Source organism: Lycium barbarum, chromosome 8 (assembly GCF_019175385.1).
Source record: "Lycium barbarum isolate Lr01 chromosome 8, ASM1917538v2, whole genome shotgun sequence".
NCBI classification, from domain to species: Eukaryota; Viridiplantae; Streptophyta; class Magnoliopsida; order Solanales; family Solanaceae; genus Lycium; species Lycium barbarum.
This window is the reverse complement of record NC_083344.1, coordinates 7,517,029-7,586,980: the sequence shown is the minus strand read 5'-3', so window position 1 is coordinate 7,586,980 and position 69,952 is coordinate 7,517,029. Positions and strand designations below refer to the sequence as shown.

Genomic DNA, 69,952 nt, shown 5'->3' with positions numbered 1-69,952 from the left:
AGCAGTTTCAGCAGCAGCAGCAGTTCAGCATTTTTAACAGCAGCAGCAACAGTTCACCTATTTTTATCAGTGCTCTCAAAATGAAGAACCTATTTCATTTATTACAGATTCCATGCACACAGACAGACAGAACTCAATTGGCCAGATACATATAAAAGAAATAAATATTTGATAAAAGACAAAACACAAAGTAAACCAAGCACGACTCATAAGTCAGAAAATACATAAGCAGATGGAATAGGAACACTGGGAGTCATTATAAGTTGCATCAGTTGCAATGAACTTTACCATAAATGAGAGAAGTCCTGTGAGTATGCTGCATGCAAAACAGGGAAAAATTAGCCCAAGCAAAGACGAAGGGTATTTATCCCATTTGATAATAAAACTTCTCATTTCTTAGCAGTAAAAAGATATATAGGACATGTTTTTACTGTTTTTTTTAAAAGAAATCAGAAACATGTTGAATATGCTTCAACAATCCCTTGTTATTGTTCTGCGGGAAGGAATTTGAAACAGAGGTTGTGCTACACTCATAAACTTATTGAAGCCTTCCTTTTCTACAAAGCTAAATGGTAGTTCATCAATAATTATCATCTCAACTAATTGCTATCAGTATTATCTGTATTAGGTATGCAACCAGTTGAATCGACAACACTTAATTTAGTTTCATCCGCCATCTACGAAAATTAAAGAGAAAATATAAGGCATTGTATTTGTAGGCCACCACGTTAAAAACCAAAACCTCAACGAAAAATAACACCACAACCACCAGCCACCAGGTATGATAAAAGTCTTTTTCTTTTTTTCCATATACATAGAGATCTCAAACAACTACTCATTTAATTACAACAAATTCACAACCACCACATATCATGTTACAACAATCAAAACAGTAGCAAGAAACTCACATCAACTAGTGAAAGAACAAATGAAGTCGATTAGGAGAAGTGTGAGGGAGAGAATCTGAAATTAGGAGAACTGAGAGAGAGAAATACTTACTCCGTCGCCGCCGGAACTTGGAAGAGAAGTCGCCGCCGAGATTGGAAGAGCAGCCACCGCCGGAGCTGTGAACAGTGAAGCTCTGAGACAGTGAAGTGAGAAGTGAAAATTAAATGAGACTGTCAACTGAGAAGTGAAAATTAAATTAGGAATAGGGATACGTTAGGTTAGAACTTAGATCAAATGTGTGAAGAACTGAAGATGGAAGATGGATACGTTAGATTATTTGATACAAAACAATGAAATGAAAGTGGGTTTTTTTTTTTATACTTATCTAACCTCTGATGATTGATATTTGATACAAAATAATGAAAGTGGGCTTGGGTTTTATTTATTTTGGGCTCAAATTTAATGGGCATGGGCCTAACTATTTAATATTTCGGTTTAAACCGAAAACCCGAAAAACCGAATACTAAACCCCGAACACCGAACCGAATCCCGAAATTTTTGAAAATTGAAACCGAACCGAAAACCCGAAAAACCGAATTAATTCGGTTCGGTTCGGTTTTTCGGTTTTCGGTAATTATGCCCACCCCTAGAAATATTAAAGACTTGTTTTAAATTGCAAATTTCAAAAGTTTTTTTTCTCTAAACTTTTCGTGACAAATTAAATAGTATTTATGAGCTATATAACTGAGACGGAAGGAATAAAAGAGATAAATGTTCCCCATCAAAAAATTGTCCTTTGTCAAGTTCTTTTTTCCAAAGATAAAAGAGAATAAAGATGAGATATTTACCGAAAATATGAAAGTTTTTTCAAGAAGGACAAAGAATTTAAAGAATGGCAGTCCCCAATCTAATGGAGAGAGAGACGTGGCATTTTTCAGATTCTTCTTTATGAAGACTAGGCATAAAAACAAACGTCACTTTATTTCTTTACATACATCTATAAAAAGATTATTTTCTTTTCTCTTTTATTTAGCATTATTATTGCTAAACAAGTGGCTTAATAGATAATTTAAGGTTACGATATTATAATTTAAGTTTTGGATCAAAATCGTCTCTGGACTTGTCATGTTCAAACTTATCCTTTCCTTCTGACATATCAAGAAAAAAAAGATAACCCTCCGATTTGATAGCTAGTTAGGAGATAAGTTATTTATGTACTAATTTCTATATGCTCTTTCTTTGTTTATTTTTATTTGTCCACTTTTAACTTTGTCCGCTTCTTAAAAATTGATAAATGAAGTATGTATTTTACTATAATCTCTATATTAATTGGTATATAGTCTCATTAAATTTGAAGAATAATTTAAAAATGAGTAATTAATATTAAGGATAAAACAATATATTTTTTTTGTCTTTATATGCTAAAGTGAATAAATAAAAGTGAAAATTTATTTTTAGTATAGTGGACAGGTACAAGTAAACGGAGGGAGTAAGTAATTTATGATATTTGATAGCTGGTTAGGAGGTAATTTATTCACGTGTAAAATTAAAATGATGTTTGGTTTGCGATTCAAAAACTCACATAACTAATTATCTCATAATTAATACAACCTCAGTTTCAATTTATGCGAACCTATTTTTTTATTAATTTGTATAAAAAAAAGAATGACTTCTTGTTATATTTGAAAATAATTCATGATTAATAGCCACACAAAAATATGTGTGATTCATTTAACATCATAAATTTAAAAGTCTTTTTTTTTTTTAAAACTCCATATCTAATGGATTCACATAAATTTAACAGGAGTAATTATATATTATTACTAATACCAAAATAATTCTAACCGGATAGCATGTAGACCCCTTATTATGAAAAGGAGAATCATTTTAATGATTAGGTTTGTTTTACTTACCATTCTAAAAACAAGGGCAAAAGAATATTTTCCTTTATAGGCTCCTATAATACATACACCTATAGAACAAAATTTCTGTTTTTGCTTTTAATCATCTCTTTGCCTAATATACTGTACTTCAAAAACAAAACCCTAAGATTGATTCGCCGCCATATATTTTTTTTCACCTACATAATATTACCCTTTTGTTTAAGACACTTTCTTGAAGTTTAGTTAATCAAAGATTGGATTTTTATAGGATTCAGCTTTGTACATGTGGGGTTTTGTAAGTTTTTGAGGTTGATATGTAGAGTTTTGGTTTTTTTAGTTTTTGTTGAGTATTAATTATATTTTGTTGTGGACTGACTGTGTGTGAATTGGTGTTTGATCATGGATGTTGAGAAAAGAGCTTTCTTGGAATTTTAATTGTATCAAAGATTGGATTTTTATGAGCTGAAAGGTTTTGTTTTTTAAGGTTGTCCATGTGGGGTTTTGTAGTTTTTAAGGTTTATGTTACAAAGTTTTGATTTTGATAGGTTTTTTGGGTAGCTTTCTTGGAGTTTTATTTGATGAAAAATTGGATTTTTATGAGCTGAAAGGTTTTGTCCACGTGGGGTTTTGTAGTTTTTAAGGTTTATATAACAAAGTTTTGATTTTGGTAGCTTTCTGGGGTTGTTAAGGATTGTGGGTATTGATTATATTTGACAAAGTTTTGATTTTTATAGGTTTCTTGGGTTGTTAAGGATTGTGGGTGGTGATTATATTTGTTGTGGGATGAGTTTTTGAAGATATGGTATCTGAATTAGGTAGGAGACCAATGATGGGAAACAATGAAAATTCATTTGGAGATGAGTTTGAGACAGAAATCGGTATGTTACTTCGTGACCAACGAAGACAAGAAGCGGATGATCGCGAAAAAGAGCTGAATATGTATAGAAGTGGATCAGCTCCACCTACTGTTGAAGGTTCATTGAGTGCAGTTGGTGGATTGTTTAACAATAATGGTTTCAGGTCTGAGGAGGAGTTAAGGTCTGATCCTGCTTATTTGTCTTACTATTACTCGAACGTTAATCTTAATCCTAGGTTGCCTCCACCACTGATGTCCAAAGAAGATTGGCGGTTTTCGCAGAGGTTGCAAGGAGGAGGAAGTTCTGCTATTGGTGATAGGAGGAAGGTGAACAAGAATGATAATGGTAGTAATGGCGGGAGGTCATCACCCTTTTCGATGCCTCCGGGATTTAATAACTCGAAAAAAGCTGAGAGCGAGAACGAGGCGGATCAGTTGCAGGGTTCAGTGGAATGGGGTGGTGATGGACTGATCGGTTTGCCAGGACTAGGACTAGGTGGTAAAAAGAAGAGCATTGCTGAAATGTTCCAGGTGCATACTTGCTTCACTTAGTGTATTTTTTTACAATTTCAACTATGACTAATGGTTGTTAGATTCCAAGATTTAACTATTAAATGCTTTGAAAGTGCAGCAATTAACATTTGGAATTTAATGCTTCACGAATTTCCTTGAGGTGTTTTGGCTGGACTTGGCATTTTGAGTTTGTGGAAATTTTTCGTTGTTGTTGTTGGTGTGGCATGAATTCTAAAGATGATAGTTGATTTTGATTCATGTTCATCTAAACTGGTTCTATGGAATGGTAACAATTTGCAGCACAAACTTTTCATATATGAGACTGGTTTTGCATTCGCATGATAAGAGAAAAATAGTGTAACAAGTAATCATATCAAGTGTGGTATTGGCTTTGACCCAGTGCATAGTCCAATACGAGCAAACATCTCTTGCTATGTTGCATTTTTTGTTAACTGGGTGCAAAAACACCCTTTAGCGCATAAACGATCAAGATCCTGATAATAGTGCGGGTGTGCTCCAATAAAAGCAAGCACTCTTATCAACTGGGAGAATGTTGCATTTCTTGTTGATTTGGTTTGGAAACGCCCTTTAGTTAATAAGCAACACAAGATCCTCATATTGGGATGTTTGTGTGTGTATATAGTTCATTTATGATATCGGTAGCATTCACATGATAAGAGCTAACTTATGTAACAATTAATAATAGTCTAGAAATGTTGTTGCATTTCTTTGTTTACTTGGTATGAAAATGCCTTTCATTCATTTTTCTGAACCTTATGGCTCAAGACATCTGTCTGCTGCCTGGCATCTGATTCATTAAAGCTGTTGTTGCTAATGACATTTCTTTTTACCATTTTTTTTTTTTGAGTTTCAATCAATATATACACCTATCATGATATTTGTTTTTGTAGTGTTACTTTTCCCCTCCCCTTTAAAAACCGAGCGATGATATTTGTTATTATTTTGACCAAGGAGAAATTTCCTTTACATTTAATCTCGGGAAAGAGAATGTAACATGATCATCTTATGTGTTTTTAAACCCTGTTTCATCCAGGATGACTTCAGCCGTGTATCACCTGCTCCTGTTCACCCTTCACGCCCAGCTAGCCGAAATGCTTTTGACGGAAGTGGTGATAATACAATAGGTTCAGCAGAAGCTGAGCTTTCTCATCTTCATCACGAGCTCTCTTCTTCAAAACCTTTAAGGTCGGATGAGGTGCCTGCTTCCTATTCATATGCTGCTGCCTTATCAAGAAGTACCACTCCTGATCCCCAGCACATTGTGAGGGCTCCTAGTCCTTCCCTCACTCCTATTGGTGGAGGGAGGGAGAAGAGAAGTGTTAGCAGTCCAAATCCATTTAATGGTGTGTCATCGTCTCACAGAACAGAGTCTGCAGAGCTTGTTGCTGCTTTATCTGGCATGAATATATCTAATGGTATGTTAGATGAGATCATTTTTCGGATTGAACAGGATATTTGGTTTGGGTTTTTTTCATTTTCGGCCAGTCTGCTGAAATTAATTACGGGCGCTAGCCAAAATATACAGATAATATACACTGATTTATGTATATTATATATGTATATATATATATATATATATTTATGTATACGATATGTATATTTATATGATGTTTATACTTACTATATAAAACCTATACATTTGCTGGCTATTTTGTAAATTAGATCACTGAAAGGGACTGTAATTGTCTCTATTTGTTTTTTATGCTATCCTCACAATCTTTGCAGGTGGACAGAATAACACGAAGCAGCATGATTTCTTGAAGCAATCCGAATCCACTCAGTTTAATATGGCTTCTACTGCTCAGTCTGCAAAAGCACCCTATTCTGTCGCTGTTACTGGCCACAATGGAAGCTCAGACCCCCAAGGTGATCTGCACAAATCTGCTTATTCCAATAGTTCATACCTCAAAGGATCCCCAACATCGGGATTGAATGGTGGAGGTGGTGGCGTACTGTCTCAATATCCGCATTTGGATAGTCCAAATTCATCCTTCTCTAATTATGGTTTAAGTGGTCATCCTCTCAGTCCAATGTCAAGTCATCTTGGCAACTATAATTTGCCACCTTTATTTGGAAATGCTGCTGCAGCATCAGCGATGGCTGTACCTGGATTGGACTCTCGAATGTTGGGGGGATCTAACTTAAGCGCTGCAACCTCAGAGCAAACTCTCAGCAGAATGGGAAATCAATTCGTGGATCCTATGTATCTTCAGTACTTGACAGCTGAATATGCCGCGCAGTTCGCTGCTCTTAATGATCCTTCCTTGGACAGGAACTATATGGGTAATTCATATGTGGACTTGCTTCAGAAAGCTTATCTTGGTAACGTGCTACCTCAGAAATCTCAATACGGGGTCCCATTGAGTAGCAAAAGCGGTGGTTCAGGTCATCATGGCTATTACGGAAATCCTGCATTTGGAGTTGGTTTATCATATCCTGGTAGTCCTTTAGCAAGTCCAGTTATTCCAGGCTCTCCGGTAGGACCCGGTAGTCCTATGAGGCATAGTGATTATAATATGAGATTTCCTGGTAGAATGAGAAACATAGCAGGAGGTGTCATAGGACCATATCACTTGGATAACATGGAGAACAGCTTAGCGTCCTCCCTACTGGAAGAGTTCAAAAGCAACAAGGCCAGGTGTTTTGAACTTTCAGAAATTGTTGGTCACGTTGTTGAGTTTAGGTATGTATCATAAAATTTTGTTCTTCTGGGTTTTCACCTACTTAAGCTAGCCGTGCTTCTAAAACTATATTCATCTATCATCAGTGCCGACCAGTATGGGAGCCGATTCATTCAACAAAAACTTGAAACTGCCACCAATGAGGAGAAAAACATGGTTTTCCAGGAAATTTTTCCCCAAGCCCTTACATTGATGACTGATGTCTTCGGGAATTATGTAATCCAGAAGGTATGTCTAACTTTGGTTGTTCTATGGAGGAGAAAATGACAAAAATGGTCCCTTATGTTTGAGGGTAGGTTAAAGATATAGTCTGTAAGTGCGCACTTAACAGTTGTGGACCTTTAAGTTTGTTAAAACTTAACACTTCTATTCTTCGTCAAGTATTTACTGAACACTGTCTGATCGATATGATGGGAACTATGGAAAAAAAATTAGTGGGAACTCATCTTTAGCGGTATAATTTTGCAGTTTCTTGCTATTTTTAATTTATGTAGGGTCTGGAGCAACTTTTGAGGTGTCTAGTGTAGTTTTTGTGTTGCATATTGTAGGATTTGATGGGACTTTCTTGGTGTTTATGTATAATATTTTTTTCCATTGTTTCGGTCAAATCTAGCGGACAGAGTTAGGTAAATATTTTACGGAGACAAAGTGTTAACTTTGGCAAACTTAAAGGACCGAAACTGTTAAGTGCATGCTTAAATGACTGTTTTGAACCTACAATCTTTATCAAAAAAAGAAAAAAAAGAAAAAAGAAAAGAGAATACTGTTTTGAACCTACAATCAAATATAAGGGACCATTTTTGTCATTCTCTCTTCTATGGAGTATATATTGATGTTGAGGCCCATGATCTTCAGGTCTGTCTTGTTGCCCTTTTGATGGATTATAATGTACATATTTCTCTTGCAGTTTTTTGAACATGGAATGGCACATCAGAGGAGAGAATTAGCTGGCATACTGTTTGGACATGTACTAACACTGAGCCTTCAAATGTATGGTTGTCGCGTGATACAGAAGGTATACCAAAGTGAATCAACAAATGTCCATAAATGTTCGAATGTTATCTGCTATTGTTAATCTTTTGTTTTGGTTCTTATTCTGATACACTGAAAGCTTGTTTGGGATGGTTGTTACGTATTGTATTGTATCATATTGTTAGTTCACAAACATTATTTGTTTTGATTGTTACTTAAATTTATTGTATTGTATCGTTAAATCCATTGTTACGTAATGACGAAAAGTCCCCTTGTATGTAACGACCGATTTGGTGTGGTTGTGTTGTTACCTTTTTTTCTTTTCATTTTTCCTTTTGCTTATTATTTAATAATCCTATTTTATCCTTTACCCGACCTTTTCTTATAGTAATTTTACCCCGTGCCCTACTTTTTTGTTATAATATTGTAAGTTTATTCTTCAGATTATGGTGTGTGGTATTGTAATGACAGGAAACAGCACTATCTATCCAAATGTTGTATTCATCGAAACAATACAGTACAATACGAATACATTATGAAACGATCTGTAACAACCATCCAAACAAGCTTTAAATATAGCATTAACGAGTGGGCTCTTTGGGCTGATTACCAGCCTCTTCTCAATAACTGAGTTATGTTGAGCTGAAAATTGTGGTATGATTTACTATGCAGGCAATAGAAGTAGTTGATGTGGACCAGAAGATTAAAATGGTTGAGGAGCTTGATGGTCATATCATGCGCTGTGTACGAGATCAGAATGGGAATCATGTCATTCAGAAATGTATTGAATGTGTACCAGAAGATCACATTCAATTTATCATCTCAACATTTTTTGGACAAGTTATTACTCTCTCTACCCATCCATATGGATGTCGAGTAATACAGGTAGAGATGAGTGATGTGTCTTATCCATTTGTTGTAGTAATTTTAGTTTGATAAATTACTAATATTCCTCCATCTTTCAGAGAGTATTGGAACACTGTAGCGATCCTGAAACTCAAAGTAAAGTGATGGAGGAAATCCTGGGATCTGTAAGCATGTTGGCACAAGATCAATATGGTAATTATGTTGTTCAGGTATGAAATACTCACTACTCAAAATGTTGCTGCTACTGGCGTCTAAGACTATCTTATTTAGAAGTAAATATTTTTACACTCTTTCTTCTTGAGCTAGTTGTTTGTTGTGTCATATTGTACACAATATACTCACTTCTTGACTAGAATGGAGTAATGTAGCTGAGTTGGCAGTTCCTGAATTTGTTGTTTTTTTATAAGGTAAAAGTTTATTACTCCCTCCAGTCCATAATAATTGATGTTTTAGGCTTGGGCACATGGATTAAGGAATTCACTTCTAATAGTTAAAGAGAGGTTTTGACTAAAATACCATTATTTATAATTTTCTTTTCTTTTTAGGTTGACATAATTATTATGGAGATTAGGAATGTGTCGAGGGAAAATTTGAAAAAAAGAATTAAATGCCTTCTTTGGTTTTGTGTAACTGCCATCAATTATTTTGGACTGGAGGGAGTAATAAAGTACGAAGATGGTACAAATCTACCGGTTCCCCCCCAGCAGAGTAATATTGCACATTTCATTCCATTGATTGATGGCTCTGTCTTCCCCAATTTATAATATATAGGAAATACTTGTCTCATATTGTCTCATATCGTTACTGCCAAAAATGAGGTCAATTATTTTTACAGTAAAATGCATTTGGTTGGAGAAGTGAAATCTTTTGCAAAAAATTGGTGGTTTGCAAAGTTATTTCAAACTTTCAACTTCTTTGAAAACTAAAATGCAAATCTAAAAACTCTCTGCAAAAGTTTCAACGAAATGCACATGCACATTCACTTTAATTGAGTAGAACGGAAAAGCGAAAGTAGTGCTAGTAGAATGGAAAAGCTCTTTGAGTCAGTTAAATCTTTGTTTGTACCAAAAGTGCTCTCGTATATTAGCAAACATGTCTTGCATCCCTATACTGAGGTATACTTCGACCTTCTTTTTTCCTTGTTCTTTTTCTTCCATTTGTTTATTTTAAATGCAACACTTGCAGCATGTATTGGAGCACGGGAAGCCGCACGAGCGCACTACTATAATTCAGGAACTAGCTGGGAAGATCGTGCAAATGAGCCAGCAGAAGTTTGCCTCTAATGTTGTTGAGAAGTGTTTAACTTTTTGTAATTCCCGTGAACGACAGCTACTGGTGAATGAGATGCTTGGCACAACTGATGAAAATGAGCCTCTTCAGGTTTGTCTAAATTTTATTTAGCCTTTTAGCCTTAGTTAAGAAGGATTTTGATTTGCATATGGCTACTGGGTTCATACCTTAAAACATTTTAAGTTTTTAACATGACATTGTGTCACGGCGGAGTACAAACAACCTAATTTGAGCATTTGTTAGGATTAAACTTTTAAACTCTTGTATGCACCTACTCAAATTTCCAAATCCTGACTTAGCAAAGCTTGGTTGAGGATATTTTGGAGCTTCTGTATATAGGATGTTTGAACCTACAGATTGCTGAACTGACGACTATTATTTTCGGTTGGCCCCTATTGAGAGACAAGCCGAGTTCGCTGCCTCTGATTGTGTTCTTGCACCTGTTGAGACACATGGCGTAGCTTTGTTCCATATTTTCTCTTCGTAATGGGACTTGGAGATGTCTCAGATTAATTGCTGAGGCAGCCAGCCATTTTATTGTTAGGACTTAGCTTGGATGGGCTATCAGTCTATTAAAAGGTTGAACTTGGAAGAAAAGATAGTTATACCCGATATAGTGTGGCACATATTTTCGATAAGCAGGAAACATTTGAGGCTTAGGACATTGACCGATCATTCGTCAACCCTGATTCTTCTATAATTCTGTTTTGCTACATCTGAAATTAACCCAGAAAAATCTCAAAACTAACTGTTGCCAAATTGAAGATAAGATCATTGAAATATATTGCTTTACCGAAGTAATGGATTATGTTGAATTTACAACAACAACAACATACCCGGTGTAATCCCACAAGTGGGGTCTGGGGAGGGTAAGATGTACGCAGACCTTACCTCAACCTTTATGGGGTAGAGAGGCTGTTTCCGATAGACCCTCGGCTCAAAAGAAACGAAGTCAATGCAGGATTGCAAGAGAATTATGATGAATTTAGTCCTATGATAATTATTGGACCTCAGCAATATCTATGCTATAGAGTTCATCTAGGAAGTACAGACGTATGCATCTATGATGGTCAATCTGATAGCAGTGTTATCATATAAGTTTGTCAGTCTTGTTTCTCCTCTCTTTTCTCTATTGAATCATCTTGTGGACTTGTGCATTGTGTTTCCTCATTTTTCTTCTTTTTGTCCAGGCTATGATGAAAGATCAGTTTGCGAATTACGTAGTACAGAAAGTTTTGGAGACTTGTAGCGATCAACAACGTGAGCTGATCATGTCGAGAATAAAAGTTCACTTGAATGCTCTGAAGAAATACACTTACGGAAAGCATATTGTTGCCCGTGTTGAAAAGCTAGTTGCTGCTGGGGGTAAGCTCTTTTTCTTTTTGTACTTCTGGATCATTGAATAATTTTGTGATTATGATAATAATGTGTTTGGCCTTGACTTCACGTGCAAATACTGAAGTCATTATTTGCAAGTGAAGTTTGGCTATCAGTTTTTGCAGGATACTTAAAAGTTGGAGGAGTGAGAAAATGAAAAAAAAAAGGAAGGGTCCCTCATGTTTGGGAATAGGTTCAAAATAGTCCTTAAAGTATGCTCTAAACAATTTTGGTCCTTTAAGTTTTTCAAAAGTTAAAGTATGCTCTAAACAATTTTGGTCCTTTAAGTTTTTCAAAAGTTAAAGTATGCTCTAAACAATTTTGGTCCTTTTAAGTTTTTCAAAAGTTAACACTTGTGGTCTCTGTCAATATTTAACGAACTCTGTCAGTTAGATTTGACGGAAACTGTGAAAATAAAGGATTTTGCGGGAACTCATTATTCAAAGTTACAGTTTTTGGAGTTTTTGTTTTTGTTCTCTTTCTAGAGTTTTTGTAGTTTCTAGATTTTGATGGAACTTTTCTAGTATTTTTGATTAAATCTTTTTTCCCCACATTTCCCGTCAAACTAACGATTTAGTTCGTTAAATATTTGACAGAGACGATAAGCTTTTACTTTGGCAAATTTAAAGGACCAAGACTTTTCAGAGCATACTTGGGGACTATTTTAAACCTACTCCCAAACCTAAGAGACCATTTTTGTCATTTTCTCTTTGAGGAGCATTTCAAGTAATTTGATTGTGTTTTCACTCACAAATCTTCAACTTTTTTCCAGACATCAATGTCGAAATACAATCGAACTTCTGAATGCTCTCTTTTTAACCTCAACTTCAAGAGCTCCTTTTTTCAGCTTCAGCCAATATTGTGTGAAGGGCTGCTAAGTGATTTTGTTATGCTGTTTTGCAGAAAGAAGAATCGCTGCTCAGTCCCCAAGTCCTGCTTAGTCTTGTAGGAAAAAGAAAGTTGTACAGCTAACTGAGGCTAGTTTGAGCTACCTATCTTCCTTTTCTTCCACATCTAGTGTTTTGGCTCCATATATGTCTTCTAAGGTATGGGGTATATTTGCAAATAAAGTTGTTGCATGTACTAGAGGAACTGTAAATTGTGTAGTTAAAAACATAAAAATCAGGTATGCTGAAGCTCAGATGTCAAATATTCGAGATGGCTGTGCAGAGGGAAGTCGAGTTTCCAAAAGGGTGTAAAAAGAAAGATAAAAAGGCGAGGTAGTTTATATCGACGCGACTGTACAAATGTTGCCTTTGTGGAGAGTTGATGTTTAGGTGAGGAAATTTTATGTATGGTATTTGACAAATTTTCTTTTATGGCCAAGTATATTTCCTTTCTCTCAGATTCTTAGTTTACTACCATTTTATGAAAAATTTAATGCTCTTATGTCTGCAATTGTATTTGCTTGTGTTGGTCCATCTAGTGATGTAGGATGTATTAGTTCTTTTTGGGGTTCCCACTTGGTGTTCGATACCCGCATTCTGGTCATGACTAATCTAGATTTGCGCCGCGTAAGCTCCATTTAAGGAGCGCTAATAGGAATTCTTTCCGTACCTCGGATTTGAACCCGAGAACTCTGGTAAGGATGGAAGGATTCTATGCATACCGCCATGAACCTCGTGATAGTGAAGTAGGATGTGTATTCTTGTGGTTGTGGTATTTGGTTGCAGTGGATACAACTAAAGTGACTAATTGGTGCACTACATGGTCGATTGATTTAAACTACAAGTTGGTTATCAATCTCACAATCTGAGTTTTAATCATGTCAGGTTTTTTAGGAAAAAGATTTGGTCATGTCACAATTATGTTTATTTTAGGTACAATGTGCACTCGAATTCACCTAGTCTTGTTAGATAATTATATGCCAGCAGAAAATGCTAATTTTTATGATATTAGAAAGATAAAGGTTTAAATAGCACCGACAGTTAAGATTTATACAAGTCAGTCTCAAATTTAAATCTTTTGAATTGCCCATGCTATGATTTTCTACCACTTTTTGAAATTATGTCAATTTTTTCATATTTTATGAACAGTGTAGGAGTATTTAGCTTTCGTCTTTGACTATTAGTCAAATGAAATGTTAACAGTCGGTCCTCCTTGGAATTAAGAGCCTGTTTGGATTAGTTTATTTTAGGTGCTTTTAAACACTTTTATAATGTTTGGGTAAGACAAAAAAAATATTTTTAAGAACTTGTTTTAAGTCAAAATAACAAAAATTAGTCCCTTATTTATGACTTTTAGCTTATAAGTTATAAGTCCATCAAAACAGGCTCCAAAGCATAGCCGTAGTAGTAATTGTTGTAAGATTAGAGGTGAAGGGAAATTCTCTCGAAATCAAACTTTTTTGGTACTTTTTCATATTTCTTGCATGCTGTGGTTAAAGTATAATTGGTCAAACTTGTTGGTAGACATGGGATGACTCAAGCAGTGTATCACGCATTTTTTGTACATTTTTCTACTACACGGATGGTATGGTATTATTAATGATTTTTTTTTTTATGAAGTATGATAAGAAAATATATTTTAATGCTCAAAAGGATGATAGTATATTTAACTTCCAACCTAAGAAAGCCAGAAGAGAAAGAACAAATAGTCAATCGCCTTTAGGTTTACAGTACAATTTGTATTATTTCGTACTTTGAAACAAAATGTTTTTTCATCTTTTTTGGAGTTAGCGTAAGAGTCTAAATTGACAAGACGTGTCTAGTTGAAATTATAGACATTCAAAATAATTTTAGTGATCTGAAACCAAATAACCGCAAAAATAATTGCCTCTACTCTAGCATGTGCTAGCTAATAGTACTATATACATCTTGATTAATTCCCTAGGGATTTTTCTCTCCTACGTGAGGGGGTTTTCTCTCTTGTTCTTGTGACGAGTTTTTTGGTTTCTCAATCCACAGACCCACCAATCCCCATGAGTTCCCTTGTATGAAATTGTCCCACGAACAATTTCAGAGTTGAATGACCTAGTCCAGCTTAAGTGGCCTAATTTAGTTATACTGTAAGAAAAGAAGTGCAATGAGCCCATTATGAGGAATGTTTGAGTAGGAGATACTAAAGAAAGTTTCATACAAGTATTATCTCAGTATCCAATCTGCCGAACCCCCGTGAATCGTGATGTTATGATCTTCTATATTCAGGTCATTCCTTTTCCATTATTTGGCATACGTTATTCATGTAGCATTTAGATCGAATGACTTTTTAAAATTGCATATATATTTTCACATATTATGGGTAACATATTTTTTTGAGGAATTTATTAAAATATTCACTACCTAGCTTTCATCGATGACCTTCGAATGAAACATGACTAATCAGTCCTTGGAAGCAAAGGATAGCAGAAGTAGTTGTAAGATTAGAGGTGAAGGGAAATTTACTCTAAATCGAAACTTTGGTACTTTTTCATAATTCATAAATGCGTTGCTTAGAGAATAATTGGTCAAACTTGGTGGTAGATAATGGGATGACTCGAACAGGATATCACACACATCTTTGTACATTTCTTTGATGCATTCTTGGTGTTTATTAATGATAAAACTATTTCCGATGCATCTACGATAAAATAACATATTTCAATGTTTAAGAGAATAATAGTATTCTAGTGTTGACATATTTAACTTTTAACCTATGGTCCACGAATTTGACTCACGTTGGTGTAAGTGAGGAATCAAAGTTAAGTCGTTGGGGTTGAGAACAACTTATCTTGTAAAATGTTTCTTGTTTTTTCGAATTTAGATCTATTATGCATGTTTTAAGATGTTTGCACAAACTATAAGAAAAATATTTAATGATTTTCAAGTAAGAGTGTTTATTTATTCGTGTTTAAGGTTTTGGCGCACTTATTACAAAATTATCTAATAATATTAATCAGCAGGGTTGTTTGATTTGATCACCTTTTATTGCTTCTTCAAACTTTGTTAAAAGATTGGTGAGACTTTTATTGTTTAGAGTATTTTATATCTCTTCTTAGACGTTTCATTTAATTAACATTGTGATAATTAGAGGGGCAAAATGAATTTGAAACAAAGTAGTTAATGAATTTTATATATCTTTAAATGTAAATACTTTAGAATAAATACATTAGGGTGTTTATCAAGCGATTCAATTCGATAGCTATATTTATCGATTATCGCAATTTTTTAATGTGTCAAACCGCTAACTAAACTGATAAAATATCATTTAGTTTGATTTCAATTTTATTGGTTATGGGTTAAAGTCGAATACTTGTAATCGAAGCCAGATATCACTATCCTTTTTATATTTTTCTACTCCGTCTGCTAATAGAGGTAGATTTAAAAGTTGTATACACTAAAAAGTATAAAACCAAGCAAGCTTTCAATAATTTAATTATATAAGGTACATTATTTTACAATTAGATTATCTATTTACTCTGAAAATTCATTGCTACCAGTAACTATTTTGCAAGAATTCATTAAACTCGTCAGGTATAAAAGAATTAAACCCAAGAGATATTACCTCAAAGTTTTCATTCTCTACTTTATATAAATGTAAATTGAGTAGAACCTACCGGAATTATTTGTTAAATCAATACAGGAGTTAGATAATTTGTTCGCCGTATTAATAATCGGTTAATCATATAATTCTAAACTGATCTCGAATCATTAATTCGATAAATCGATACCAATAAACCAATAATACTTTTCTCTGCTTAGATTATCAATTACTGTTTGATTTTGAACAATACAAAAGTACATTTTTTTCAAAACAATCCATTCTTCATTTTACGTGATATTATTCTTTATTACTCCGTTCCAAAAAGGAATAACACTTTCTTGTAAGTAACTTAACCTTTAAATTTTTAATTATACCTTAATATCATTTTTTACCATCACAAAATATCATAACATTTTAAGATCAAAAGTTTCAAAATTTTATCTTTACTTTTTAAACTTTATGTTTAATTAAACTATATTTCCTGAATTGAACCATAAGAAATATTTCAGGGAGTACTATCCTCAGAAAAAACTAATACAGGTTAATCATAAGATAAGATTGTATACTTAGGACAATTACTAATTCATGCAAAAAGTACTGAAGGAAAAGGACAAAAATCTAAATAAATGGACACACGTCACATTCCAATTGGGCTATCTCATGAGAGTAGAAAAGTGAGAAAGAGATGTAGATATTTATATAGTAAGATTCGAAATTCTAAGGGATCGTTTGGTATGTGGGCATAAATAAGGATATTTCAAGGGTTGGGATACCATGAGATTATTTATTCCACTTTTACATGATAGTAATCTTATCATTTTAATGCAAATGGTGGGATAAACTAGTCTCGAGACTAACTAATACCTAGAATCAAATGCGGAGTAAAATAATCCCATATCTTATCCCGGAATTATTATTCTTATGCCACCAACCAAACAGTCCCTAACCCCCTGTTTGGATGGTTGTTTCCTGTGGTTCATTATTGTATTGTTTTCCTTGATACCATATTTATTTTCATTGTTCTTAAAATTATATTGTATGGTGTTGTAAACCCATTATAGTTCTGTTGTTATATAATCCTGAAACAACTTAATTTTTGTAACCACATATTTGATAGTTTTTGCGTGGTTACTTATTTCATTTACAAATTACTAAACAATATCATACAATCAAACCAAACATAAAGATGTTATTAAAATACAACAAACGATACACTCTATCCAAGTATTGTATTAATTAATACTCCCTTTGTCCCAATTTAGGCGATACATTTTCCTTTTTAGTCTGTCTAAAAAATAATGATGCATTTCTATATAGAAATAATTTAACGTAAATTTTTTCATTTTAGCCTTAATGAAATGATTTACAGCCACAAAATATTTATGGCTTGTTTTAGACCACAAGTTTTAAAAATCTTCCTTTCTTTCTTAAATTTCGTGCCTAATCAAACTATATCACAGAAATTGGAACAGAGGAAGTACAATACAATACCATACTATCAGCGACGGACCCACCTTGAAGGGTGGGGGGGCACGTGTGCCCGGTAACTTCGAAAAAAACCCTATGTACATATTTATATCCCTTGAAAAACTATGAAATATTTTAGAAGGACCGCCCAAACATAATTGCTAAAGTAGTTCAGTTGGTCACTGTGCTTCTAAGGTGGTGCTCGCGACCCAAGTTGAAGCCTCAGCTGCTACAAATTTTGTTTTATTTTGTGGAGTCCAATTGTATAAATTTGGGTCTTTACAAATTAGTCACATAATCTATATTTTTTTTTTTACCTTTTTTATTGTTTAGTCCCCCTCCCACTTTACTGTTTCATTAAGTTCCTTCCCTAAAAGTCCCAAATTCCAAAAAACTTTCTGACTTCCCACTTCTTTTTCCCAACGTAATAAAAGAAAAACCCCCTCTTTCGGCTCTCCCCTTTCTCAAAGACTCAAACCATTCTTCCATTATCAAGTTTCTCACAAATCTCTAAGAGAACGTCACTCATAATCGAATCTGTTGTCGATATTCATCAACTTCTCCGATAATCGAATTCGAGCCAACAATTGGACTTCTCTCACCATAAAGCTTTCTCTTCTTTTTCAATGACTAACATAAGTTACTTATTATTTAACTATATCCCTATAATCTCATCATATAATTAAATTTGGATTTTTTTAATTAAGAAAGTGGCAAGTATATAATATTCATCATTTATATAAGAGAAAGTGACAAGTATATAATATTCATCATTTATATAACAAGTACAAATGTACAATTAACTTAAGTCTTTAAATTATTGATGTAGCAAAAGTGGTGGTTGATGCAAATTTTGTGGAGACTTATTCACTTGTTTATTTACTTGTGAAGTTGAATTTGATTTTACCTGTCGCGATTGCAACAGTTGAAAAAACGTTCTCATTTATTAAGTACACCAAATATGAATTATGTAGTACTAGTAGTGATGTATTTTTAAATAATTGTTTAGTTTGTTACTTTGAGAAGAAAGTATTTGCAACTGTAAGCAATGCTGCTATTATTAACCGTTTTCAAAAAATGAAAACACGCCGAGTTCAAGTATGAGTTCATGATATACTTTTGTTATATTAATACCAAATTAATGATATTTGATAATATTGAAGTTTCTACTTTGCTATCATAATTATTAAATTTTTTAAGAGTCGCACGCCTAACCTACTCATTAGTAATTGACGTACTAAAGACAATGATGTCCCCGTTGCGCTTAAATCCTGAATCTGCCTCTGCATACTATTGTACATTATGAAAGCATAGGTAACGACATCCAAACAGAGTGTAAGGAGATCAAAAAATATCTAGCTAAGTCATCCACGCTGGACAAAATTTGGAATCACATCTTGCACTTTTTCTCTCACTTTTTCCAACCTATCTTTATTATATTCCCATTTTTCCACCGCCACATACCCCCACCACCCCTCCTTACACCCCTGCCTTCTCGCCGGTGTAAATTTACCGGAAAATCCTCTCTCTCTCTCTCTCTCATCCAATCCTCTACTCATATCACGCAATATTCGAAAAAATTATAACAACAAAAGAGAGAAAAAAAAATTGTAAGATTTTTTTTTTTTTTTTTTTACTATGGGTGAAGAAGTGAAAATTACCGATGATAATGATAATAACCGTGTTGTTGAATGGGAAGAGGGACTTCCAAGTTTGGATGATTTAACGCCGTTATCTACGTCGTTAATTCCACGGCAACTGGCATCAGCTTTTAGAATCACATCTGAACCGTCAAAAACAATGATGGACGTTAATCGCGCTTCGGAAAATACGTTTTCCTCTCTCCAAATTATATCGGAGAAGGATAGAGTAGAAGAAGAAGAAGAAGAAGAAGAAGAAGCGGATCTAACGGATTCGAGAAAGACACGTAGGATTGAGGAAGCGGTAACTGAGGATGATAATAATAATAATGTGTTTAGTAATAAGGGTATAAAGAGGCCGAGATTAGTATGGACCCCACAACTACATAAGAGATTTGTCGATGTGGTAGCACATTTAGGTATTAAAAATGCTGTACCTAAAACAATTATGCAACTTATGAATGTTGAAGGATTAACAAGAGAAAATGTAGCAAGTCATTTACAGAAATATAGGTTGTATTTAAAGAGAATGCAAGGGTTATCTAATGAAGGACCTTCAAGTTCTGATCATTTGTTTGCGTCTACGCCCGTGCCTCAGAGTTTACAACACCAGGGTAATAATAGTGGTAGTGGTAATAATAATGGTCATAATATGGGTATACCTATGCCAATGCCTATGATGATGCCAATGCCTATGATGGGAATGTCAGGACATGGATTTCATGGTCATCCGTATAATATAGCGCAACAGCGTGACTGGTCTGGAAATAAATTTGGTCCTTATCATGGTGACAAATAGTTACAGAGACAAGAAAAAGAGGTTGGATTCTTGGTTCTATATATTTCCCCTCCGTTTCGATTTGTTTGTCTGGATTTTAATTAGCATGGAGTTTAAGAAAGTAAAAAAGACTGGTCTTAAACATGTCTTAAAGAGTTGCCGAAAAAGGAAAGACCGCATATGAACGGAATAAAAAGGAAAGTAAGACAAATAAATTAAGACGGAGGGAGTAGACTATTTGCAACTCTAGTGTTTGTGAATTTTTTTTTGTATGCTAATAGTTAATTATTTGTACAGGGTTGGTTACTGGATTTGTTCGTCAGAAATCTCACTTGGTGGAATGCAAAGTAGGAAGTCAAGTTAGATCATTTAGGTCTTTTTTTTTTAAAATTGTTTAGATTTGGTAGATTTATAGGGACAAAAAGTTCATAAATTGCTCTAAGTTTCTTAGAGCCAGGTCATATCTGATTGTAGCTTCTTATTCAGAAAGGATGTTAAAACATAATACATGATGGCACTTATCTTGAAATAAATTTGGGTTTCATCATCAGTATAATATGGCGCAACAGGAGGACTTGTCTGGAAATAAATTTGGTGCTTATCATCATGTTGCTCCTAGTGAGAAATAATTACAGACAAGAAAAAGAGGTTAGATTCTTGGTTCTATATATAAGTTGTGACTCTACTGTTTGTGTGAACTTTTTGTATGCTAATAGTTAATTGTTTGTACAGGGTTAGTTACTGATTTGTCCATCAGAAATCTCACTTGGTGGAATGCAAAGTAGGAATTCCCGTTAGATCATTTAGGCTTTCTATTACTTGTTTAGACTTGGTAGATTTATAGGGACAAAAATTTCATAAACAGCAGTAAGTGTTGGTGATAGGGGGAAAAAGCAGTTCTTTTCTGAATGTCTGATCAACATGTACAAATGAAGTTCTTGCATTGGTAATTTTCTGGCTCATGCTTTTACCTCAGAAGATTGTTACAAATATTAAACGGCGTACCTGATTACATGTATTTGTCTTATTGATCTCTTCTCAAATAAGGAAAAAGTTTTTGTCCTGATAAAAAATACTCTGGTGACATTGTGACAATTTGATTTAGACTGCAAAATGGCAGCTATTCTTGTAAAGCATTGGTGTGGATGTTTTCCTGAAATAATTTCACCCAACAGCAGCAAATTGTTTGTACGACCTCAACCTATCCTTTTAATGATAAGTGTTAACCCTTTGTATCAGTTTTAGTATTAGACATCTGTTTTCAGGAATGATCAAAGACTCAATACTAAAGTAGGAACTTGTCAGCTTCCCTAACATGGGTATATAAAGTATTATCCCTCTTCTCCCACTTTACAGCCATATTTCTTTCTATCACATAATGATTCAATGTACCATATATCATTGGCCAACTTTGTGGTTCCTAAGTGTTTGTGCTTTCTTAAAGTTCAGTAACAATTTACAAACATTTCATGTGCTTACATTTTTCTCTAAGGCGGCTTTAGGTTTTCCGATATACCTAGATAATCTGCTGCCCTGTTTCCCTTATGTAATGAACATGATGCAATATTCTTTGGGAGGACCAATTAACTGAATATCTTATTTGGCCTAGCTGAGTTAATCAATTTTCCGTCATCTTCGTACATATATGTGTATTTTCGACCATCAACGGTGTGACTGAAATCATGTGGGATTAAATTTTGAGCTTTTGTGCATGACTTTGGTTCACAATTTCATGATACCGCTAGTAACTTCTTTGCAATGTTGCTTGAGCTTGAAGCTTTGTATTGTGAATGCGTGGCGTTTCCTCCGTGTGTTGTATATGTATATGTCTATCTATGGACTGTGTGAATGTGTTTGTCTTGTACTATTCCTTTCTTTAAGCTACTTCAATGAAGCAGCAGTGAGTAGGTAAAATTCAGCTGATTGTAAGATGCTGTATAGCACCTTCTTCAGTACTTTCTCTTCTTAATATTGTTTGTTTGTGTTCAAAATTTGAAGTGGAATATAGTTTACCCAACTTGTATCGCTTTGAAACTCCGCCTATGTGAGCTTTGCAAAGCGTAGCCGGTCCCAAGCCCGGATAAAGGAGGAGGGTTGATGCCAAACGTAAAAATAATGTAACTATGAAGAATCTCTGGACTCTGAATACTATAGCGGACTTCAGCTAAAATAGATGTTACTTGTCTTCGTGCATTAGTCTAAAACGTACATGTAGATGCAATGAATCACAACTCATGGAATGAATGAGGAATTTGGAATGATTTTGATACATTGTGGAATTTGGACCTTTTTATGTAAGTAACCACTTGTGCCCCCAAGGGTTTGGTGTAGCTGTCAATGAAGTTGGACCTTTTTATGTAAGTAACCACTTGTTCCCCCAAGGGTGTGGCCTAGTGATCAATGAAGTGGGTTGAGAACCATGAAGTCCCAAGCTCAAATTTCAGCAGAGACAAACACAGTAAGTGATTTCTTCCCATCTGTCCTAGACTTGGTGGACAGAGTTAACTGGGACCTGTTACCTGGAATTAGTCGAGGTGCGCGTTGGCCCGGACACCACGGTTATTAAAGGAAAAAGTAAAGTAACCACTTGTGATGGTGGCTGATTAGAAAATGAGTGGAAGTTGACATCCATTCCTCTTGATCTTGTAGGTCATTCTAGATTGATGCAGGTGTTAGTATTGTTCACACTATCAATTCCGGAGGGAGATGGTTTTTCTGTAATTTATTGGCTTTATTAACTACTTGTTTTCTGTTTGTTTTGCCTGGATATTTTCCCTTTACTGCGTAACTTATTGTTCATGGTTAGGTTTTCCTTATAAGGTAGTCGTTAGGTTTTCACTGGTTTCTTGATGAAGGTAGTCGTTAGGTTTTCACTTGTTTCTTGATGAACATTACATGGAATGGTTCTGATTAATTATTAGACAGCACAAGTAATTACTCTTTCAGATTAAGCTTAGCTTGCTTTCCTTGTTGTCCCTGTGGTGCCGTGTAGTTTCTCTTTCTCCTTACATCTCATCTTTCTCCTTATATCTACTGTTTGTCACTATGACTACGTATACTGGCGACTACTCTTTTAGGTGGAGAAGCCAAGGATATTTCATGCTCTTAAGTGTTGAAAGCGCTGCGCTACCTTTGTATAGCACAAGGGCATAACAATTTCAGAAAACATTACTGTGTAGGTATCAAAGACAAGCGCTCTTGAGCGCATGCTCAAAGAGTGGTGGAAAAGAAATTCTTTTATTTCTCTTTATGAAATATACTGCCCTATGTTTCTTGTCCTTGTCAGATGGTAACTGTCTCATTCAGGTGTTTTCTATCCTCTCGCTATTTGGTAGAAGATCCTATCTTGAGTAGTTGCTTGTTTCTTTATCATGCAAAATATAAATTGCTTATCATGTATACTTCGTACAATGAACGTCTGCAATTTGTGCTCGCTCTGCTATTCTACCAGACTTGCCATTCTTCATAGACAGATTATGAAGGATACAACCAGTATAACAGAATCCTGTGTCCGTTTGTTTGCTTGATTGCTTTTCATTTGCCTTGTGCTTGCAATCATCTCTGTGGTGTGCGGTTATCAAGCAATGGATAACTGTAATCCAGAGAATTCATAAGATCAAATGTCGTTGATTCATCCTTCATGTCAGAAGGTTTTTGCAATTTTATTGTATTATCACTAGCTGGACTTGCCTCCTGCACAAGGACCGAACGTCCCATTTTTATAACTTCTTGGAATTACTGGTGATTCCTTGGTGTCCTTTTCTATTTCATTTATAGTTGATATGATGGAAGTCATTTCTTATGAGAAGTTCTGTAAAATGTTGGTAATAATTTCTTGGAAATTGTTTCCGGTCGTAGGACCAGATTGGTGACTGGATAATATATTTTCAATGGAGAAGTGTGTTGCAATTAACTAAAATATGAGCATGTAGCAGTAGAGTATTTGGATGAAATTTTAATGTTGTATTAAAGACTAATAATAATGTCAAAGAATGAGTTGAAGCAAGTAATATGGTAGTTGCAAAGAAAATGACTTCTCCATATTCACTTTAGATGGAAAATGTTTCTCCTGAAAAATATTTTTTAGCTTTTTTTTTTTTTTTGGGAAAATCACTTCCGCCCAATTCTTGAGTCATTTAACTTCCTGGAAACACTGAACTTTCTTCTGTCATTTTAACTTGGTTTCCGCAGTACTTTGGTGAATGGATGAGAAATGTAGTAGTATTGCATTTTAAGAAATTATAATATTTTGAAACACGATAAACAATGTTATATGTTCGTTTACGGCAGGGTAATGTCGGTTTAAAGCATATAGATTAACAGTTTCATCACAGATGAATATCTGTCACACAAATAATTGTATCGTTTCTCCAAAACTTCCCTTCAAAAATACTAATATTAATTTCTCAAATCCAGTACACGTACTGTGCAATTTATTTACAAGGCATTAGATTCAAAGCTCAATGCAGCATTAAAATACTAGCCTATAATCTCAAAGAAACCTTTAGCATCTGATTTCAGACCATACAACCTCCCGTTCAGATACAGCCTACCAGGATTTTGTGCCCTTCCATAGTATTCCGTATAAACCAGTTCCTTTGCGCATGCTATTACTTATTGATCCCAAAGTCTATGGGATTTCTGTAAGGGTTTGCCATCTGTATCTCCTCGACAAACTGTTTCATTTCCAGCACTTTGTAGCGTCCTTGGAAACCGAGCTGGTAGTCAAGGTGGTAATGGACTCAACTAAGATCCTGAATCCAGCGGACACTAGGTTGTGATCACCTTGAATCTAAACCTTGTTCAATAACAAACTGCCTGCCTCTTCATTAAGTGGGGCATTGTTTTTTCCTTTGGTGTATCTGTTGACTACAACAACATACCCAGTATAGTCGCACAAGTGGAGTCTAGGGAGGGTAGTGTGTACGCAGACCTTATCCCTAGGGTGAAAAAACAACCATTGGATTTCTCTACACCGCCCCCTCGAGGCTCACCTTCATCCTGAGCATATGACCAGCTAGTGTGCTCTCAGCATCTTGAACCAGCAAGCGACAAAATTTGAATGATCACATTTGCTTCAGTAGTTGTTAACCACCTTTGAACGAAGCACCATGTCTCATTTCTGTGCTAGTACTAAATGCCTCTAGAACTTGAAAGAAAAAAGTGGAGTTGTCAGCCAACTCTCAGAGAAAAAATGTGGTTCACGTCTGGTTGCGTAAGCTTTTCAATTGATCTGTACAAAAAGTTTACTAACAGTGATAGGACAGAAATCTGGTTAAGGTTCAGTCTTTTATCTCATTTTGAAGGTGATCACCTCAATTTCATAGGGATACATTTTGCATCTTTAAGTTGTTTACCAAATTTCCCGTGCCTTCTGTCTCTTATGCAACTTCTACCCAACTACAGCCAGGAACCTTTTGCAGCTTCTTCTTCTTGATCACCCTTTTCACCTTCGCGACATTTACCCACTTACTTGCATCAGCATATAAACCTGATAGCAACACACTACTCCCAGCGCTCTCAGGTTCAAGTTTAGCTAACATTTCAGCTGCAACCGCTGCTAAATCCATATTCCCATGCTGCCTACATGCCCCTAATAACGCTCCCCAAACGAATAAATCCGGTTCAATTGACATGCTCTGAATCAAATTGTAAGCCTCATCGAGTTTCCCTGCTCTCCCTAAAAGATCCACCATACACGCGAAATGCTCCAATCTTGGCTTAATCGCATATTTTTCCTGCATCAGTTTAAACAAACTTTCTCCGTACTGCACAAGTCCAGCATGACTACACGCTGTAAAAGCTGCTACGAAAGTCAAGTGATCGGGTTTCGTCTCTTCCTCTCTTAACATTTGATCAAATAATCCAATTGCTTCACTGCAATACCCGTGATTCGCGTAGCCAAAAATCATTGAATTCCATGTTACAGTATTTCTCTCATGAGTCTCAGAAAATAAGTGCTTCGCTTCACATATAAATCCACATTTTGCATACATGTCTATGAGAGCACTTCTTACGTATATGTCCTTTTCGATACCCATTACTACTGCATAACCGTGTATCTCCTTACCCCGCATCAAGTCCGCCACAGTTGCACAAGCGGGCAATATACTACTGACCGTAGCTGAACTCGGACACATCCCAACATCCAACATTCGCTTAAACATATCAAAAGCATCCTTGTTATGAAAATTTTGCACGAGTCCGGAAATAATACTAGTCCAAGAAACTACATCTAGCTCGAGGCCATTGTCCTGCATCAATTCAATAACTTCAAAAACCATAGCTCGATCATCTGCTTGTGAAAACCCTGCAATTAGAGGTGAAAAAAATTAGCCCATGAAAATATAACCTGCCCAACCCGCCCAAGTTTGAGCTGGTTATTGACCCGCCCATTTATTAGCTCAACCCATTTCAGCCAACCCATCAAAAAGTTGGGCTGACAGGTAGCTCATGGGTCAATCTTGTCAAAATATTTTCAAAAAGTCATTTTCTTATTTGATATATTATATATAGCCATAATTAAGGGAAAAAATAGTTTTATTAGGTACTAAAAAACTATAAAAGAACGAACCATGAAACTAAAACTTAGTAAAAATTGGGTCGGTTAGGTTATGACCCGCTTTTTAGCCCATTTCAGACCGAGTAACTTTGGGCTGGTCAATAACCCGTCCATTTATTAACTCAGCCCATTTTGGCCTTCCCAAATTCAGGCCAACCTGCTCATTCGATACCCTTACCTGCGATCAGAGTGTTGTATGTCACCACATTAGGCTTCATACCATGAACTTTCATTTCCTCAACCAAATCCAATGCTTCTTTTACAATCCCATGTTTTACACAACCCGAAACCAAAGCGTTCAACGCCACCAAATCTTTATCCGACACGCCATAAAACACTCTTTTCGCCTTCTCAACTCTACCACATTTTGAGTACATATCTATCAATGCACTAACAACATATGTATCGAATTCAAATTCATTCTTTAAAATCACACCGTGCAATATCTCTCCTGATCGATAATCATTAAATCGTCCACAGGCTTTAAGCACACTGGGCAAAACAAACTTATTAGGCTTCTTTCCTTGTCTTTGCATTTCAGAGAAAACACCCATTGCTTCCTTATAAAACCCGCGACGAGCATAGGCACCGATGAGAACAATCCAACGTCGAATATCTGATTTGGGAATATTGTCGAACAGTTTACGTGCATGGGATAAGTGCTTACATTCTACGTAAAGACCAATGAGTTTTGAAGCGAAATGTGTTCGATTAACCAATCCATTGATCACCAAATGTGCATGTAATGCTTTGCCAAATTGTAAGGCCCCATTTTGAGTATAACATTCAACAAGTTTTGTGTATATGTCAGTTGCTTTGGCGCCAATGACCATTTCTGTCAGTTTTGGATTAATTACTTGTTCTCTAAAACTAACTGCATTTTGAGAGAAAAAAAGATAATCTCATATTCTCATTTTATTGATCAAAATATATTTTGGGGAAAGAACGGGCATGTGCTCTGAAACTAAAATAATTACCCGCTCATACTTTCATTACTAAATTAAAACTATTTACTCGAGATGTTTTCAAAATTATGATATCAACATGATATATAAATATACTGATATGGTATCATGAAAGACTGCTTCAGTGCTTTTTTTAGTCCTCCTTGATATCATCATAGTATATAAATATATTGAGATGATATTATGGACACGTTCATTTATTAAAAAAGATACACTTTTCTCGAGAAAAAAATCTCTATGATATCATCGTCTGATATACATATAGTGTGATGGTATCATAAAAGACTGCTTCAGTCCTTCAATGAGACACTCTTCAAGACCATGTACCATCATGGTATATAATAATACTGAGATGTATTTTAGAGGACTGTTTCAGTCATTTTCTTAGTCCTTCGTGATACCATTATGATATATAAATATACTGCGGTGGTATCACCGAGGAAGGAGTTTGGGCTAAAGGGTATGTTGGGTAAATATTTCCGACCGGCTGGAGTAGAAGCGGAATTACTTTAGGAGGGACATGGAACGGATAAATATTTTATATTTTCGGAGTATTTGGTGTTATTTTCGCATATATTTTTTTGTTTAATTAATACTCCCTCCGTCCCATTTAGATGAAGTATTTAATTAGACAATATCGACTAGGTACAATTTTAGACAAATAACCACATGTTTGCGCTGAATGCCAGAATGGTCATTCAACTTACAGTACTGTATACGAAAGCCAATTTTTATTTATTTATCTTCTAAAAATTATTTAACTTTACCTAATTAGCTTCTATGACCATTTTAGCTGGAAATACAAAAAATTTCATATATAATTTGATTATCTTGTTACGGTTAAATATTGCATTGAATGGATTGGGTTTCAATTGGGGATAGTATGTTGGTCGACTCTATGAGATTTAAAAGACATCGAGTGCTGATGACACGCTGGTCTATGTAGGGCATGGTAATAAACAGAGATAAGGGTAAAAAACACAGCTTAACTTTTTTTTTTTTTTTAGTTTCATACCTAAACTATCACAAGATTGAGAAAACTACCTAAATTATCACTATCTAGTTTGCAAAACACACCTGAACTAAATGTGTGAACTCACTCTCCAAAAGGTAAGTGAAGCTGAAATTTTCTCAAAAAATTTATCCACATGACATAAGTAATGCTATGGTGGCACCTACATGGAAATTAAAAAATAATATTTTTTTTATAAAAAAAACTGTATATATATTTTTTAAAAACTGCATTATTTTTTTAAAAAAAATCCTTAAAAAAATAATGCAGTTTTTAAAAAACAAATTTGGATTTAAAAAAAAAACAATTTGTAAAAAATATCAAAAAATTTAGAAAATCAGAAAAAAAATTAAGAAAATGGAAAAGTTGTTTTTTTTTTTTAAATGTGAAAACTAAATAATCAGTTTTCTTATTTTTTTTAAAAAATAACTTTTCCATTTTTTAAACTATTTTTTTTTCTATAATTTTTGCTATTTTTTTACAAAAATTATTATTTTTCAGTTTGTTATTTAAAACAAATAGTTTTTTTTTTTTAAATTTCCGTGTAGGTGCCATTGTGACATTATTTATCCACGTGTACAACACTTGGCAACATTTGTATATAAAATGGAAAGTGTAGATCACATGCCATTCAAGAATAATTTGAGGTGTGTTTTGCAAACTAGATAGTGATAATTTAGGTAGTTTTCTCAACCTGCTGATAGTTTAGGTATGAAACTCAAAAAACAATGATAGTTGGGGTGTGTTTTTGACCCTTGTCTCTAATAAATATCAGTAAGTACACCCTTTGTCTTCAATTATTTGTTGTGATTTTTAAAAATAATTATCTCAAATTATTTATTATTTTAGAAGTTTAGGATAAAATTAATTTTTTTCTATTTTAACCTTATAGTAATTGTTCTTGAGACTACAATCACCTTAATTATGGGGTGATATTTATTTGTAGGATCTATTTAGATAATCCTATGGACCTATGTGGGCGAGATGATCTTTGCATTTGCATATAACCGATTTGCACCCACATTTAGTAAAAGTTTAGATTATGTTATTGATGAAAATGACCATTAAATAGTGTAATTAATTAAAATATAAATAAGAGTAAAATAGTTAAAATTCATCCTAATTAGTAAATGTATTTAAATAATCTGAGATGAAAAGATATTTCACTTCAGCGTTTTAAAAGGCGGGAGCGTGAGGCGGGACGTTTTACTTACTACGGGGCAAGGCACAGGCCCATGGATCTTTAAAATTTTAAATTATAATATAGTAAAATAGTATAATAACACAAAAATATAAAAATATATATATTAATAGTTATAAGAATTTAACACATGATTAAAGAAACTCATAGAAAACAAAACTTCTAACATGATTTTACAAGTAGAAATAATGCAATGATTTAAAAGTTATTATGAGATGGAAACGAACTCTAACCTCTTAATTTTCAAACAATAAAAGAACAACAATTTCTTAAAGCATACTACGATCATATATACTATGCAATTTACCTTCCTAAAGAAAATAATCAATAAACTTTATTAAATTATAATTAAAACATCACTCCTTCATGAATAAATATAAAATTACTTTCAAATAGCAAAATAATAAATTATGATAATTTTGAGATATAGTAGTAAATATGCAATACTACGGCTTGTTATTTGAGTTACTCTCAATCGTCTTATTTCTATCGATGAAGAAAACAATTAAGCATCATTCATTTAATAAAAAATTATGAAGGTCATTAATGTTAGGAATTTGACACATAATTTGTATAAGAACTCTTAGACGAGCCCCGAACGTTTGACGTTAGGCGTGTTCATGGCATACAGTCGAACGCTTAGGACGTAAGCCTCGTAGCACTAAGCCCCGAGAGATTTTGCCTCTACCCCGCCCTGAGGCGAGGCCGAACTGCCTTTCAAAACACGGTTTCCTTCCGAGAGGCCAAGTCAAAGTGAAGGACCTCTCAAACGAGCAATGATTCGACATAAAATGATTTTAAGATCACCTGCATTTCACCTATGCTACAACATAGCAAAACAAGCAATATTATCCAACCAAATTGCTTACCAAGTTACAACAATCCATAATCTTGGTTACTGTACCAACCCATGTTTCAAAGACAAATACAACGAGTCAAATAACCTTAATTTAGACTTGTCACCTCAGTTACATCAAAATGGTCTTCTACTTGACCAATTTAGCCTCAATAAAATCATTTCCACATGTGCAAAATTGGGTTGCTTATCAATTGGAATACAAACCCATTGTCAAATTATCAAAATGGGTTTCAATTCAAATGTATTTATCAATACATCTCTTGTTGATATGTATGGAAAATGTGGTATTGTACTAGAAGCACAGAAACTGTTCGATGAAATGCCTGAGAGAAATGTAGTGACATGGAATGCTATGATTTCTGGATATTTGGACACCCTTTACGCCGAAAAGGCGATAGCATTGTTTCTTGAAATGTTAAGAGAAGGTATTAGTCCAACCCCGTCTAGCGTTTCGGCTAGTTTAGTTGGTTGTGTTCAGTTAGAAGCATGTGAATTTGGGGTTCAGTTGCATTGTTTGAGTTGGAAAGTTGGTTTTGCTTTGGATGTTATAGTAGGGACTGTTTTGATTGATATGTATTTGAAATGTATCGATATTGAGACTTCGAGGAGAGTTTTCGATCAAATGCCTGAAAGGAATGTTGTTACTTGGACTTCCATGATAAGTTGTTATGCACAATATCATTGCCCTTTTCAAGCTATGGTTTTGTTTAAGGAAATGATGACATTGGGAATTAAACCTAATTATGTTACGTATACGAGTTTGTTGAGCTCGTTTTCTTGTCCAGATTACTTGGTTCATTGTGAGCAGGTTCACTGTCATGTAATACAGCAGTGTTTTAACATTAATCATTACTTGGTGGTATCGTTGTTGTCTGCGTATTCGGGGTGTAGTTGTAACTTAGAGGATTTTCGTAAGTTGTGTTTCGACGTTATGAAATGGGATGAAATCTCCTGGAACGCAGTCATTTCCGGTTTCTCTAATTTAGGAGCCGGTGGAGAAGCGTTCTCCTGCTTTTCAAAAATGAGGCGGGCTGGTTTTACCGTTGATCACTACACATTTGCAAGCATTTTGAAAGCAATTGGGAGCATTTCAGGTAGGGATGTCAAATGGGCGGATCAAAAAGGGCTGAGTTAATAATTGGGCGGATCAATAACCCACCCAAAAGTTACTTGTGCTGAAATAGGTTGGGTTAAAATGACCTAAAAAGCGGGTCATAACCCAACCCACACTATTCTTACTAAGTTTTAATTTCTTTGTTTGTTCTTTTATAAATTTTTAAGTACCTAATAAAACTATTTTTCTCTTTATTAGGGCTTTTTATATAACATATTAAATAAAAAATGTATTTTTGAAAAGATTTTGATAAGGTTTCTCATGAGTCAATTTGGGCTACATATCAGCGGGTTGGCTGTGTCATGTTTCATTGGGCTAATTCACCACGCCTATTTTCAGGCCTGGAGGAGGGAATGCAGACCCATTGCTTAGCTCTGAAAGCAGGACATTTTTCTGAAATTATCATACAAAACGGGCTTCTTTCCATGTATACAAGGTGCGGTAGACTTGAAGATGCTCAGAGAATATTCACATCAATGGAGGAACGAGACCTTATATCGTGGAACACACTTCTTACAGGGTGTGCACATCATGGTTATGGTCGGGGTGTGATTATAATGTTTGAAGAAATGAGGAAAAATGGTATTAAGCCAGATTTAACCACATTCCTTGCTGTTCTTTCGGCTTGTAGACATGCTGGCTTGCTCGACGAAGGGCTTATTTATTTTGACCTAATGAAGAATGACAATTCTCTACCACCACCAAAGGTAGAGCATTATGCTTGCGTAGTCGACCTTTATGGCCGTGGTGGTCATCTACATGAAGCAAAGGCCTTCATTAACAATATGCCAATAGAGCCAGGACCTTCGGTTTATAAAAGTCTACTGAGTGCTTGCCAACTTCATGGTAATAAGGAACTTGCTGTGATTTCTGCCAAGAAGCTTGTTGAAATATGCCCTAATGATCCCGCAACATATATATTGCTAGCAAATGTCCTAGCATCGGAAGGGAGTTGGAGCGACGCAGAGGGACAGCGGAAGCTTATGTTGGATAGAGGATTGAGTAAGAAACCTGGTTATAGCTGGCTATAATTCACAATAGGGTGGTATCGTTACCAATTGACATGATTCAAACTCTGTCACAGACAAAAGCCTGGTATTTAAGTGAAGAAAGATAAAGGGGACCCATTATCCACCGAGTTCCTAATCGTGCACTATTGGCTCTTAGGGATTTCTTGATTATCCTTACTCACATAACATGATACTATGACAAGTGAAGTTCTTTGTCTCAATAATCGTAAGCTCTTAAGGGTGTGTTTGGTATTAAGGAAAATGTTTCCCATGGGAAATGTGTTTTCGGAAAATAAGTGGTTTTGTTGCTTATTTTTTGGGTGTGAAGGAGACAATGAACTTGGAATGCCATTTATGGAACTTGTTTTCCCTACTCCTTAGTAGGGAAGTCATTTTCCTCATTGTGAGGAACTTGTTTTCCTACGGAAAATGTTTTCCAAAACAATTTGACCAACCAAACATGGGAAAAGTGGAAAACATTTCCTCCTCCATACCAAACACACCCTAAAATTGGAACCAATCTGTACATATTAGACTCTCATTTGATTCCTGTAGGTACATAGTTGATTAGGCTGACAATGAGAGAAAAGGGTGGGTTTTTCATTCTCTTATATCCACCCTTTTCATCAATTGATTCTTTTATCATTTTATGTTTTCCCTTAGAAACTAACTTGTGCTTTGACTGGTTTAAGTACAATCATTCCCGCAATTTGTAGATAAACATGACACACTTTCTCTTGTACTTCTATTTCTCTGCTCCTTTGGGTTTAACAGTCTCTAATTTGTTATTTCTGCTCCTAATTTATAACTAGAACTTGTTAAATCCTGATAAATGCGCCATTCTTTCATTGTTTTACTATAAGCCAAATATTTTTAAGGACTATCATTACCACTGCCCACTTGTGGGACTACGCGGGGTATGTTGGGTATGTTGTTGTTGAATATCATTACCACACCTCCAATTTCAATACTTTATGCATTAATATTTTTTCAACAGATTTTTAGTTTTAGATATTATCTGTTCCAGAAACTGTTGGAACACATGTTAGTGCCAAGGTGTGGGCTAGGATTCAACATCAGTGTATTCAATAGAATATAGCGACCTCAAACTACACTAGTTTAATGGATAAGGGCCAACTACTAGAATAAATGGCGCCAGAAAACCTTATATTGTATTCTCTCGTGTCCAAAATAATTGAGGTTTTATGTTTGAGCACATGGATTAAGGAATTCATTAACTTCTAAAAGTTAACAGGGGTTTTGACTTATATATCCTTAATTATGAATTTCTTACTCTCTTTAGGTTGAAATAATTATATGAGGATATGGGTATGTGTTAAGGACAAATTTGAAAAAGAAAACTAAATACTTTCCTGGTTTTATGAAACATCAATTATTTTAGATCACTTTTATAGGCTAATACCTCAATTACTTTGGATTGGAGGGAGTGCTAATCTAAGAAAATTATACTTTTTTTTGCGCGGATTGCCCTTCATTTGGGGTGGTCTTTAATTTTTGCCCTTCAAATTGGTGGTCTTTAAGTTTTGCCCCTCAAATTGATGGTCTTTAACTTTTGTCCTCTGCCTTTGCAAATTCTGCCTTATGGTTGCAGAAGCATAGGGCAAAATTTAAAAACTATCAATTTGAGGGACAAAAATTTAAGACCACCCCCAGCGAAGACCAATCCTGCAAATTGCCCAAAATAATATATACATAATTCCAGACATTAAGATATTAACTTAGGCTTGATTCGTATTGCCCCAATTTTTATTTTTTATTTTTTATCAGGTACCAATTAACAATTATTGTCGAGATTTAACTATAGATACTTTATATGTTGACTTATTGTGTATTTTTTTTTCCACATGAATAATGCATAGAACATAAACTCATTCAAAAATGTTTACATAACCAAATAACTTACGGAGTATAAGGTTTACAAATAAATCTCTATAATAAACATTATCCGGTAACTAGATAAAAATAATAACTAACATGTTATTACACGTTAAACTACAAAAATAAAAATAAAAAATATATAGGAGAGTAATTGTGCGTAAAGTTCTTCATACTATCATATACACCTTAAATCGTTAAAACAAAACAAAATTTTGCTCTCAACACATCCAGAAAACAATTCTCCAATTTAAGCATTCAAAAAAAGGAAAAACCCAAACCAAAACAAAATAGTAACACAATGTTTGGAATATTTCCACCATTCTTGAACCAATTATAAACGACTGGCTTAAAATTTTCTTTTGTAGATAAAATTTGACGTGGCTTTATCTTATTGGAAAGCCACTTTATTCCCCATCCAAAATGGACAAAATTGTTCAATCCAAAAACAGACTGTTCTGAGACCAGAATCAATTGCCACATACATATATTGTTCAAGTTATTGTCACCATTCCCAAATGAAATTTCATTAATTAAAAAAAAAAAAAAGTTGCATGCAAAAAATATACTAACTGAATAGGAAGAGTAGCAATTCATCTGCTATCTCTTTCCAAAATATTTATCTATGGCTCCAACTCTTACTTCAAACTCATTTCTACTTACAACCACACCCCACTCAAGATTATCATTCAAGAATTCAAGATTCACTGTGTTTGCAAAGAAATCTGGACAATTCCCATCTTTTCGTTTTGGCAAATCATCAGCTGATGAGTCTTCTAATGAGGAAAATCAAGAAACTACAAGCAGTTCTGACAACCCCTTCAAGTTTGATTTTGGTAATGTTTCGAATTGTGTGATCATCTCATCTAATATTTGATCTCCCTTCAGGTTTGATTTTGGTAATGTTGAACTATGTGACCATTTCATCTGAATTTACTTAGTTATGTTATGTCTGTAAATGTTTTTTTTTTGATAACGGGTGACAGTGAGACTTGAACATATAACTTAGATTTTCTCTAATGCCATATTGAGACTTGCTCTAATACCATATTGAATTGTGTGACCAGTTCATCTAAACTTTCTTAATTATGTCTGGAAAAACTTCTTTTCGATAATGGATGACAGTAATACTTGAACACAAAACTTATGTCTGCTCTAATGCCGTATAGAGAATTGCGCTAATAACATATTGAATTGTGTGGCCATTTCGTCTAAATTTACTTAATTATGTTTGAAAAATTCTTTTTGATAATGGGTGACAGTGAGACCTGAGCGCTAGATTTATGTTTGCTCTGATGTCATATTGAAATTAGAACACAAGACGTCTGCTTGCTCTGATACCATGTTGAATTGTGTGATCATTTCATCTTAAGCTGTAAGGGAGAGCGTGCTTTTAATTAAATAATTACTTCATTGTATTTTGTCTACGACAGGGAAGTTACCTGATGTGACGTCTTTGATACCTATTAGCACCAACCCTTCTTCTGGTTTGGCTTTTGGAAGGCAAAGGGCAAAAGATCCTGGAACAGTGTTTGTTGCTGGTGCAACGGGGCAAGCTGGTATCCGCATTGCACAGACATTGCTTCGTGAAGGTTATAGTGTTAGAGCTGGAGTTTCTGACCTTGGTGCAGCACAAGAACTAGCTCGTTTAGCCGTTAGCTACAAGGTTAGATTCTTTGTCCTTGGAAATAAATAACTTGTTAGAGCATCCAACATTGGTTGCAGGAATGAACTATTGACTTCTTATATGGTTTTGGATGATCAATATGAACTCATAAGCTAGATTTTAGGTTGAATAAGGCTCAAGGTCCATTTTTCTCTAACAAAGCGATCGATTTTGTTGTGTTTCACAATATTGAGCCTGGATGTCTCCATGTTATGTTTCACAATATGCGATTTGGATGTCCAGCCTTGCATGGGAGGGAAGAGGGAGTGTTAGAGTGTCTCACATTGGTTGAGCTAATGGGTTGTTGTATGCTTATATGGTTTCGGATAATACTCTCCTAATGAGTTAACTTTTGCAATTAAGCAAGACACAGCGTCCATTTTGCTTAACAGAACTCATATTGAACTCTTTAGTGCATTCAACTTTTGTATATGACGAAAGATTTTAATGAATGTTTTGAAAATTGGCAATGCAAGATAGTTATCTCGATGGTTGTCGGCGCTATTGGAGGAGTCGTAAATCAATAATATGTAACTGCTTTGGCACTGAGTGTTCCTGCGTAAGGAATTACGTGAGAGGATCAATGTTTGAGTAGTAGTAGGATGAAAGCAGCAAACAGTGTGTCATTATAAACTGCTCAACAATCTTGAAGGTTGCAAAAATTCAACAAAGAATTGGAATATGATTTTCTATACCATTTCTATGAGAGCAATGTATTCTACACAAGTTTTAAGACCTAGACAATTCCCTGAATAACACTAAATGAAAAATATCTTTTGCATTGGTAATTAATCCTTGAGGACCAAATAAAACAGGATATCCTTTGATTGGAAATTAGGGGTGGTAGAAAATAAAATGAAATTATCTCATTTTTTCTGACTAAACATATCGCATCATTGCAGGTAATCTCTAACGATGAGTCGAAACGCCTGAATGCTGTTGCATCCACATTTCAAGATGCAGAATCAATTGCAAAAGCAATCGGAAATGCTAGCAAAGTTGTGGTTACTATTGGTAAGGGAGAGAACAGTCCCACGACCGAAGTCACCACAACAGATGCTGTGCAAGTTATAGAAGCTGCACAATTAGCTGGTGTCGGGCATGTAGCCATTGTCTATGATGAATCTTCTCCAGTAGGCTCTACCTACAATGTGCTCGATGGAATTACGTCTTTCTTCAACAATCTGTTCTCAAAATCTCAACCGTTGACGATAACGGAGTTTCTGCAGAAGATAGTGGAGACAGATCTAAGCTATACGCTCATAAAAACCAGCTTAACAGATGATTTCTCCCCTGAGAGCTCATACAAAATCGTTGTCTCAGCTGAAGGGAGTGCTAGTGCTGGTGCTGACGTCTATAAAGTAATGTAATGTATGCAATTTCTTTTTTGTCATGGAAATTCTAGCTAACTTTTAATGTTGAACCTGTTCATATTTTATTTTAGATTTAGTTACATGACACGGGCGGATGCAACTTTGGAGTATAAATTTGTGTAAAAATTCACAAAAATTGCAATAAATATTAGATATAAACCCATAACTTTTAAAATATAATGAGTTCAATGATAAAACCTTAAAAATTGAAACCGTAGAGCTTAAGTCCTGGATCCACCTCTAACATGACATACACTTTGGTTACTGTTTCCTCTTTTTCAATCTCTACCCCACTTTATGAATTAGCATGTTATACAGATAGAATAGTCTAGTCATCACTTACAATCTCTTGTTTTATGAATCAGGTGGCGAAGTCTCAGATAGCTAAGCTGGTGGCGGATGTTTTCTCCAACACGGCGGTGGCAGAAAATAAGGTAGTTATTTCTCTCCCTCAAGTAAAGCTTCTCGTAATGCATTAGGTCCTGTAGTAGAACATTACAATAACGAAAATAACTACACTTCAATCTTAAGCAAGTTGGGAAGTCGGCTATATGAATCCTCACTGTCTATATCGTTCCATTTAAGGCAGTCTCAGTCCAATATGAGGAAGAGTTCAAAACCGGATGAAATTTATCAAAACCGGATGAAATCTACTTCATAGTCTACTATAAGACATATTCTTTACTGAATGGTTTATGATTTCACACAAATGAACCTTCTATAGTCTTCCATTTTGCATGAAATGGCTAGTTCTTCACTTGGTTGAGCAACTGGAATTATCTCATTGTACAGGTTGTGGAAGTCTCTACTGATCCGACAGCAACATCAAAGACTGTGGATGAACTTTTTAGGTAAATACCTCTATACTCAATTGCTGTATTTCCAAATTTGTGTAATACTGGTGCTCGTAACAATTACTTTTCCATGAGTTTAACCTCTATATTTTAAGTCCCAAAGTGTAAAAGAATCATCAAATCGTCTAAAAGATAACTACAGGCGTCCAGAAGAAACTGTGATTAATAACGTGGAAAATAATTAGACTACTTGCTATAAAACCGGTTAAAATTTACTCCCTCCATTTCAATTTATGTGTCTTAGTTTGATTGGGCACGAAATTTAAGTAAGTAAAGGAGACTTTTGATTCTCGCGGTCTTAAACTAAAAATACGTGTAACGTACTAAAATGCCTGTGAATCTTGTGGTATTGAACATGTTATGTAGGATGTTGAAACTAAAGAGTTACTAAATATATAAAGTGACATTCTAAAAAGAAATTAAGACACATAAATTGAAATAGAGGGAGTAGCATTTTTCTTACTTTGTTAGCTTACATAAGTTCAATCCTCTTTCTACAAGTTCTGGCTTCTATATAATCTAAATGAGTGAACCATTATATATAGCGGCATTCCTGAGGATGGTCGGAGAAAGGCTTATGCAGAAGCCCTTGAAAAATTGAAAGCTGAGGAAGAAGCTCGACGAGCAACTGAAGAAGCCAAGATACAGGAAGTAGAAGCGAAGAAGCTCGAAAAGCAAGGAGCAAAGGCCGCTAACATTGCAAAAGAACCTGAAGAGACGGCATCATCAGATACCGGTGCAGGATTTTCATTCGAAAAGTTTAGCTCACAACTCAAATCAGCTGTTGAAAAGAAAGAAGCAAAGGGTGCTAACATTGAAAAAGAAGCTGAAGAGAAGACGTCATCAGCTGCCGGTCCATCTGTTGAAAGCCTATTGAACCAAGCAAAAGGCTTAAGTGCAGGATTTTCATTCGAAAAATTCAGCTCACAACTCAAATCAGCTGTTGAAAAGGCCAGTGAGGAATCGGACGTGAAAGTTGCAACCGTTAGGGGACAGGCCAAGGCCAAGAAGTTGCCTGCGCAGAAAGCAGTGGTGAAAACGCCTCCAAGGAAACCGTTTGCTTCGAAAACGAAGGAGGCCCCGAAAAAACCAGCTAAACAAACAGAGACTGCAACAGAGAAGAGGAAGATTTTCGGCGGGCTGTTTCAGCAAGAAACCATCTATGTGGATGACTGAGATGAATAAGAGAAGGCTAAATCTTAATTTTCTTTATTTCATTTTAGCCCAATTATGAGGTTAAAACAATGATTTAACTGAGGCTGAGTGAGAAGCATGTAAATCCCTGCACATTTTCTGTGGATCTTAGATTGTATATTTGCCTGAAATGCAACATTTAAGGCACTTGTTCATTTTTGTTTTCGCTTCCAAATAATATTTACTCTGTTGATGCATAGAATTTAAACTCATTCTAGGTAATTAGTACTCTATTTAATAAAGGTATAATTACATTTTTTGACTGCTCTAAAACATACTTGCCGGTAAATGTATAGTAAGTATAAATATACATACAATATACATATAAAATACATAATCAGTGTATAAGTTTTGTATATTTTGGCTAGCGGCCATAATTAATTTTGGCCGGACGGACCAAAAATGAAAAGTCCCTTTAATAAACAATGATTGGTAACTTAGAATTAATGGTAAGTAACCTGCTATAACAGGTTAAATTACCCTAATCAATGGTGAAGCTACATAGAGTGTATTGGTCATGCTCACGCACCCATCGTCATTTTTCAAGAATATATTTTTTATATAGGAAAATAGTATTAGCATACAAATAGATTGGTCGAGCACCCTTCTATTAGCAACAAATCTAAATTAGGCAGATGAGTAGTCTTGACTTAAATTTTTTGGATATACCACTGACACTTCTGATATAAAATTATTCTCAGTAGTGTATATAAGTTATAAATCCTATATGTTCCTGTTGGCAATAGTCCGAATTATGCTGGTTAAATTGGCAGCACATGAAATTAAAAAAAAAAAAAAAAACTTTTACGAGTTCCCAAAACAGCACTGATGATAAGCATTACCCAACGCTAACAGTGTGTACTTCTTGTGCATTGGCATAAGGGCACGAGAAAAACTGAACTACTTTTACCTCACATCTCTTTTGTTACCTTTTCCCATTCAATTCAACACCTTACTATATAGTTTACACGAGAAATACAACATGTCTTATTATAAGCATGCACCTTTTGTTATCCTTCAGACAAAACCCACAAAATTCTAATGTTTTTCAAGCATCTACTGATCATTACATATAATTACATCCAATACTTGCTATACTTAAAGAATCCCATTAGAAAAGTTCACACTATTTGTTCAAACATTTTTTTTCCTTAAATTTTTCACATCTTTCATGGTTTCCACCAACTTGATTTCTCTAATTCGACGTAAGATTATGCAATTATCCGATGTATTAAGTGGAAAACTATGCAAATCATTGTTAATTTCAGGACTAATCCTCTATGTTATCTACATTTTGCTATCTAACCATCCATGTTGCCGCTCTATCACTATGTTCAATAACTTGATGAGGTTTCAAGTTGAAAATCAAGATGATTCTCCCACCAATATTAGCCATCTAGTATTCGGAATAACAAGCTCGTCTAGAACCTGGAAGAACAGAATATCGTACGTTGAGTCCTGGTGGAGACCAAACATAACACGAGGATTCGTGTTCCTCGAAAAACTCCCAAACGAATTGCTTCCGTGGCCTAATTCTTCTTGTCCTCCTTTTAAGGTCTCGGAAGACACCTCGAGATACAAAATGTACGATAAGCATCCGATCCAACAAACCATACGAATGGCTCGCGTTGTAGCCGAGACATTCAAGATGGAAAATAAGAGTGCAAGGTGGTACATTATGGCTGATGATGACACTGTTTTTTTCCTAGATAATTTGGTTGAGGTATTGTCTAAGTACGACCATAGGAAGTATTTTTATGTTGGGATGAATTCAGAAACTCATGCATCAAATGTTATTCACTCATTTAATATGGCTTTTGGTGGAGGTGGATACGCTTTTAGTTATGCACTTGTGGAGGCAATGGTAGAGAATTTGGATATTTGTATCAAAAGGTATACAACTTTTTATGGAGGTGACCATATTTTGCAGTCATGTGTGGCTGATTTAGGTGTCTCTCTCACTCAAGAAAAGGGCTTCCATCAGGTATTTTAAATTTTATGATTTTTTAAAAGTAAGATTTAAGTTATATACAATGATGATATAACGAATCTTTATACAATTAGTGAATGTTACTCGGTATTGATAAAAATGTTTTTATCAGGTTACTAATTAAAGCTTAGTTATTACTCATTTCATCTCAATTTATATGCAAGTGTTTGACTGCATAGAGTTTAAAAGAAAAAAGAGATTTTTTGAAACTTATGGTTTAAAACAAACTATAAAAAATTTCGTGATTATAAATCATTTCGTTAAGGATAAAATGATAAATTTTGAAGTTAAATTATTACTACTAATATGAAAAGATATCATTCTTTTTGTAATTGACTAAAAAGAAATAGTGCCATAAATAGAGTTTAAACTCAAGATAGATATTGTATTTGTCATATACGTATACGATGTTTGGTTGACTTTTTCTCTTTTCCACATTAAAATATATATGGCGTTGTTAAGGGTGTTCATGGTTCGGTTATTGATTAAAATCATAATCAAACTAATTTAGTCGGTTTTTAAATGTCTAAAACCATAACCAAACCAAATAAAATAATAACTACCGGTTTGGTTATTGTCGGTTTGGTTCGATTTTTAGGTTTATGTCTTTTTTTTTTATTCAAACGATAACTTTTATTTATAGTTTAAGGTGGAACATACATCATAGAAACATTTTCACTATTAGTGATAGTGTAGTACTCAAATTACCCAAAGTTGCTAAACTATTACATATAGAGCTAAAAACTAACTTAGTAGTGGTTGCACCATTTTTGTCATCTTAATACACATACTTGGAAATAAAGTAGAGCATAGGAGCTTTTAGTTGTTGTTACAAACATACATATTAATTAAACATAAAGACTACCTAAAATTAAAATGAAAATATATGAAATAAAAAAACTTTGTGTAATGATCCCAAACTTTGGGGCAGTACTTGCATTTTGCCCTCAATTCTCCCATTTTATTAAAAAAACTGTGTAATGATCCCAAACTTCAGATGTTTTTCTATCATTATCCCCAAGGCTAGGGTCTCGACTACAAGGAGTTGTTCTTTTCTCCTTAAATAATCATGTGAAATAAGTAGACCAAAAATCAAATTAATGATTAAAAGGTATAAAGTATTTATAATTATTTATGAAAAACTAATATTATACATATAAATAATTATAAAATTTATCGGTTTGGTTCGATTATTTATTCGGTTATTTTTTAATAGAACCATAACCAAACCAAATATTATCGGTTTTTAAAATTTAAAACCAAATCAAACCAAACCAAACCAAATGTCGGTTTTTTTATTCGGTTTGGTTTTGGTTTTAACCAAAACTGTGAACAGCCCTACTTAGTATAATGTTTGGCTCATTGTTTTTCTTTTCCGTATACCCAATTCATGTATAAATTATGATAAAATTTATATATTATTTTATGCAGGGTAGAAGATGTTAAAATGGAATAACTAATACATGAATAATAAAACACTTCATAATTAAACATTATATAACTAATCCCTGCCACTAAACCTTATTTAACTAATCCCTGCACTACTAAACAATTACCATTTTCCCACTTAAATTCCTCACTAAAAAATGATTTTTTAGTGACTATTTCCACTAATATAAATTGAATCAGTGAGAAAAGAAAAAATAGTAGTGCTTTCAAAGGGAAAATTAGGAAGTTTTCCCAGCGTTTCAGTGGGAATCTGTTTCCCACCATGTGTTTTCCTAGTTAGCTGGTTTAGTGAAAGGAGGTGTAAATAACACAAATTTTCCACCGATTGTCGACGAAAAAACCTTTGTTTCTAATAGCATGCGTTCCTAATAACGGCATAACTAATTTCTGCATTATTAATATTTACATAATTCTAACCAGCAACGTCCATGATTCTTTCATCTGGTAAATTCATATTGTATCTTTATTACGCAGATGGACCTGCATGGTGACATATCTGGCTTTCTATCAGCACATCCACAATCTCCTTTAATTTCCCTTCACCACCTTGATTTTGTAGACCCTATATTTCCCTTAATGAACCGTGCTCAATCACTAAGCCATTTCATGAAAGTTGCAAAAGGGGGTGATCAATCAAGACTCCTACAACAAAGCATTTGTTATCACAAACCCAAAAGTTGGACATTTTCAATATCATGGGGTTACTCTATTCAAATTTATGAGTCCATTTTTCCACCAAGTTTTATACAAATACCTTTACAAACTTTTATTCCATGGAGCAAATTGTTTAGGCCTTTCTTTGTTATTAACACTAGGTTGCCAAATAATAATCCTTGTGAGGCACCACATATGCTTTTCTTTGAGTCCATGAAGAAAGTGAACAGTGGAAATTATTATTTGCTTACAAATTATACAAGGAGATATCCAAGAAGGTTGTCTCCTTGTTCATCAAGTGGCAATCACTCTGCAAATCACATATCAGAAATTCACGTCCTCTCTCCCATGAAGAAGCTTGATTGGGTGAGTACTGGTAAATTGTTTTAGGCATAACATATAGATAGTCATCTTAACTTTGCCTTAACTGTCAACTAAACATTCCAACTTTCAAAATGCACATATAAACCTTAACTTGGTTTAACTTGACCCTGTAAACACTCTTTTCCAGATGTGCATTCTCAAATTGCAATAGACGTGCATTCTCAAAGTTAGGGCGTTTACAGGGCCTACTTAAACCAATTTAAGGTGTCTAAATATTTTTTTATAACGAAAGAATCACTCGACATTATCTAAGTATCACGAAAGTCACTAATATATCTTTATTAACGAAAAGTCACTCAACTTTACATAAGTATCACATAAAGTCATTTGGAGGAAATAGAAGAGACATTTATATGATACTTAGGTAAATTGAATGACTTTTTGGTTAAAAATATTGTTTAGTGATTTATTGTGTCTCTTGGGGCAAAATTTAATATTTTTCATGTTACAAAAGATTGGTTTAATAACTGCTGATGATAATTGAGCAAAATTAAGTGATTTTCATGTACTACTAATATTTATCTGACTAGCATTTGTTTTTCAGGAGGGTAGTAGAAGAGAGTGCTGTGATGTTATGTACAAGGCAGAAATGAATGTTATAGAAATCAAACTTAGAGACTGCATGCTGGATGAAATTATTCCATGATTGCCAAGACTATAGAAGAGTTTTTATTTTAATTAACTCTCTAGAGATAATTATTCTGAATGTACCTAGTTCTTAAGTTTATCATAGTATATATAATGAGGATTAGTCTGCAATTTACAAATGTTTTATGAAAATAAAATTAGGTTAAGTAGAACTTGTAATTTTCTTATCTCTGCCAACAGCGACCTTACAACTTGTGGATGGTTGTTATATATTGTTTCATTATTGTTTTGATGAATGCAACGTTTGGATAGCTTGTATCGTATTCTATTGTTACATATTACCAACATCAAGAATAAACTTACAATATTATAAAGAAAGTGGGGTACATGTAGAGTTATTATAAACACATAAAAGGGTCAGATTTGCCCCGGTACTCTAAAAAAACTATATCTACTTAACCTTTGTTATACTTTTTTGACATATTTGCCCTTTCCATCCAACTTTCAGGCCATATTTACCCTCCATCCGTTAAATTCCATCTCCTCCACATTTTTTTATTCAATTAAATTACTCACCCATTTAAATCCTTTTAACCGGGCGCCCGAACCACTAGAAATTCACTACAAAAAAAATGAAAAATCTGCGGAGGTTAAAAGTTGCAATTCGTGGAGGTTTTAGCCTCTTCTAGCAACTAGTGGAGGCTAAAACCTCCGCGAATTGCCACTTTCAACCTCCGCAAATTATTCATTTTTTTGTAGTGATTTAAAACTCAATAGCTTCATTGTTCATCCATGGTGAGTACAATTTCACTACTCAAATCTCGTCCAACCAATTTGTTTTTTCTTCAGATTCAATATATATATATAGTTGATTTATTGGCTAGCAGTGTAATTATTTTAGGAAAAACATCACTAATTGCCCCCAAAATACAAAATATTTACCTGCTCATGCTCCCTCCCAAACTATTTTCGCTTCTACCCCCATCGGCTGGAAATATTTACCTGACATACCCCTCGGGCAAACCCCTTCCTCTCCGTGATACCATCGTAGTATATTTATATATCACGATGGTATCATGAAGGACTAAGTGAATGACTAAAACAGTCCTCCGTGATACCATCTCAGTATATTTATATACCATGATGATACCATGATCCTGAGAAGTGTCTCATTGAAGTGCTGAAGCAGTCCTTCATGATGCCATCACGGTATATGTATATAAGACGATGGTATCATATAGGTTTTTTTCGGGAAAAGTGTGTCATTTTTAATAAATGAACATAGATCATTCATAATACTGTCTCGGTATATTTATATACCATGATGGTATCATAGAGGACTAAGAGGAGGACTGAAGCATCTACAATGATGCCATCTCAGTATATTTACATACCATGTTGGTATCATAACTAGGGCATCTCGAGTAAATATCTTTTATTTTTTCTGAGGGCACGAAAGTAACGGGGGTATGGACGGGTAATTATTTTGGTTTGAGGGGCATTCCTGTTATTTTAGGCCGAATGTTCCAAATGTGTAAAAAGCCCAATCCAAATCCGTCAAAGCCCACATTTGTCTCCCACTCCCTGTTTCAGCACACTGGAAAAACAAGACTGATGAAAAATCAAAGAAAGGAAAAAAATGCCTGAATCACTCTTCGTTTTACACACTGTTGGTGCTGCTTCTGTGAAGTTAAAATTTCAACTTCCAAAACGCAGAAACTGTATCAAGTACAGCAGCTTCACCACTAAATGTTGTAGCAAAAGCAATAATAGATGGTCCCTTAATGGCATGAATGCACTTGTCACTGGTGGCACTAGAGGCATTGGGTCCGTCCCCCTTTTTCATTTACTTGTGTTCTTTCAGGATATACTATCTTTAAATGCACTGACAAAGTAATTGAATCTTTGCATAGTTACTTCAATTTAATAACATGTACAATGTTGCTTGCCTTAATTTTCAGCTTCCTTATGGGTAGTTAGGGGTTGTTTGGTTGCTGCTTAGAGCTATGCTGATATTAGTAATGTAAGGATTAGTTATGCATGGTTTAGTTATTCAGGTACTACTAACTCATGTATTAGTTATTCCATCTGTACAAAATAATGTATAAATTGATTCATAACTTAGTTATACATTCTTTAGTTATGGAAAATTGTAAACTGCTAATAATTCACTTCCTAACCAACAACCAAACGATTATGTAAAAGACAATTAGTGTATAAAAGTTAACTCTTTTTTACAATTTACTTTTATTATAAGAAATGTGACTTATAGTAGTTATGTGAATGATCTTGTAAACAACATTTTTTCTCAAAATAGAGGAAATAAAAAATGTAACCATTGGCAAACGTTCGCAGTCACAAACCCAAGTACGATTTAAGGTATTTTTTTTTTTTTTTTTAAAGTTGGAGTAGCTTTTGTGTAGTTTCTGAAATATACATTTTATTTCAAGAAAATCAAGGAACTTATGTACATTTCACATGAAAAGGTTAGATGCTTCGGTCTTGTACTCTGAATCATCGTTTGTTTTGAGACAGAAGAAATAACGAATATAGCCGGAAAGCCCGTATGTTTATCTAGTTTTCTTGAAAATCCAAATGTAACTATGCATTTGTACTTGACAATGTGAATTGCTGTATAATTAGGCATGCAATTGTGGAGGAATTGTGTGGACTAGGAGCCACTGTGCATACATGTGCTCGGAATGAAGATGAACTTGGAACATGTTTGAGGAGCTGGAAAGATGAGGGCTTTGCAGTGTCTGGTTCCTTGTGTGATGTGTCTTCTCGAATTGATCGCCAGAAGTTAATGGAGGTTGTTTCATCTACATTCAATGGGAAGCTCGATATTCTTGTAGGTATCTTATTAACTTTAGCTCTTCTTAGAAGCACTATATTTCAATGATATTTGTATGTGGAAGACTTGGTGGCTAAGTGAAAGTTTTCCCTTTAAAATTATGATTGACTTAAGCTGAATGGATACGATTGATTCATATAATCGACCTCAACTAATTGGAATGAATAGATGATTTATTGAATGATGTAAAGTTATTACTGAATTAATTATTAAGCCATCTTCCACAAGATGGTTCTGTTTCATAGGATGTTTCTGGAATTTATTTTTTAATCTGTTTGAACCAATTAAGAAGCTCTGGTTGGTGTTATTCTCTGTGCTCCTTTTGGCCACTCCTAAATCATACCTCTTATTTACTGCTTAAATACTCTTTTATAACCGGGAAATCCCTGAGGGCCAATGACGCAAAGTTCGGTGGATAATTGGCCTGCCGGTGCATATAGAACTTATTTATAACGTTAACCTGGCATCTCAGCTAAAACAAATATGTTTGAACATATGATTCATCCTAGCTTTGTTTGATAGATGGCATGCGTAATGAACTAATTGGCTTTCTTCTTTCATTGCTCGGTAGATAAACAACGTGGGGACCAATATTCGCAAAGCTATGGTGGATTTTACAGCTGAAGAGTTTTCCACCCTCATGGCAACAAATTTTGAATCTGTTTTCCATCTGTCTCAGCTGGCCTATCCCCTTCTGAAAGCATCTAGGGCTGGAAGTGTTGTGTTCACTTCTTCTGTCTCAGGTTTTGTCTCATTGAAATCTATGTCCGTACAAGGAGCAACAAAAGGTATGGTCTTTCCATTTGTTTGGTATCTTGATATATTGTTGTCTCATTTCTCTTGCAATCCTACATTGACTTTGTTTCTTTTGAGCCGAGGGTCTATCGGAAACAACCTCTCTACCCCATAAGGTTGAGGTAAGGTCTGCGTACATCCTATCCTCCCCAGAACCCACTTGTGGGATTACACTGGGTATGTTGTTAGAGAGTATCGTGATGAAATATTGAAATGGATAATTACATTTTTGGACCTCTCTAAAAAATAATTGCCGGCAAATATATATGTTTTGTATATTAAGTACTCCCTCCATCTCATATTACTTGGCCACTTTCCCTTTTGCATCCTCCTTAAGAAATCATAAATAAAAGATGTATTTTACTATCTTACCCCTATCTTTATCCAATAAATACATTCTAATCAATATTGACTATTTTCAAGAACATTTAATACTAAGGGTAAGATGGGAAAGATTTAATTAATTTTATCGTGGTTTTGTAAATGAACAAGTAATTTGGGACATATATTTTTAGTAATGTGGCCAAGTAATATGGGACAGAGGGAGTATAAATATACACAAATATACATATTATACACATAGTCAGTGTATAGGTTTTGTATATTATGGCTAACACTCGTAATTAATTTTGGCCGATGGGCCAAAAATGAAAAAAACCCATATTGAAATGTCATCATCTTTTCCGGTTGAATGTTTTCCGCAGGAGCAATTAATCAACTTACAAAAAATTTGGCATGTGAGTGGGCTAAAGACAACATCAGGAGTAATGCTGTTGCACCTTGGTACATCAAAACATCCATGGTGGAGCAAGTAATTCCATACTTTCCTCTTTTCAGTAATCCTGTGATAAATGTCGTTGTCTTTGATGAACTGTGTCCTTTTGATATTCGCTGAGGTTTTCTTTGGTCTCGAGTACATGCATCCTAATTTGTCTAGGATACCAGTATCATGTATTTGATTTTCAATCTTTACGATAGGCGTCATTAGAGTTTACATGGGTTTTTTCTTCTTCTTTTTATTGTGGTTCGTATTCAAGAATATTTATAAGCTTCTATATCCCAACGCTTATGCTTTTTCATGGTAATCCCTTACGCTAAAAGATACAAAACTAAGCACCAAAAGAGTTTTTTTTAAAATAAAAAGATCAGGTTATATTTCCCAAACATGTTATGAAAAAAGGCTTTTCTTGAGCCCAGGGTTTATTGGAAACACCCCTCTCTACCCCGCAAAGGTAGGGATAAGGTCTCTGTACACCGCACCCTCCCTAGACCTAGTATAAATTCTGGAACTATGGACCTAGCTGAACTGAAGAGCCTCGAGGTCCCACCGGTACCATATGAATAGGCCTGAGATAACCCCGTATAGCTTCTTTGGTTTCTCGATAAAGAGCAATATGACCAATAGTGATTCTTGAATGCATATAAAAAATTGTTTGAACTTCGGGGAGAAAAAGGGGAACTCACAGATTTTGGCTGAAAAGTCAATGTGACTATTGCAGCACACTGCCTACCTTGGTCCTACTTCCCTTATCAGAAAAGAAAAGAAAAGGTAGCCTAAGAAAAGCCTTCACATTAATTTGCAACATCATGTCAAAATTCATAGCTGCATCAAATATTCTGTGTCTTTAAATTTTCCCAAATGTCAACTAAGCAATAACTGATGGATCAAGTTGTTTCCGCTTCTAACCTTTCAATGTTTGAGTTCTATCTTTCAATTGTGTGTGAATATACTTTATCTGATACCCTTTTGAACGTTCAGGTGTTGAGTAACAAAGATTATTTACAAGAAGTGTATGACCGGACTCCACTTGGGCGCCTAGGAGAGCCATCCGAGGTTTCATCTCTTGTGGGATTCCTTTGTTTACCTGCATCTTCTTACATCACCGGTCAGATAATCTGTGTTGATGGTGGAATGTCTGTAAATGGATTCTACCCTCACCATGGCTAGAGGAATTACTGCCGTAGAGTAATGCTACAATATTGCAGAGGAAAACTTTGTTGAGTGTGTGCCTTAAATGCTTCGAAGGCTGGACCTTCCATGAGTATCGGAAAAGTTGCTTCTTAGCAGGTTTATTATTTGAAGGAATTATGTTCATTTCTGCTTGATGATCATTGCATCAGTGTTGGCTCATTGGCTTTTGTACCTTAGTGCTCTTAACTTTTGGCAACATGAGCGTTCCAAGTTCCAACCAACTGGTTGAGCATGCTCAGATAAAATTGTATCTCGATCCTACTTTCAGTACAGATCCCGATTCTGCAATTTACAGTAGATTTCTTAGCTAAAAAAGTATAATCTTCGTATTCAGTTTCGCATGGTGCCATGTATTGAGTTTTCTTGCATCCTTTCAAACTCAGGTAGTGTAAGATATGCAACATTTCTGCCTCTTTCTATTCAACATGTTTATTCTGATATTGAACTATTGAGTCCCTTTTTTTTTTTTTTTTTTTTTTTTTTTTTGTGTGTGTGTGTGTGTGTTTTGATTATGCGGGGAATCTCTTATTGTTAACTGATAATTAAGCCAATACAAGTCAGGTGGAATGTCTGCAAATGTATTTTGAATGACTCCTGTAGCATGTTTGATTATCAGATAAAGAACTTCAGCGAATTTCTCGTCTTAATACAGTGACAGCTCCTTAAAGTTGCCAACAATTTCATTTAGACCCTCAAAATTACGGCTTGTTCCAATTGAGCACATGACACATGATAAAGTGTTCCTATTAGATACTTATGGTTCATATTTTTGAAATATGTCTGCAAATATTCTCAAGCGTTTATTAGGTAGTTAATTTAATCATATAAAATATTTCATCTCTTTTAATTATAAACATCAACCATAATAAGAAATTGCCTGGGATTTTATGTCTTATTGAGGTGAATAAGTATAATTAAAGGATGTGACATATTTTAAGTGGTTTAAAGTATATACGAAAGCTTATTTGGAGCACGTCATGATTAGTGTCTGAATTAAATTTGTTGGCAACTTTAGGGGGCTGTAAATATATTAAGCCATTTCTCTTTGTTCAACATGTATCCATTTCCTTAGTTCCAAATCCAATGAACAGCGCAAAAATTAGTGTGCAGAATTCTATTTCGGATTCGGTGCCTATATACAACAACAATGTGAATTACTGAGATTTGGTAATTTGATTGTCCAAATTCTCCACCGTTTTCCAATCTCCACTTTTTGATCATGCACTGTGCAATTGAGCCCTCTTGCTACAAACTTAAGCTAATCAATCCAGAATTTACTAGAAACATGGAAATATACTAGAGAAGAACGTTTCAATATAAAGGTCACTGCATCATCACCACTCAATCAGTTATAACAATGGAGCTCAGGCATGTTTCACAAGTCAGTTATATTTTTATTCCATGTGCCATTTGAAGATTCTTTGCCTAGACAACTCCAAGGGTCGGGTTATTTACGAACTCAAGAAACTATCTTGAAGAGCCAAATTCGGATTTAGTTGGTCCCAGTGACGGGTTCTGCAACTATTAGTTAGCAGCATAAGAAGCCCTGGAAAGAATGAAACTTATAACACCCAAGTGTGTGACCGAGTAATCAATGAAATGGCTACACATCTCGAAGATCAGAGTTCAAATCCCAACAGAGAGAAAACATGTTAGGTGAGTCTTCCCATCTGCCTAAGTTTAGCGGAACAAGTTATTCAGTAAAGATACTGGTAGGAAGTAACAAATATGGTAGAATAATCAGGTGCATGCGACCTGCTTCATACACCACTATTATTCAAAGAAAATGTAACTTAGAATCACATAAACGCAAGAGGGGAGGCAGAGGAAAAACTTCTTTTTCCAGCACGAGCTTACAATTGATCCACCTAAATACAAGAATGTTCTTTTGAGACCACTGATGAATACAAACAAACAAGATGACTAGGTACAACAATTTGAACATTCACCTATATCTATTCAACCAGAAACCCCATCATGTGATGCCCAAGCAGGCATAGTTTTATTCCCCTTTCCCGTCTTCTTTACATTACTTTGCCCTCAGCGCGTTCCTCCTCCTTTAGCGACTTCAACTTTCGATATCCCTTGTCAGTACCAAATATCCTGACAAAACAAAGAGATCCGTCAAATGACAAATCCTACAAAAATCTCCTATTCTGTATTGTTCAGGCCACAAAATAATGAGATATCATTGAGATAGAGCTAGTCTTATGACTCTTCAAAAATGCTATGGGAGTGTGTCGAATTGTCCTTCAAATAATGCATTTCTTAGAGGATCTGACACGGATGAGGCGACAATTTGGAAAGTCCGAGCAAGATAGGTCAATATTAGCTGGGGAACAGATGAACAACCACAATGTGGCCGAGGTATGCAATCAAGTTTCTATTGAACTGCAAAGAGAAATCATGCGAAAGACAGTTTTGTCAATTGTCAAAGCATAAGCCGGTAGATGTATTAGCTTCTGGAACCTCCCGTGCACATCGGACCAGAGAGCAAGTATCAAAACGAGTTATCGAATTTTCGAAAGAACTGCCTATGAAATTTCATTATAACTAAAGGGGCTAGTTCTTTGGTGACCTTGTAAAATTAGCAGAAGTGGTGAAGAGGAATTTGGTAGATAATTAACATAAAACATGAAATACCACAAACAGATTACTTGCAGTTTCAGCAGAGATCCTCTTTGCCACAAAGAAAGTATCACAGTTAAAGAGAAATTAATGACAGCATAAACAGCTTAGAGAAAAAGGGCAGCCCGGTGCACTAAGCTCCCGCTATGCACGGGGTCCGGGGAAGGGCCGGACCACAAGGGTCTATTGTACGAAGATGCATAAAACAAATATCAAGAATATTTAAGTCAATGTGTGGAAATTGTTACCAGTCCATGTAAACAAATGTCGATGAGTAGTTGCCGGACTTCGTGTAGAGCAGTCGATGATGATAATCATGAAAATCAGACCTGGAAACAATAATAGCCATTTCAGGGATTTTAATGACGTGGAGAACAAATAAATACAAAAATGACAAATTTTCTAACAGTAAAAGTAATGTACACACCCCCCATATAACGGCAAGAAGTTCGAGGGGCTCCAAGGGAAATGGTATCCGGAATGTGCCTCAACTGTCTCAAGGACTCTAAGCGAAACCCATAGATATAGTGTTATTAAATGCGGCCCCGTGATTGCAGGACCAACTATCGTAGCAAATCCAAGGAATAGAATTTCAGCAGGGTGAGCATACTCAGACGTCAACCCAAACGGTGTTGCATACCTGTGGTGTAACAAGCAGAAGCGCTGATTTCATGTGCAAAAAATAGAAATCCGAAGAATTAAAGTAGAAAACATAATGTAGTTCACATACTCATGATGGACGCTGTGGACATGCTTATAGAGCCATTTCGTATGTAAAATCCTGTGTCCCCAATAAAATACAAAATCCTCCACGATGAAATAGAATAATATTTGCGTTGAAACCACTTTCCTGCACAAAAGAAAAAGGTATTGCAATTCACTCTTGTGAATAAACAGAAAACGCAAGCTCTACCACACCTACTCCAATATTATACAACTACGCCTCAATGCCAAGCTAGTTGGAATCAGCTGCATGAATCCTCATTTATAAAAAAAAAGAATGAATTCTCACTATCCATGTTGTTCCATTTGGACCAATCTTAACCTAGTTGACTATATGCGTTACTTGCTTACAAATCGCTAACAAGATTAAAATGCTCCTAACAAACATTGTACTTGAGTAAGCGTGCCACCATAACTACATCTTAATCTGAACTAATTGGTATCACCAATATGGATCTTTTCTTTTCCATTGTATCATGTTTTTCAGTAAGTTTTCATGAATTTATGAGCTGAATAGGTTTTTCAAGACAATTTTCTTCCTAAAGATTTTAGATCTATCTTGTCCGGCTTTAACACGTTCAACCTCCATGGTTTCGCCCACCTATATATGGTGATCTCGATGTCCACATAGGACATAAGTCACATGACTAGACCATCTTAAAAAAACTTCTTTCATTTTATCCTCTATGTGAGGTTACGTGTACCTTCTGTCGACTATAATTGTTTCTAATCTTATATAGCTGCTCATCTGTCTCATCATTCATATTTTTCAACAATCATCTTGTGGATATGTTGGAACATAGACATCTAACATTCACTTCATATAATATTCTCAATCATACAACTCACATATAACTTGTCTTTCATATGGTCAGTGCTCCTATTGTATAACACTGTGGTGGTACTACTCCAATACAGTTATCCTATTTTGATACTATGTGTTATAACTCTATATATCATATCATTCTCCTGGAATATTGAGCCTATATATCTTAATTGTTTGCTTTTAGGCACCATAACCTCATCTAATTTCACATCAACTTCACTTTTCTTACGCTGGCAAAACTTGCACGGCATATATTCAGTCTCACAAAATGGTTTCATGGTCTTGTCGTCGGGACATTGGATTCTGAAAACAAAATTATGAAGAAATAGAAAGCAAAAACAAAAGAAACGAAGATTACAAGACCGAATAAAGGTATACAATGAATATGTGTTGCCATCACATAACTAAAGCTTGGTATATAGAGAACCGGAAAATACCAGGACGGCAATGGAAGACTAGCTCGCATGCCCATGTATTTAAAGACAGGATATGATGCAATTAGGATTGGAAGATTAACACACAAATGGTACATCAGTAGACGAGTAATACATTTCTCCTGAGCTTCCCGGGTGTTATTCTTCTTCTGCACAAACAGAGGTCAAGAATGCCACGAAATGAAAATTCATCCGAATAATATGAACTTGAAACATGATAACAAGTTTTCAGCAAAGCATTTGTGCTGAACACAAATACTCTAGCGAAAATTCAAATCATTTTATCCAGAAACTGTTTTCCAAATGCAAACCAAAACGGAACTCGTGCACGAGTCTTAATTCGAATATTATTGAAGTTTGGGATCATTTTAATCAAGAAATATCATGTCATTAGAAGAGTCAAAAAGTAATACCTGAATTTTGTACTTGCCAAACCATCCTGCCCTTTCAAAAAGAATGAAGGGGAGTCCAGACAAGAAGAAGACACTCTCATGAAGAACGAAACCTCCAAAACAAGTCAATTGGAAATCGCTGAAATTTGTAATAAGATACTGAAAAAGAAAGAAAGCACAAAACAAAAGGCTATTAGACAGGTAACTAGTACCTCGTTACTCTAAATAACAACGAGTGCACTTGTAGGACTTTTCAATCCTCATATCTGGAGAACTGGACTTTTATTCGGAAGCAGACAAGTGCCAGATTGCAACCTTGAGTATCATTTATCTTGTCATGCTTAGCACTATATAGAAAGTAAAGTTTGATAGTAGCCTGTTAAAGTTGAAACTCTACATGACTACAGGAATTATACCATTCGAGAACAAAGAAAAATATGAAGTTTACATGTTGGATGTGTTTGGGGTTCAAACACCAAAGAAGGCATCCAACTTTCAGTTTTTGGGACTATCAAACTAATAAATCAGTCCAAAGTTTCAGTGGAACGATTTGTTCAGACTCCCCTGAGTGCAAATTGCATGTCAAAAACTCCCAAACCTGATATGCCTACATTATTTCCAATTTTCTAAGTTATGTTTCATTAATTACATGCTATCAAACTTAATAAGCATCGGTCTACAAGCTATATCTTCACGGTCTTGCTCCCTATCCATCTCCAGTTTCCATGATTGCTGCCACAACAGAATTCTAAAACCCCAACCTGCTTTTGCTCCCACTTCAAATCCTGCTTCCAAACCCGCTACAACTACAAAATTATCATCATTCGAGCTCCACCTACTTCAAACTTGGCTACTCAAAAATCTCTCATGTGTGCTACACAAACTCGCATTTCCATTGCATTCCATCATGTTCAGATTGTGATTATGTCCGGCTACTAGTCCCGGAGCCTGTCAAAATCCCCTGATGCAGATCAAAAGATCCTGCTTTCTCCTTCATTCAATTTTTTTTTTTTTTTGGTAAATAAACATTTTATTTATTACCAGTGAACATTACAGCACAGAAAAAAAGGCTGAAGCTACAACCACCTACAGTCAACAGCAAACTAACTCATCCTTATTGCCTATGTCCGGCTACTAGTCCCGGCTATAACACTAGGTGTGAGCCCATTTGCTCCAACCTTGGTGAGCATGATTAGCTTTGGCAAACCTGCTAGGGGGCTAAACAGGCTACGGATTAGTCGAGGTTCACACAAACTGGTCCGAACACCAACAATTCATACAATAAACTAAAGAATTCAAGTGTTTAGTGTCTGGTAGATGGAAAAAATTATCCGAATTGTTTTTTCCCGGAAAAGATGATTATTTTGAAAATGTTTTACTAAAAAAACATTTATCATAGTAAAACATTTTTCAAAGATCGATAATCATTATACCCCCTCTGTCTCAATTTATGTAGCAAAGTTGAAATTTCGAGATTCAAACTTCTAAACTTTGACCGTGAATTTGGACACAGAAGCTTTAAGTTTTTTGAAATAAAATTTATATATTTAGAAACTACGTAAAAAAGCACTATAAATCACAATAATTAATAACCTAAAATATTTAAAAGACATATAAAGATATTTAGGTCAAAGAAAGACGTGATTGACTCTCGAATTTTCAACTGTGCCACATAAATTGGGGCGTAGGGAGTATACTAAAAAAATCATAAAATACCAAGTGTCCAAAGTGATACGAAATTAAGAGTTGAGACAAATGAAAATGACTTTTGTCCAAAAGCGAGGTAAATTATTTCCCTTTTCGGTGAAAAGATTTTCTTAAAAAATCATATTCAGACAATCATACGCCACAAAATGACTTATTTTCCCAAAATATTTTGCGTCACACTCCCACCGTCCCAAAAAATTATCTTAGTTTAATTTGACACAAAGTTTAAGAAACAAAGAAAAGAAAGACTTTTGAAATGTGTGGTCCAAAACAATCCTTAGATATTTATGTCACCTCATAAAATTAAATTGTTTCTAAATATAGAAAGGTGTCAATTATTTTGGTACAGACTAAAAAGGAAAGAAAAATAATTTTTTTGGACGGAGGGAGTACCAAACACACCTCCGACTAACTTCCGGAAACAACTAAAAGTCAATGGAATTTTTACGGCATATCAAAAATTTTTACTTATTATTACTTGAATTACTTCAGTAAAAAACATAAATCTTTCTGGTCCCCACTCTGATACCTTTCAGATTTTGAAATCAAACAAGTTGATTATCCGTATTTTTTAAATATGTAAATTTTATCTTAAAAAATTTATTAGACTCTCAAAATCAGAACTGTACCACATAAATTAAATTTCCTAGTATTTCCTTTGAATAACTGAACAATCATATAATGCATGGAGAAATGAACTTATGATAATGACTCAAATTCAAGTCAAAATGCCTCCAAGAATGCTAATGAAGGAAACAATGCTGTGTCATTTTGCTCATAAATGTACTGTTCCTCAATGCACCAAACTAAAAATAGAATAGTCACATTGGAACAGAAATTCAGAACCATCTAGAAGAAATTCGAACCTTCTAGAAGGAAAAAGAAAGTGTACAATCGAGGGGTAAAAAGGTCAAAAAAAAAAAGAAATGGGGGGTAGAGAAAAGAGAAGTACCGTCCAAGCAGATTCGATTATGGAAGCCATGACTGAGAACTCAATCGATTTATTGATTAGTTATAGTGGCATATATATATACATATATAAGAGTAGAGTATAGTAACTAGTACAACAGATAACTGTGTTTTGCAGGCAGGTGTCCAGTGACTGTCAAATCTTACTCATTTTTTAAAGGCTTAATGCATATGCACCCCTAAACTTTGTTCCTTTTTATCGTTTTAGCCTGTTGTTCCTATTGAACATTTAAATTTATTTTCAAGTGTGTCTCTTTAAATATAATTTTTATTAGAAACAAAAAATAAATTATGATAATGAAAGTAAAATAATATTTTAGATGTGTGGTAAGCTATTTTTTATGTCATGAATGTGTCAGTTTATGCTGGTTCTGCTCTTTTACTGCCAGCTTAATTAAGAGTTTATTCTTTTTTTCCCTCTCACACTCTGTTTGGAACATTGTTACCCATTGTATTGTATTGTATTGTTAGCACAAAAAACATGTTTGTTTTAATTGTTATTTAAAATGTATTGTATCGTATTGTTAAATTCCGTCGTTACGTAACAATGAAAAACCTCATTTTATGTAACAACCGATTTGGTGTTATCCCATTGTTACCTAATTTCTTTTTTCAATTATGTCCTTACTTAATATTTCATAATCCTATTTTACCCTTTACCTTATATTATTTAACACCACCCAAAAATCCTATACCCTGCGTCTTCTACATAACTCTGTCTCCTTCTAGGTTTGGCTCCCTACTTCTTTTTCTTTTTCTTTTTCTACGTCTTCTAGTTTTTCTTTTTCTTTTACGTCTTCTTCCTTCTGTTTATCTGCTCCGTCTTCTTCCTTCTTTTATCTCCTTCTACATTTTTCTTTTTCTTTTTGTCTTGCTCCCTACTTCTTTTTCCTTCTTTTAATTTTATATGTTTGCTTTTTGCTCAGGACTCTTCCATAGTTTCAAAGTTACAGGTAAGCTAATTCCATTCTGCCTATTCCATTCTGCCATATGTTTGCTTTTTGTTCAGGACTCTGCCATAATTTCATTAATTTGCTTGCTTTCTTGTTTTATTTTTTTGCATAGAATATTTTGCTTATTTGTTGTGCTTTCCCTTGCTTTTGTTAAACCATGACTCTGGAATTGTGTAATACACCTGTATGTGAATGCTGGTTTACTTTGTGGAAATTTCTCGTATTGTTCATGTTGAGTTAAATGCCAATCTGAAATTTTACTTCTTAGTTTAGGGTATTTTAGTAAACTTACCAATTAAAATACAGTACGATACATTCAATCCAAACAAAAAACATGTTATTACACAGCAACAAACGATACAGTCTATCCAAACATTGTATCTACAAAACAGCACAGTACAATACAATACAGTACATTATGAAACAATGGGTAACAACGTTCCAAACAGAGTGTCAATTGCTGCTAATCTTAGCTAAAAAATGACATAATTAAATTAGAATATATATTAGCATGTTGCTACATTGAAGATATAATACTATGTAAGTCAAATTGTATTTGATAGACACACTTAAGGACGAGAGTTCAGAAATTCAATAGGAACAACACTTAGTTAAAGTGTCAAAATAAAAAAAAAAAAAAAAAAAAAGACAAATTCAGGGGCTGCATATGCATTAAGACTTTTTTTAAAACATATACTATATGCATGATACTCCCTAGATATTTTGAGAAGGCCAGATACATCAGCAGTCTCTCAAAAATTTCAAATTTCATTTATATACCTCAACTAGGGATGTAACCTATCGAGCACCTAAAGTGTATTAAAAATGTACCTATTAAACCCTTGGTGCTGATGTGACATATGTGATGTTTTTAGGCGCGTGACTTTGTTTTAATCGCACTCTTTTCCCATTTTATCCCTTCGTAATTCCAACCAGATTCCTCTTTGGTATTCATCTTCGTCATCGAACAAAACCCACTTTAACAATATTCATCTTCTTCATATTGGAAATAAAACCTCCTTCATCTTCATCCTCTTATATTATACGCAAATAACCTCAATTTATCTTGTAGGTTAAATTAAGCAAATTTCAATTTTACTGGAGCAGAAAATTCAGAGCTGGTCAAATTTATTTCCTCGACCTAATCTATCATCTGCTAAAGAGGACACAAATATTGATTCGTCTCCTCGGGAAATGCATAGCTCAACGTGAAGAGATTGTTCGTATCATGTAGGAGGGTTATATTAAAGAGTGGTTATACTATAACTCATATTCAATTTTCGTTTTATTGAACTGAAGTTTGATCAATAGATGTTGTATCTTTTTAAAAACATCATTTTTTTAGTGTATTAATTTTGTTATGAATTATGATTTGCTCATTTGGTAAGATTGCATAAAAATTAAGAAAGTTTTGATAGGTTTCAAACTTACAGACTTTTATGTTTATGAAAACAAATGCAACTTAAAACATTCTAATTAATGCCTGATTTCGAATCACGTTCAAATGGAGCCTAAAATCAAAGATGATACTCATAGAATATAAATCTGTTATGCACGTGATGTTGGTGCAGAAACATACACGTGCATGCACAACCATCTATAACAAGCACACATAAATAAGCAGCTAGCTGTACATGTGTTGTTAAAATACATTTGTTGAGGTGCAGAAACATACATGTGCATGCACAACCATCTATAACAAGCACACATAAGTAAGCAGCTAGCTGTACATGTGTTATTAAAATACATTTGTTGACTCTGTCCCCGGTGGTGGTGCTTCACCAAAAAAATAAAATAAAAAATATGCTGCCTCTTTCATGTTTGGCTTTCCCCTGCCATTTATGGCTTAAAATATTATTCCCCGTTCAATTTATGTAACTTAATTTAGAGCACAAGCGAAAGAGACGGATCTAAAACTAAGCTTAATAATTTATTTTTTATTTTTTTTAGATTAATTATAGTATTAAAACTATGGAGTACCATACTAAAGGTTATTGGACTTTCAGACAGTTTTTCTTTTGGGCATCTGTTCAGTTTGATTCTAATTGTTTGCAGCATGAGAGTGAATTTATACTCTTAGAGGTCGTTTGGTACAACACGGTATTAGCTTGGATATCCCAACATTAACTATGAGATTAATTTTGTACCATGTTTGGTAGAGAATATAAATTTATACCTTCTATTAAACAAAGAGTGCATCCCAAACTTAAAGATGGAATATCCCATCTTATCTCATTAATCCTGAGATTATTTTATCTCATCTCCTATATAGATGGGATAAATTAGCTTCAAAATTATAATTCTGGGATAATTTTATCTACGTACCAAATGACCCCTTAAAGTTATGGATTCATATGAATCAATAAGCGAGAGGCTACATCCTCTCCTGAAATCAAATTAACTAATATTTGATGTGAATTTGGACATTAATTTGTTTTTGAAAAAAGATGAAATAGTTACATATTTAAAAATTGTACAAAAACTACTATAAGTCACAATAATAACGGTTTAAATTATTTAGAAAGATTATGACGAAAAAAATATTTTTATATCCTTAAATAATAATTAAGATACATAAATTAAACGGAGGGGGGAGTGTCTTCTTTAACCATAAACTTTTAGACCTTGCTATTTTTTTTTTTTTTTTTTTTTTTTTTTTTTTGAGATAGACTAGTTTGTTTTTTCGTTGAGATATTTGTAAATAGTGTGAGTGTCAAATTAGAAGCAATGAGTAGCTTTTGGTGGTGTCCCTTTATCATGTTCTTTTAGACCTTTTCTAGATAAGATATGTCCGTTATGAGATAGAATGTAAATAGCGTGGAAGTGTCAAAATTAGAGGTAACTTTGGTGGCACCCGTTTGTCTTTTTCTTTTTAAACTTTTTCTAGATAGGATATATCCATAAATAGTGCAACGGAGGTAGTATGGGCATAATTTGGGACAAAATCGAAATTAAAATGAAATCCTTTTGTTTTTTGTTTTTTTTTTTAATTTGAATTTGTGAGTTTTGGATTGAATTCGGATTTGATATTTTCAATATTAAAAAAATTCGAGTTTTTTTTTATACTTTTGTTTTTAGCAATTAGACAACAACAACAACGTACCCAGTGAGTCCCATAATGTGAGGTCTGGAGAGGGTAGATTGTACGAAGACCTTACCCCTATCATAGGTAGGGAGACAAAAGTTTAAATAAGTTTTTAGCAATTAGACATAAGTTTAAATATCTAATGTTAAATTCAATATTCTACTAAATAGTCAACATACTCTAATAGGCTAATGAATTGCAAACCTAAATGTATTTATATTTCGTTTTGTCATTTGAAGAGCCGTGACACTGGATCCTTAAGGAAGCATGTTAATTAATTGATGTTCAAATCACATAGAGTTTATAAAGATTGATGATTGAGTACTTGAATATAAACTATTAGTAGTATAATATATCTAGATATGATTTTATTTTATTTAGATTTGAAATTTCGTGGATAATGTTATATTGCTTGAATGAACATTTAGTTGAATTGGTGGGAATGAGAAATTATTAAGGCAATTTGACACAAAAAAATTATTAGGATGATCATTAAGAAGAAGAAACTCAATTTATAGGCTTAAAATTGAAAATTCATGATATAAATATTAAGGCAATTTGCCATGAAATTATTATTGGTGGGAATGAGAAATTATTAAAGTAATTTGACATGAAAAAGTATTAGGATGATCATTTCTGAATATGTATAAATAACATATTCAGAGGCCAGTAAATAAAAAATTTGTAATCCATTATCAATAAATTAAAATTCTGATTCCGCCTCTTTTGATGAGCACAACTGATCACCATTAGCTTTGAAATTCTTAGTCCAAACACATAATAAATATTTATAAATAATTTCAACATTTAACATATTTTTTAACAATTAATGTTTATCAACTAGTTTCAATAAATTAAACTAGACACGCTTTGATTGTTGCACCCAAATCACATGGAATTTTTTTGTTATTATAAAGTTACTTAAAAGTCAATTATGGGTGGCTTCTTACAACAAAATATAACTCACAACAACTCATACAGAAGTAGCAAGATATATTTAAACTGGAATAAATAACTCTGTCGCTGGCGGGGACTAAAGATGGCGAACTCAAATATATTCTGTTGACTCTTTTCTTGTAGTCTTTTTTCACCTGCTTCGTGTGCTTAAAATCATCTCTTTTTTCCTTTTTTTTTCTTTTGTAAATATCATTTCTAACCATAAAGTTTTTTTTTTTCATCCTTTTTTTGGTTCTTTCATAGGTGAGAGATAGAACTGTGCAAATGCTTAGGAAAAAAAAAGAGTAACTTTAGTGGAACTGATTATTTTAACACTTCTTTTAGTCCAAATAAGTCCACAAATAGTGTAGGAGAGCACAGAATAGAGGTTTGGGGTAAATATTGAATCATGCATCTAAGTCACTCTATCCTTCTATTTTATTGTACTAAATTCGTCATTAAATTATTTTTTGTAATGAAAAAGTTGCTCTAATTAAGTATCACAAAAAGTCATTAAATAATTTTTTTAGTTCAAAAAGTCACTCAAATACGCCTAAATATCATGAAAATGGCTCTTTTATTTTCTCCGAGAGACTTTTGTGACAATTAAGTTTAAACTGAGTAACTTTTTTATTATAGAAAATAGTTATGTAAATTTCATGATATTTAAATAATGTTGAATAATTTTTTCGGTAAAAAAAATAGGGATGTTTGATACAATAAAGCGAAAATTGAAAGACAATCCATTAAACTAACTATTAATAAAATACAACTATAGTGCCCTATATGTAGGGCTGGGCATAAATACCGAAAATCAAAAAATCGGACCGAATCGAACTTCAAAAAACTGAAACTCAAAGAACCAAACCGAACTAGTTGGGTTCGGTGTTCGGTGTCCACCTTTAAAAAATCGAAACCGAAATAGCCTAACCGAAGTTTGATAAAACCGAACTGAAGAACCGAACGCACACCGAAATTTAATACATTACCGAAAAAAATTAAAATAGTCCAGGCCTACTAAGTTTAAGCCCCAAAAAAACCCAATTGTAACAAGCCCTCTTTTACTTTTGTATCTCAAATTTTTCACTTCAGTTGAGAAAATCAAATATCCTTAACAAAGGAAGGTGATTAGGATGTGTCTTTAAGATTAATGTATGTCCTTTATGTGTTTTCTTAGTTATTCTTACTGTATGTATGTATACGGGTAAAACCGAGGATATGGATATACTCGGTTTCCCGACATGAGTGTTATGTTCGTCATGCTCGGCCAGGATAGGACCGATATATTGGGATCGGGCACCAAGACCGATCCGAAATGAGACATAAGGCAGGATGAAGAGGCGATTAACCATCATGAGGAGAAGACCGGAATATCCGCCCTCAACCGGATATTTCGGCACCAATTCCGGCAACAACTGTCAACAGATTCTTTTCCTTACTTAAAATTGTACTAGGGTTAGGACTCCTCTACTATATAAAGAAGAGGCCCCCATTCATTGAAGGGGGTTCCATTATATTTTGATAAAGGAAAAATCATGTACTAAGCAAGGCAATACAATTTTCTGAATTCATTCATCTTTTCTAAAATTCTCTTTGTTACTCACCGTTCAAACATCCGATCATAGGGATTCGACCTCGGTTCCCAGTACCCGAGGCCAGTCAGTATTCATTTTGGTCAGATCTATATATTTCATTTTACTTATTCGTTTATCGTGTAATCTAATCTCGTGTTGAATCAAACTATATATCCTTAGCACCGCATACAAATTCAATTATTTTCCATTTTAAGGTTAAACAGTTTGGCACCCATCGTGGGGCCAGGGATAATAGTGGTGATTTAATATAAAGTTCTGGTTACACTCGATATTTTACACTTGTTCGTTAAGGTTTGGTTTCAGGTCTACCAGACATGTCGGACTCCCATTCTGTCAATTTTCAAGTTGAGTCAAGCCATCACGAGCACAACGATGAGGGCGTACCTAACAACAACGTACCCCCAGTTAATCCTGACCAAGTCGGGTCATCGGTGGGCAACGTTCCGGCCGGCGGGGATAATGGAGCCATGCTGCAATAGCTCCAAAACCAGTTGGACATGGCTATGGCCCAACTACATGCCCAGCAAGAGATCATAGCACAATTGCAAAACCGAAATCAAGCACTCGATGTTGCTCCATCGGAACAGACCGAGAAAACGGAAAGAAGGCGTGGTGCTTGAAATAATGAGAACCATCTCGGGCAGAGTGTCGAGCTGGTAAGGATGCTCGAAGAATTAACGAAACGAGTCGAATCCGGCGAAAGAAAGATAGAGGCGAACGATAAGAAGGTGGAGAACTACAACTCGAGGGTCGACCAGATTCTTGGGGCACCTCCGGTGTTGAAGGGACCTGATTCGAAAAAATTCGTCCAAATGCCTTTTCCACCAATTGTTGCGCCGATGAATCCTGAAGAGATTTCGCATGCCCGATATCCCAAAGTATAACGGCACGACAGACCCAAACAAACATGTGACTGCATACACATGTGCTATTAAAGGCAACAATCTCGCCGACAATGAAAGGGAGTCGGTGCTGCTTAAGAAATTCGGGGAAACCCTGACCAAGGGAGCAATGATATGGTATCAAAACTTGCCCGAGCATTCGATTGATTCATTTGCTATGCTCGCGGATGCTTTTGTCAAAGCTCACGCCGAGCCATCAAGGTCGAAACCCGAAAATCGGACTTGTTTAACGTTAAGCAGCGAGATGACGAAACCCTCCGCGAGTTTGTGGCCCGGTTTCAAATGGAACGCATGGACTTACCTCCGGTCACTGACGATTGGCCGTTAAGGATTTAACTCAAGGGCTCAACTCAAGAAGCTCGATCACATCTATGGAGCTAAAGCAAAATATGATAGAGTACCCGACAATCGCTTGGGCTGATGTACACAACAGGTATCAATCGAAGATCAGGGTCGAAGATTAGGGTCGAAGATGATAAGATTCTGAGAGACGCCTCAGCATCATGTCATTCCGGTAAAGTGAATGATCGATCGAGATTCAAGACCATCATATGACAGGCATCAACCTTACCCACCTGATGGAAAGGGCAACGGGCGCAACAGTGAATCGAGCAAGAACGATAGGAGGAATGATCGAAGGAACGATCGAGGCCCAAGTAATCGTGGATTGATGAACAGAAATGTTATCGATAGAGCCTCGGGAAATAGAGAAATTCCAAAGTTGTCCGAGTATAATTTATGCGTTGATGTAGCGACCATAGCAGCGGCTGTTATCCGTAACAGGGAAACGAGGCACCTAAGGCCAATCCAATCTTATCGAGAGAAGCGGGATAAAAGCCTTAATTGCAAATACCATCACACTCACGGCCATCGAACTGATGATTGTCGGCAGTTGAGAGAGGAGGTTGCCCGTCTGTTTAATTTGGGACACCTTCGAGAATTTCTAAGTGAACGAGCAAAAACTCACTTCAAGAACGTGGACGCCAACAAGCAAGATAGACCGAAAGAGCCTCAGCAAGTGATCCACATGATCATGGGAGGAACGGACGTCCCTCTGGGGCCGGTAGTGAAACGTACCAAAGTTTCCATAACAAGAGAAAAGCGTATACAGAATTATGACCCCGACGGTCCCATCTCATTCAGTGACGAGGACATGGAAGGCATCGTTCGGCCTCATAACGATGCACTGGTAATATCTGGCTTTGTCAATAAATTTAGAATTAGACGTGTGCTGATCGATCCAGGTAGCTCGGCTAATATCATCCAATGGAGAGTCATCGAGCAGCTGGGACTACTAAATCAGATCGTGCCAGCAATACGAGTCCTCAACGGATTCAACATGGCCTGCGTAACGACGAAGGGCGAAATCACCTTACCGATCAACACGGCCGGAACTACGCAGTAGACCAAATTTTATGTGATAGAGGGAGACATGGGATACAACGCATTATTGGGAAGACCATGGATTCACCTCATGAAAGCGGTCCCTTCAACTATGCATTAGGTGTTGAAATTCGCGACCTCAGAAGGAATCAAAACCGTTCATGGTGAGTAACAGGCCGCAAAGGAAATGTTCGCGGTCGAAGAATATGTTACGACGAAAATGATACCGGAATGGAACAAAGGGAAAAGTGCCAAATAGCAATCACAGATTCCGATCCCGGAGTCGTCGGAGGATCGGAATTGGAACACACCAGATGAGGAGTTAGAGTTCGGAGTTCCAAATACCTTTGTGGTACCCGATGATTCAGATGCGACTAAATCCACATTCGAAGAGCTCGAGCAAGTTATACTGTTCGTTCATCTACTTGACAGGAAGGTATACCTGGGCACGGGGTTAACCCTCGAGCTCAGGATTTTTTTTATTGAATTTCTTAAAAATAACTCAAATTGCTTTTCATGGTCCCATTTAGACATGACAGGTATCGCATCGGAGGTGACAATGCACAAGTTGAGTCTAGATCCGAGTTTTCCTTCCGTCAAACAAAAGCGGAGGCCGCAGCCTAAGGTAAAACACGAGTTCGTCAAAGATGAGGTAACTAAGCTCCTTAACATAGGATCCATTTGAGAGGTTAAATACCCGGACTGGTTAGCTAATGTTGTAGTAGTACCTAAAAAGGGAAATAAATTTAGAATGTGCGTAAACTATAAAGATTTAAATAAGGCTTGCCCGAAAGATTCATTTCTTTTGCCCAGCATCGATCGCATGATCGACGCTACTGCGAGTCACGATACACTGAGTTTCCTCGATGCCTACTCCAGGTATAATCAAATACAGATGGACCCGGAGGATCGAGAAAAAACGTCTTTCATAACTAGGCCCGGCACGTATTGTTATAATGTAATGCCCTTCGGCCTAAAAAATGCCGGTGCCACCTATCAGCAGCTGGTCAACCGCATGTTCGAGCACTAAATAAGGAAATCAATGGAAGTTTATATCGATGACATGGTTGTTAAGTCTCTGCGAGCAGAGGACCATTTAAAGTATTTGCAGGAAACTTTCAGTATATTAAGGAAGTACAACATGAAGCTGAACCCGAAAAAGTGTGCCTTCGGTGTTGGGTCGGGTAAGTTTCTCGGATTCATGGTATCTAATCGAGGAATCGAGATCAACCCAGATAAGATAAAAACAATTGAAGACATCACCGTGATAAACGACATCAAAGGGGTACAAAGGTTGACTGGGCGGATAGCTGTCCTAAGCCGATTCATCTCCAGATCCTCGGACAAGAGTCATCGATTTTTCTCACTGCTAAAGAAAAAGACCGACTTTGCTTGGACCCTAGAATGTCAGATGGCCTTAGCAGAGCTCACGAAGTACTTATCAATCCCGCCTTTGCTACACACGCCAAAAGCGAACGAGCAGTTGTATCTATACTTGGCGGTGTCTGAGATAGCGGTAAGTGGTGTCCTTGTTCGAGAGGAAGAAGGTACGAAATACACGGTCTATTATGTAAGAAGAACCCTAGGTGATGCTGAAACCCAGTACCCGCATTTGGAAAAACTTGCTTTGGCTTTATTAAGCGCATCTAAAAAATTAAAACCTTACTTTCAATGTCATCCCATATGCGTTGTAACATCATACCCCTTAAGAAAAGTCATGCATAAACCCGAACTCTCAGGCCGATTGGCAAAATGGGCTGTGGAGATTAGCGGATGTGATATTGAATATAAACCACGAACTGCTATCAAATCCCAAATACTGGCGGACTTCGTGGCCGACTTTGCACCGACCATGATCCCCGAGGTTGATGAAGAGATGCTTCTTACCTCGGGGACTAGTTCGGAAATCTGGACCCTTTACACAGACGGTGCTTCTAATATATAAGGGTCCGGGTTAGGGATCGTTCTCAAACCTCTCTCGGGTTACAAATAACACAATCTATTATATCTATTGATTTGAATAACAACGAAGCCGAGTATGAGGCTATGGTTGCAGGTTTAGAACTGACTAAGGGCTTTGGAGCCGAAATCATAGAAGCTAAATGCGATTCTCTCCTGGTGGTCAACCAAGTAAATGGAACATTCGAATTCAAGGACGACCGAATGCGGAGATACCTAGAAAAACTACAATTCGTCCTTCCCCGGTTCAAGGAATGAACATTAGAACACGTGCCTCGAGACCAAAATAATAAGGCAGATGCCCTTGCACATTTGGGATCACCGGTAGAATCGGATGGGTTTAATTCTGGAGCTGTGGTGCAGTTGATGAGATCGGTCATTGAGACCGGTCACGCCGAGATAAACTCGACCAACCTTACTTGGGATTGGAGGAACAAATACATAGACTATCTTCAAACAGGAAAGCTACCGTTCGATGCCAAGGAATCAAGGGCCCTCCGAACCAAAGCAACTAGATTTTGTTTGGCCGATGGCCAGTTATACCGAAGGTCGTTCCACGACCCCTTGGCAAGATGCCTGGGGAAGGGAGAAACCGACTATGTTTTGAGGGAAATTCACGAGGGGACTTGCGGAAACCATTCGGGAACTGACTCACTGGTCCGCAAGCTGATCAGAATGGGTTACTATTGGAACGAGATGGAGGAGGACGCTAAAGCCTTCACTCGAAAGTGCAACAAATGCCAAAGGCACGCTTCATCCGGTTCTTTCTCCATGGCTATTCATGAAATGGGGTATGTACATAGTGGGACCTTTGCCATGGGCCCCAGGTAAGACACAATTTATTTTACTTATGACTGATTATTTCTCTACATGGGTTGAAGCACAGGCACTTGAGAAATTCAGAAAATTCAGAGAGAAAGAAGTTATTGATTTCATTTATGACCATATAATCTGTCGATTCGGGGTACCCTCGAAAATCGCATGCGATAATTGGATGCAGTTCATAGACAACAAGGTCAACAGGTTTTTTGAAGAATACAAGATTAAGAAGATCTTGTCCACCCTATATCACCCAAGCACGAATGGCCAGGCTGAATCTACCAATAAGATTATTCTGCAGAATCTAAAGAAAAGACTAACCGACTCTAAGCTCTGGTGGAAAGAGGTTCTGCCCGAGGTCTTGTGGGCTTACCGCACAACGGTAAGATCAAGCATCGGGGAAACTCCATGCCCCTAGTATACCGAGCCGAGGCTCTAATACCCGTCGAAGTTGGTGAACCAAGCTTAAGATTCCAATATGCCACTGAAGACTCGAATCGTGAAGCAATGTCTGCTAGTCTGAATCTCGTGGACGAAAAGAGAGAAGCTGCTTAT

General features: G+C 35.3%; 8 protein-coding genes across 12 annotated transcripts; 6 read left to right on the top strand and 2 right to left on the bottom strand.

The window, feature by feature from the left end:
- Positions 1-2,815: 2,815 nt before the first annotated feature.
- LOC132605850 (pumilio homolog 2-like) lies at positions 2,816-12,693 on the top strand. 4 transcript variants are annotated; one of them, XR_009569473.1, is made up of 11 exons: positions 2,816-4,158; positions 5,195-5,576; positions 5,887-6,844; positions 6,929-7,070; positions 7,750-7,857; positions 8,487-8,699; positions 8,780-8,890; positions 9,867-10,061; positions 11,162-11,336; positions 11,434-11,560; positions 12,252-12,693. XR_009569473.1 is itself a non-coding variant. In XM_060319108.1 (11 exons), exons 2-11 carry the CDS (start codon positions 3,571-3,573, stop codon positions 12,287-12,289), a joined length of 2,910 nt encoding a protein of 969 aa, XP_060175091.1. In that variant the 5' UTR covers positions 2,818-3,066; positions 3,506-3,570; the 3' UTR covers positions 12,290-12,693. The 4 variants fall into 4 exon arrangements, 2 of the variants coding, with proteins under 2 accessions (XP_060175091.1, XP_060175090.1); XR_009569472.1 differs by lacking the exon at positions 11,434-11,560 and having other exon boundaries at positions 2,818-4,158; positions 12,252-12,394; positions 12,475-12,693; XM_060319108.1 differs by lacking the exon at positions 11,434-11,560 and having other exon boundaries at positions 2,818-3,066; positions 3,506-4,158.
- A 5,992-nt stretch (positions 12,694-18,685) lies between these two features.
- LOC132605849 (transcription factor LUX-like) lies at positions 18,686-23,536 on the top strand. Of its 2 annotated transcripts, XR_009569471.1 has the most exons (3): positions 18,686-19,736; positions 19,992-20,342; positions 20,427-23,536. XR_009569471.1 is itself a non-coding variant. In XM_060319105.1 (2 exons), exon 1 carries the CDS (start codon positions 18,915-18,917, stop codon positions 19,713-19,715), a length of 801 nt encoding a protein of 266 aa, XP_060175088.1. In that variant the 5' UTR covers positions 18,686-18,914; the 3' UTR covers positions 19,716-19,736; positions 19,992-23,536. The 2 variants fall into 2 exon arrangements, 1 of the variants encoding a protein (XP_060175088.1); XM_060319105.1 differs by having other exon boundaries at positions 19,992-23,536.
- A 535-nt stretch (positions 23,537-24,071) lies between these two features.
- Positions 24,072-27,269, bottom strand: LOC132605848 (pentatricopeptide repeat-containing protein At5g59600). The gene is made up of 2 exons (XM_060319104.1): positions 26,435-27,269; positions 24,072-26,004 (listed from the first exon to the last, which is right to left on the bottom strand). Exons 1-2 carry the CDS (start codon positions 27,087-27,089, stop codon positions 25,076-25,078), a joined length of 1,584 nt encoding a protein of 527 aa, XP_060175087.1. The 5' UTR covers positions 27,090-27,269; the 3' UTR covers positions 24,072-25,075.
- Positions 27,270-30,160: 2,891 nt separating this feature from the next.
- LOC132605847 (pentatricopeptide repeat-containing protein At2g13600-like) lies at positions 30,161-33,159 on the top strand. The gene is made up of 2 exons (XM_060319103.1): positions 30,161-31,387; positions 31,747-33,159. The coding sequence occupies exons 1-2, from the start codon at positions 30,211-30,213 to the stop codon at positions 32,436-32,438; spliced, it is 1,869 nt and encodes a 622-aa protein (XP_060175086.1). The 5' UTR covers positions 30,161-30,210; the 3' UTR covers positions 32,439-33,159.
- A 1,630-nt stretch (positions 33,160-34,789) lies between these two features.
- Positions 34,790-39,555, top strand: LOC132605844 (protein PLASTID TRANSCRIPTIONALLY ACTIVE 16, chloroplastic). The gene is made up of 6 exons (XM_060319101.1): positions 34,790-35,149; positions 35,747-35,979; positions 36,882-37,340; positions 37,718-37,786; positions 38,145-38,203; positions 38,752-39,555. The coding sequence occupies exons 1-6, from the start codon at positions 34,939-34,941 to the stop codon at positions 39,380-39,382; spliced, it is 1,662 nt and encodes a 553-aa protein (XP_060175084.1). The 5' UTR covers positions 34,790-34,938; the 3' UTR covers positions 39,383-39,555.
- A 207-nt stretch (positions 39,556-39,762) lies between these two features.
- LOC132605845 (uncharacterized) lies at positions 39,763-44,807 on the top strand. Its single transcript, XM_060319102.1, has 3 exons — positions 39,763-41,384; positions 43,314-43,859; positions 44,422-44,807. Exons 1-3 carry the CDS (start codon positions 40,572-40,574, stop codon positions 44,521-44,523), a joined length of 1,461 nt encoding a protein of 486 aa, XP_060175085.1. The 5' UTR covers positions 39,763-40,571; the 3' UTR covers positions 44,524-44,807.
- A 1,228-nt stretch (positions 44,808-46,035) lies between these two features.
- On the top strand, positions 46,036-50,526 carry LOC132605842 (tropinone reductase homolog At2g29260, chloroplastic-like). Its single transcript, XM_060319099.1, has 5 exons — positions 46,036-46,292; positions 47,109-47,316; positions 47,891-48,107; positions 48,819-48,925; positions 49,874-50,526. The coding sequence occupies exons 1-5, from the start codon at positions 46,105-46,107 to the stop codon at positions 50,060-50,062; spliced, it is 909 nt and encodes a 302-aa protein (XP_060175082.1). The 5' UTR covers positions 46,036-46,104; the 3' UTR covers positions 50,063-50,526.
- A 1,305-nt stretch (positions 50,527-51,831) lies between these two features.
- Positions 51,832-57,903, bottom strand: LOC132605843 (methylsterol monooxygenase 2-2-like). Its single transcript, XM_060319100.1, has 7 exons — positions 57,749-57,903; positions 55,111-55,248; positions 54,701-54,846; positions 53,445-53,564; positions 53,142-53,354; positions 52,963-53,043; positions 51,832-52,189 (listed from the first exon to the last, which is right to left on the bottom strand). Exons 1-7 carry the CDS (start codon positions 57,776-57,778, stop codon positions 52,111-52,113), a joined length of 807 nt encoding a protein of 268 aa, XP_060175083.1. The 5' UTR covers positions 57,779-57,903; the 3' UTR covers positions 51,832-52,110.
- Between the last annotated feature and the right edge of the window lie 12,049 nt (positions 57,904-69,952).

What these genes read in the sequence shown, in the direction of transcription:
- LOC132605845 (XM_060319102.1), top strand. Translation starts at nt 40,572, where the DNA reads ATGGTTTCCACCAACTTGATTTCTCTAATTCGACGTAAGATTATGCAA. An exon ending in AAGAAAAGGGCTTCCATCAG is followed by an intron (nt 41,385 to 43,313) that starts GTATTTTAAATT and finishes TTTATTACGCAG; the next exon opens with ATGGACCTGCATGGTGACAT. An exon ending in CCATGAAGAAGCTTGATTGG is followed by an intron (nt 43,860 to 44,421) that starts GTGAGTACTGGT and finishes TTTGTTTTTCAG; the next exon opens with GAGGGTAGTAGAAGAGAGTG.
- LOC132605842 (XM_060319099.1), top strand. Translation starts at nt 46,105, where the DNA reads ATGCCTGAATCACTCTTCGTTTTACACACTGTTGGTGCTGCTTCTGTG. An exon ending in ATGGGAAGCTCGATATTCTT is followed by an intron (nt 47,317 to 47,890) that starts GTAGGTATCTTA and finishes ATTGCTCGGTAG; the next exon opens with ATAAACAACGTGGGGACCAA. An exon ending in AAACATCCATGGTGGAGCAA is followed by an intron (nt 48,926 to 49,873) that starts GTAATTCCATAC and finishes TTGAACGTTCAG; the next exon opens with GTGTTGAGTAACAAAGATTA.
- LOC132605850 (XM_060319108.1), top strand. Translation starts at nt 3,571, where the DNA reads ATGGTATCTGAATTAGGTAGGAGACCAATGATGGGAAACAATGAAAAT. An exon ending in GGAATTATGTAATCCAGAAG is followed by an intron (nt 7,071 to 7,749) that starts GTATGTCTAACT and finishes TTTCTCTTGCAG; the next exon opens with TTTTTTGAACATGGAATGGC. An exon ending in GTTGTCGCGTGATACAGAAG is followed by an intron (nt 7,858 to 8,486) that starts GTATACCAAAGT and finishes TTTACTATGCAG; the next exon opens with GCAATAGAAGTAGTTGATGT.
- LOC132605844 (XM_060319101.1), top strand. Translation starts at nt 34,939, where the DNA reads ATGGCTCCAACTCTTACTTCAAACTCATTTCTACTTACAACCACACCC. An exon ending in GTTTAGCCGTTAGCTACAAG is followed by an intron (nt 35,980 to 36,881) that starts GTTAGATTCTTT and finishes GCATCATTGCAG; the next exon opens with GTAATCTCTAACGATGAGTC. An exon ending in CGGCGGTGGCAGAAAATAAG is followed by an intron (nt 37,787 to 38,144) that starts GTAGTTATTTCT and finishes CTCATTGTACAG; the next exon opens with GTTGTGGAAGTCTCTACTGA.
- LOC132605847 (XM_060319103.1), top strand. Translation starts at nt 30,211, where the DNA reads ATGATTCGACATAAAATGATTTTAAGATCACCTGCATTTCACCTATGC. An exon ending in AGCAATTGGGAGCATTTCAG is followed by an intron (nt 31,388 to 31,746) that starts GTAGGGATGTCA and finishes GCCTATTTTCAG; the next exon opens with GCCTGGAGGAGGGAATGCAG.
- LOC132605848 (XM_060319104.1), bottom strand. Translation starts at nt 27,089, where the DNA reads ATGGTCATTGGCGCCAAAGCAACTGACATATACACAAAACTTGTTGAA. An exon ending in ATACAACACTCTGATCGCAG is followed by an intron (nt 26,005 to 26,434) that starts GTAAGGGTATCG and finishes CTCTAATTGCAG; the next exon opens with GGTTTTCACAAGCAGATGAT.
- LOC132605843 (XM_060319100.1), bottom strand. Translation starts at nt 57,778, where the DNA reads ATGGCTTCCATAATCGAATCTGCTTGGACG. An exon ending in TTGGCAAGTACAAAATTCAG is followed by an intron (nt 54,847 to 55,110) that starts GTATTACTTTTT and finishes CTGTTTGTGCAG; the next exon opens with AAGAAGAATAACACCCGGGA. An exon ending in GTCCACAGCGTCCATCATGA is followed by an intron (nt 53,355 to 53,444) that starts GTATGTGAACTA and finishes GTTACACCACAG; the next exon opens with GTATGCAACACCGTTTGGGT.
- LOC132605849 (XM_060319105.1), top strand. Translation starts at nt 18,915, where the DNA reads ATGGGTGAAGAAGTGAAAATTACCGATGATAATGATAATAACCGTGTT.